This window comes from Lithobates pipiens, unplaced genomic scaffold (assembly GCF_037356315.1).
Source record: "Lithobates pipiens isolate NorthernLeopardFrog02 unplaced genomic scaffold, aLitPip1_a1.2 Scaffold_22, whole genome shotgun sequence".
NCBI lineage: Eukaryota > Metazoa > Chordata > Amphibia > Anura > Ranidae > Lithobates > Lithobates pipiens.
The window spans coordinates 99,811,669-99,883,757 of NW_027507784.1; the positions used below are offsets into that span (position 1 = coordinate 99,811,669).

The 72,089-nt window shown below is 43.7% G+C and overlaps 1 protein-coding gene across 1 annotated transcript; it reads left to right on the forward strand.

Annotated features, from left to right (window-relative positions):
* The first annotated feature begins 1,569 nt into the window (after nt 1-1,569).
* CYBRD1 (cytochrome b reductase 1) lies at nt 1,570-38,273 on the forward strand. Its single transcript, XM_077447988.1, has 4 exons — nt 1,570-1,843; nt 24,971-25,179; nt 31,249-31,403; nt 37,766-38,273. The coding sequence occupies exons 1-4, from the start codon at nt 1,657-1,659 to the stop codon at nt 38,046-38,048; spliced, it is 834 nt and encodes a 277-aa protein (XP_077304114.1). The 5' UTR covers nt 1,570-1,656; the 3' UTR covers nt 38,049-38,273.
* Nucleotides 38,274-72,089: the final 33,816 nt, after the last annotated feature.

A 72,089-nucleotide genomic window follows, 5' to 3' on the forward strand; every position in this document is an offset into this window, starting at 1 on the left:
TTACCACTGATCACTGTATTAGTGTCACTGCTCCCCAAAAGTGTCAGTTAGTGTCAGAATGTCCACTGCAATATCGCAGTCCTGCTATAAGTCACTGATTGCTGCTACTAATAGTAAAAATAAATAAAATAATTCATAAAAATATCCCATAGTTTGTAGACGCTATAACTTTTGCACAAACCAATCAATATACCCATATTGGGATTTTTTACCAATAATATGTAGCAGAATACATATTGGCCTAAATTTATGAAGAAATTAGATTTTTTTATGGGATATGTTTTAGGCCTGGTTCACACCTATGCATTTTTTAGTGCATTTACAGTTTTTCAGAAACAAACTACAGTCCATTTAACATGGTCTCCTATGGATGTAGTTTACATCTGTGCATTTTATAGAAAGGGCCAGGATTTTTTTTCCGGTTCTATAGACTTTAATGAATCAAAAACATGTATTGAAAAATGCAACCTGCATAGGTGTGAACCAGGCCTTATATCAGAAAGTAAAAAATATTGTTTTTCTTTTTTTTTCAAAATTGTCAATGTTTTTTTGTTTTATAGTGCAAAAACTAAAAACTGCAGAGATGATCAAACGCCACCAAGAGAAAGCTCTATTAGGCTGGATTCACGCTAATGTGTTTTTTGATGCATTTTGCAGAAATGCAGGGACATTTTTAACATGGGTTCCTATGGAACATGTTCACATCAATGCATTTTTGGGCCTCTGCGTTTTTGGAAAGGATCGGGGACTTTTTTTTCATGCAAAATGCAGCGTTTTGCATGTAATATAAGTCAATAGACCTGCATCCAAAACGTAAGTACTGCATTTTTACCGTGTTTTTGCTGCGATTTGTGTTTTGCATTTTTTTTTCTTTTTTTTTCCTTTTTTTTACACTGTATATAACTACACTGAAAAAAAAAACACAAAAATAAAATAAAAATAAAAAAACTCAATACGCGGCAAAAACACAGTAAAAACGCATGTCCAAAAACACGGCAAGCACCGCAAAAAGCACTGCAGAAACGCTCAAAAGCAACATGCATAGATTGAATGAATTGAGCCTTAGTGGGGAAAAAAAGGACAACAACTTTATTTGGGTACAGCGTTGCATGACTGCGCAATTGTCAGCTAATGTAACGCAGTGCCGTATCGCAAAACAAAATTGGCCTGGTCGTGATGGGGGGGGGTAAATCCTCCGAAGGTCAAGAGGTTAAACAATATTTGCACTGTACTGTAATTGTGTTGCCCCTCTTATACATTGTAAAGCGCTGCATAAACTGTTGGCTCTATATAAATCAAGTATAATAATAATAATAATAATTTGCTACTTTTTATTTTGGCCAAAGTTAAGGAAATATGCAGAATCTGTTGCTCCGTAAAAGTCCATTTTGTTGTTTACATCTGAGCAGCGTGTTGAATAAGTGACACTAGAACTTGTAGATGCTTTGGGACCTGAGCCAGGCCAAGGTTGCACAACACATTCTTCCTCTATTATTTTAACACAGAAGACCCAGTGAGTAGAAAAACTGAGTGAATTGGCCCTCCTCCACCCTCCCTGCTTCTCCTCCTTTCTTCCATCACATCAGGGGAGGGAAGGAGGTGTGGGCCTGCTGACTCTTCACAGCCAGTTCACTATCAGAGCATGGGCTGCTGAAGATGGAGGGTTACAAAAGTTTCCTCTTCTTCCTTGTCTCGGCTCTGCTGCTGGGATTTACACTGGTCATCTTTGTCCTGGTCTGGGTGCTGCACTACAGTGATGGGCTGGCATGGGACGCAGACAGTGCGGAATTTAACTGGCACCCTGTATTGATCATCACTGGTTTCATCTTTATCGAAGGCATTGGTATGTGGTGTGTATATGTATGTATGTATGTATAGTCATTTTAGTCAGGGTTATGTATCATACTGCATCATGTAAACAATGGTTTGGTTGTGTGATCTCCCCACAGCTGATTGTGGGATTACAAGTTGGGCTGATAATTAGTATACAAGTGCAACCTTTTCCAAAAAATTATCGGTGATCTTGGACACTTTTAGTACTTCATCTTAAGGCCGGGTTCACACCGCTGCGATGCGGGAACGCCGCGAATCCGCGGCGTTTTCCCGCATCGCATTACTCCTGCCGGCAGTTCACACTGCCCTATGCGGACGGCTGGGAGTGTCAATGATATGTTAATGACACCCCCAGATCCGTCCGCATATCGCAGTGCGATTTGCCGACTCGCACAGGAATCGGATCGCATGGTGTGAACCCCCATGCGATCCGATTCTGTTGCGGACCAAAAAAAGGGTCCCGTGCGAGTTTGCTGCGGGAGCGATGCAAATTCAGCCATACTGTATGGCTGTACTCGCATCGCTACGGAGATCGGATGTGATTTGCGGTGCGAATCACATCCGGATCTCCCCCCGCAGCAGTGTGAACCCAGCCTATACAGAAACTGACGGGGGGGGGGGGGGAGGAATAAAAAATAAATAAATAAATAAATATATATATATATATATATATATATATATATATATATATATATATATATATATATATATATATATATATATATATATATATATATATATATTATATTTTGTCTTTGTATTTATATGTCTCCAATATAAGGGGCATTCCATTCTTAGTTCACACTGGGGGCAGTAAAAGCAGGCAGTAAGGGTGAGCTCCGGCATTTTTGTATACTCCACATACAGAGCCCGCCAGGAAGTCAGCGCAGTGCTGTGCTGCGCTAATCACAGGCAGTGAGACATTGCCCTGATGCGCGGCTGCAGAGATTGGACAATGCCTGTGATTAGCGCAGCGCTGCGCCGACTTCCTGGCGGGCTCTGCATGTGTAGTATGCAAAAACGCTGGAGCTCATCCCTAGCAGGCTGTTGATCAGTGGCTTCTCACCTCCAAATTTCCATGGTGGCCATAGGGGTGATTTAACATTGTGATGATGCTTTGTGTGGCAGCAATTTTAACTCAACATTTGGAGTTTGGCAAGCAGCATTGGCTGTCAAACTCGGGCTGCAGTCACACCTTAAGCCCCATACACACTATCAGATTTTCTGCAGATTTTTGTCTTCAGATGTACCAAAACCATGTAGTGCTAGGGCCTGCCTGATTGCATACAAATTGAAACTCGTAAGGTTTGACCTCATATTACATTGTTTTGGTAAATCTGAAGACAAAAATCAGTAGAAAATCAGATAGTGTGTATGGGGCTTTAGTGTATCATTTTCAGGCAGAAAGTTGCGTGATTTTGTACAGGTCAATGTAAAAAGCAGAAGAAAAAAAAAGCTCCAGAACTTTTTTGAGCTTCAGATGATTTGGAGTGGAGATGTGAACCATTTCCATGGAGAATAATTGATTTTTTTTTTTTTTTTCCTCCTCCAACATCTTGGAGCTTTAGGCTCCAAAACGCTGAGGTATGAATGGGGCCTTACACACAGAAGTCATGATGCAACCATCAGAGCCACACTTGGTTGCGACATGGTCCTAAGTAGGGATAAGCTCAGGCGTGTTTGCATGGAACACGTGCAGAGCCCGCCAGGATGTCGGCGCATTGCTGCGCTAATCACAGGCAGTGAGACATTGCAGCCGCACATCGGGGCAGAGATCAGGCAATGTCTCACTGCCTGTGATTAGCACAGCGCTGCGCCAAATTCCTGGCGGGCTCTGCACGTGTTCAATGCGAACATGCCTGAGCTCATCCCTAGTCCTACGTCACAACCAAGTGTGGCTGTGATGGTTGCATTAAGTTGATTTCATGTAAAATCCCTATTGCGATTGAAGAAAATCCCACTGGGGGTTGAAAAACAGGCATGCAGGATTCAGCAATACTGCCTCCTGAATAGGGATGAGCTCCGGTATGTTCGCATACTCCACGTGCAGAGCCCACCAGGAAGTTGGCGCAGCGCTGCGCTAATCACAGGCAGTGAGACATTGCCCGATCTCTGCAGCCGCACATCGGGGCAATGTCTCACTGCCTGTGATTAGCTGCGCCGACTTACTGGTGGGCAGATAGGACACGTTTGACACTATTTTGGGACCATTGATATTTATACAGCGATCATAGCTAAAAATAGCCACTGAGTTCAGACGCTGAGTTTAGAGGCATTTCAAGCGCCAAACGCTCCTAAGAGCGGTAACTTGCGTTTAGCCGCATTTCGTTTACAGGTGATTTTCCTTTTTGGCCATTTTGGTGAGATTATATATATAATATAATATAGCTAGCAGCCCCTCTCTCTCAGCAATCTTCTTGGACGCGTCATAGGTCCCAGAAGATTGCCTGTTCACTGAGAGAGCGCAGTGCATGCCCAGCCATGAAGCCGCAAGCTGTCACGGCTGGGTGCTCAGTTTCAGTGGCGGTGCCGTGGAGAGGAGCAAGGCTCTGTGCGGCTGCATCGCTGGACCGTGGGACAGGTGAGTGTCTGTTTATTAAAAGTCAGCAGCTACACTTTTTGTAGCTGCTGACTTTTAATAAAGCAACAAAAAGCCTGGAACTCCGCTTTAAGGAAAAAATGCCTCAGCTGCACAGCATAGTGCCCGCATGTGTACAGCCCTGTTCCCCTGGCTGCCTGAGCTCCAAGAGTAGATTTTGTTTAAGCCACAGTTCACGTTATTGCCACTTATCATGTGCTTTGACAGGTCCAAATCGCATGACAAGTCGCACCCTATTGCAGGAAATGAAACAATTCGCACCGGTGTGACGCCAACTTTGCGATGCCACACCGATTTGAAAAAGTAGTTCCTGCACTATTTAGTTTGCACAGATGTCTACCAAGTTGCACCTGAAGTCACACTAACATGTAGCTTTAAATTAGTGCGATTTCAAGTGAAGTCTCACGATTTCATAGCCGCATTCAATGTGAAGCAGGTCTAATTCCTAGGGTTCAGCTATAACAACTCAAGCTGCCAATAACAAACGCCCAAATGAACTGCTCCTGAAGGTTATGTCAGGGTGGTGCTTTTAGCAGTCTTTATTGGAGGTGCAGTGTACCATAATGTAATCTGTTATAATGTAATTATCAAACTAATAGAATACTTATTTAAAAAGACTTTAGTGGAGCATTCCTCGAACCCACAAGTGATATGGGGGCTCCAGAGTGCAGTAGTGGCCCTCCAAGGCCCAGCACAACATGCATCAGACTAATGGCACGTACACACAATCGGAAATTTGGCTAGCAAAAGACAGATGAGAGCTTTTGGTCGGAAAATGCGATCGTGTGTATGCTCCATCGGACTCTTGCTGGCCAAATTTCGGGCAAAAGATTGAGAGCATTTTCCAAATTTTTCAATTGAAAAAAATTCCTGTGCGGAATTACGTTCGTGTGTATGCAATTCTGACGCGCAAAAACTCACGCATGCTCAGATTCAATTACGAGACGGAAGCTATTGGCTACTGGCTATTGAACTTCCTTTTTTTAGTCCCGTCATACATGTTGGACGTCACCGCGTTCTTGACGGTCAGAATTTGGTGTGACTGTGTGTATGCAAGACAGCTTGAGCAAAATCCCCAATTCCATCGGGAAAACTATCAGAGCTTTTTCCGACCAAAATTCCAATCATGTGTACGCAGCATTAGGCTACTTTCACACTGAGGCAGTTTTCAGGCATTTTAGCGTGAAAAAAAAGCGCCTGAAAACTGCCTACCCAGTGTGAAAGCCTGATTGCTTTCACACTGGGGGGTGCGCTTGCGGGACAAGAGAAAAAGTCCTGCAAGCAGCATCTTTGGGGTGGTGTGGGAGTGCTGTATACAGCACTCCTCAATTGCCCTGCCCATTGGCAACACAGGCCAATAGCGGAGGTTAAAAGCGCATCGCTAGCACCCAAAAAGCATTGCTAAAATTACAATAAAGTGGCGCTTTACCGCTAACGAACCCTCCGCCCCAGTGTAAAAGTACCCTTACAAAGTATTCCAAGCTTTCTAATGTGGGGTACACACTATAAGAAAATCGGGCGAACAATCATCCGTTTTTTTTTGTTTTTTGTTTTTTTTTTCCCTCGTTGTTTCACAGCAAATCGGAACCGATGAACGAAAATTCATACAAAAATTATTGTTTTTTTTTTCCTGATCATGCACAGTCTTTCTTTTCTGATTTTTTTTTTATTTTTTTATTTTTTTTCTTGTATGAAAACTGTACACATTAAACGAAAATCGTTCATTCTGTTCCCGTATGAGAAATTTGGGCTTTTGGGAATTTTTGTAAGCAAATTCGGAATCGGCTGTCAAAAGTTGTCTACACACTATACGAAAATTCTTTGAACGAAAATGTTTTCTTCTAGTGTGTATGACCCTTAACACGTCTGTTGAAGGCTCTCAGCTTTCAGGGCCGAGTGTCCACCAATATTAATACAATATTTTCCAGCAGGTTCCTAAACAGTAAAGTTGCAATGGTTTTCTATGTGCGACTTCCATCAGCACAGAGCAGTCCCTTTCCTGGGATAGGAGCACAGAGCTCTGGGTAATTTAATTTCCACACCACAGCAACATCTGGCAGGAAATGGCAACTCTGAGTAGAACAGTAAATCTTTGTTGCAGATGAGCTGGAATATTTGCTTTTACAAATGCAGTTCATGTGCTTATTTGGGTCCGAATTTTGTTAGTTCAGCCCTGTTGGGCTTGTTAAAGAGAAGCTGTCATGTCATCTGTTATTTCGCACAGGCGGGGCTCCAAAACAAACGAAATGCTGCTACAGCATCACAAACCGTGATTTGTCTGCATCGGCTTTGACACGTGACAAGTGTTTGGTAACAAAGACCAGTGCGTAGAATGCAATAACTTGCAACAGCCAATCAGCATCCTTATTTCTTTGTTCTGACTAATGTGAACTGTTAAATCTGGCTGCCAAAGGTTACTGCGTTTTCCCATCATCATTGCTGTTTGCAATGCCTGATAATAATATAATATAATAATTGTATTGTGGATGGAACAATAAGGCTGGATTCACACCTAGGCAATTTTAGTGCTTTTTGCATTTTGCAGATTTGCACTACAGAACGTGTTCCATAGGAAACCATGTTAAACGGACTCTAGTGAAAATCTGCAAAATGCAAAAAGCACTAAAACCACATAGGTGTGAATCCAGCCTAACAGCATGTCTTCTTAAGACTCATTTCACACTGAGGCAGTTTTCAGGCATTTTAGCGCTAGAAATAGCACCTGTAAAGCGCCTGAAAACTGCCTCCCATGCCGCCCGAATGTAAAAACCTGAGTGCTTTCACACTGGGACAGGGCACTTGCGGGACGTCAGAAAATGGCCTGCAAGCAGAATCTTTGGGGTGGTTTGGGGGTCGCTGTATACAGCGCTCCCAAAACGCCCCTGCCCATTGCAATGATGGGCAGGGGTTCTGAAGCTTCTGAACAGTGATTCGGAAGCGCCACAACACATGCGTTTTTAGCCCCTTCTGCAGCCCCTAGTGGAGAGTGAAAAGCACCACTTAAAGAGGAAGTAAACCCTTCCAAACAACTTGGACCTATAGGTAAGCCTAGATTAAGGCTTACCTGTAGGTCCAAGCAATATCTCCTAAACCTATATGGTTTAGGAGATATTTGCCCGAAAATGGGCACCGCTGTCTACGGCGCATGCGCCGTAGACAGCGGCGCGCATGCGCACTAAATGCGGCAAATCCAAGAATGGATTTGCCAAATTTGTCGACTCCCGTGCGCATGCGCGGGAGTGACGTCATCGCGGCTTCGCCGAGTGGCAGCGGCGGAGCTGCGAGACGCGACTCCCGTGCGCATGCGCGGGAGTGACGTCATCGCGGCTTCGCCGCTGTCATTGGTCGGAGCTGCGAGACGCCACCAGCAAGATGGACGCGGCGGACTACAGGGATCAGCGGCGACTTCGCTGGCTCCTGTGTCAGGTAAGTGACACATAATGAGCTACTATGCGATGCATAGTAGTCCATTATGCTTTACCTTTGCAGGGAAAAAAAGAGGAAGTAAACCCATCAGGGTTTACTTCCTCTTTAACCACTTGACGCCCGCCCTATAGCAGAAACACGGCGGCATAGTGGTTTCAAAATCCTGACCGGACGTCATATGACGTGATCAGGATTTTGAGCCGCTGCACGCATCGCGGCGATCGTTGTTGCAGGGTGTCAGTCTGACACCCCGCAACTACGATCTCGGTAAAGAGTCTCAGATGGAGACTCTTTACCACATGATCAGCCGTGTCCAATCATGGCTGATCACAGTGTAAATAGGAAGAGCCAGTGATCGGCTTTTCCTCAGTCACGTCTGTCAGACGCGAGTAGAGGAGAGCCGATCGGCTGCTCCTGATGGGGGGTCTGTGCTGACCGATTATCAGGGCAGCCCCCCCCCCCCCCAGGATGCCCACAATGGACCACTAGGGATGCCATTAGACCACCAGGGATGCCCAGCACCAGGTATTCCACCCTAGACCACCAGGGATGCCAATCAGTGCCCACAATGGGCATCACTGATTGGCATGCATTATTGTTTGGCACTGGCATCCATCAGTACAGTATAATACAATGCCGCCTATCAGTGCCCATCTGTGTCGCCTATCCATGCCCATCTGTGCCACCTATCCATGCCGCCTATCAGTGCCCATCTGTGTCGCCTATCAGTGCCACCTATCAGTGCTCATCCATGCCGCCTATCAGTGCCACATATCAGTGTCCATCAATGCCACCTCATCAGTGCCACTTCATTGGTGCCTCCTCATCGGTGCCCATCAGTGCAGCCTAATCAGTGCCCATCAGTGAAGGAGAAAACGTACTTATTTACAAAGTTTTGAAACTGAAACAAAAAAAAACATATTTGAAAGCTCAAAATTGGTCTGGGCAGGAAGGTGTTTAAGTGCCCTGTATTGAAGTGGTTAAACAGCCGTAAAGCGCTAAAACGAGCTGTGCGTTACCACTAACGCACGGGCGGCCCCAGTGTGAAAGGGGTCTTAGTATGTCGTAATTGGGGGAAATTTAGTAAAACTGGAGCACTCAGAATCTGGTTTCAGCTGTGCAGAGTAACGCTTGCTTTGACAAAAAAACCTGGAAGCTGATTGGTTTCTATGCAGAGTTGCACCAGGCTTTACACTCTCCAGTTTTACAGTGCCTTGCAAAAGTATTCACCCCCCAGTCCTGACTGATGAAAAACATCCTCGTGTTGTTCTTTGGGTGATGTGATGTGTTGGGTTTGCGCCAGACGTATGGTTTTCTTTGATGGCCAAAAAGTTCAATTTCAGTCTCATCAGACCAGAACACATTCCTCCATACATTTTGAGAGTCTCCCACATGCCTTTTTGCAAACTCAAAATGTGCCATTTTGTTTTTGCTGAAAGTAATGGCTTTCTTCTTGCCACTCTGCCATAAAGCCCAACTCTATGGAGCGTATGCAGCTTATTATTGTCCTATGTACAGATACTCCAGTCTCTGCTGTGGAACTCTGCAGCTCTTCGAGGGTTACCTTAGGTCTCTGTGCTGCCTCTCTGATTAATGCTCTCCTTGCCCAGTCCGTGAGTTTTGGTGTGCGGCCGTCTCTTGGCAGGTTTGCTGTTATGCCATGTTCTTGCCATATGGTTAGGTTAGATTTGATGGTGCTCCTAGGGATCATCAAAGATTTGGATATTTTTTATAACCTAACCCTGACTTGTACTTCTCAACAACATTGTGCCTTACTTGTTTGGAGAGTTCCTTGGTCTTCATGGCCGTGTTTGGCTAGTGGTGCCTCTTGCTTATGTGTTGCAGCCGCTGGGGCCTTTCAAAAAGGTGTGTGTATATGTAATGACAGGTCATGTGACACTTAGATTGCACACAAGTGGACATCATTTCACTAATTATGTGACTTGTGAAGGAAATTGGTTGCACCAGAGCTTTTTATGGGCTTCATTACTTAGACCCCTTTCGCACTGGGGCGTTTTTCAGGCGCTTTAGCGTTAAAAAAAGCGCCCCTGTAAAGCGCTTGAAAGAAGCCTCATCTGCAATCCCAATGTGAAAGCCCAAGTGCTTTAAGAGTCCTTTCACACTGTCAGCGCCCAAAAAATGCTCATAAAGCGGCACTTAAACTAAAAACATCTTTTGAGCACCAGTGGGGCGCTTTTAACCCCTGCTAGTGGCCAAATAAAGTGTTAAAAGCACCCACAAAGCGCTGCTGTGAAAAGCATTTTGCAGGCGATTCCCATTGATTTCAATGTGAAGGCACGCTTTAGGAGCGGTGTATTCACCGCTCCAAAAGCGCTGCAAAGAAGCTACTTGCAGGACTTTTTTTGACGCCCTGCCAGCGCAGTGCCTCTGTGTGAAAGCACTTGGACTTTCACATTGGGATTGCAGTTGCGGCTTCTTTCGGGCGCTTTTTTTATTTTTTATTTTTTTTTTAAGCTAAAGCCCCAGTGTGAAAGGGATCTCAGTGTGAAAGCACTCGGGCTTTTACATTGGGATTGCAGATGAGGCTTCTTTCAAGCGCTTTACAGGCGCTTTTTTAGCCCTAAAGTGCCTGAAAAACGCCCCAGTGTGAAAGGGGTCAAAGGGGGTGAATACATACGCACATGCCAATTATCATTTTTTTTTTTTTTTCTGAAAAATACTCTTATGTATATATTTTTCTAATTTTACTTCACCAACTTAGACTACTGTGTTCTGATCCATCACATATAATTCAGATTAAAAAAACATTGAACTAAAGGCTGTAATGTAACAAAATAGGTAAAAAGCCAAGGGGGTGAATACTTTTGCAAGGCACTGTAGCACCCTCAACATGCTAAGAACTTTCATTCTAGTTCTTAATAATGCTGAAAAATAAAATTCAACTGTTATTCATTGCAGATCTTTCGTAACTCCAACATTGCAACTTACTGCACTCAAAGCTATAATTTTTTTTTATTTTGTATCTCTTTCACGCTTCGAAAATGTATTTGAAACGTTTATTTGAGTGTGTAAATATTTCACTGGTTTATGTGAAATATGAGAGATGAGCATTGAATACCAAAATAATTTTGTACCGTTCTAGCATGAGTTAGCAGAATTCTTTCCCATTTGTCAGCTGTCATTGCAGTTTGGCTGACTTCACGGCAAGATGTTGTGAAACCTCTACTAGTTTATTGCTTCAACAGACTACCCTCAGTATAAACTATATTACCAAAAGTGTGTATATACACTATACTACACACTGATACAAGGGATAATGGCGTTTGATTCAACAGTTAATATGCACTATATTACCAAAAGTATTGGGACACCTGCCTTTACACACACTTGAACTTTGATGCCATCCCAGTCTTAGTCCGTAGGGTTCAATATTGAGTTGGCCCACCCTTTGCAGCTATAACAGCTTCAACTCTTCTGGGAAGGCTGTCCACAAGGTTTAGGAGTGTGTCTATGGGAATGTTTGACCAGTCTTCCAGAAGCGCATTTGTGAGGTCAGGCACTGACGTGGACAAGAAGGCCTGGCTTGCAGTCTCCACTCTAATTCATCCTAAAAGTGTTCTATCATACATGTCTTTATGGACCTTGCTTTGTGCACTGGTCCAAATCATTTGGTGGAGGTGGGATTATGGTGTGGGGTTGTTTTTCAGGGGTTGGGCGTGGCCCCTTAGTTCCAGTGAAGGAAACTCTTAAGTCGTCTGCATACAAAGACATTTTGGGCAATTTCATGCTCCCAACTTTGTGGGAACTGTTTGGGTATGGCCCCTTCCTGTTCCAACATGACTGTGCACCAGTGCACAAAGCAAGGTCCATAAAGACATGGATAAGAGAGTTTGGGGTGGAGGAACTGGACTGGCCTACACAAAGTCCTGACCTCAATCCGATAGAACACTTTTGGGATGAATTAGAGCAGAATCCCCCTGAGGAAGCCACGTGAAGCTGTGGCGTAACACGTAGGGGAGGGGTAACAGGACGACATGGTGCCTGGATCTAGTGTGGAGACAGACACATGCGGCTTGTGCAGTGTCACGGACATGTTTAATCAAATTTTAAGCATGTATAGTGTGGTGCGCTGGGAGCGTTTCAAAAATGTGGGTACATTTTCTTAACTTTTTATAAAGATGGATTGATTTTATGGTACAAGCACTATTGACGTTTTTCCTTTGCATAAGCCATTTGATGAGGCTGACATAGGTAGTCTAGGTAGCTAGAGGTGAGAAGAAGAAGGGAGAAGGATTTTTGTGGAAATTGAGAGAAGGAAGGAAGAGGGGAAACCGAATAAGGACATCTGGTGATTGTTCCCCTTCGGTATCCCCAGACAAAACCCTGAACTAAATTGTAAATGGCAATAATCCACATGTAGATCTTTTAGTTGTATTGGTCCTAACAAATAACGTTCTTAAAGAGGGATTCCACCAAAAAAAAAAATATTAAAAGCCAGCAGCTATAAATACTACAGCTGCTGACTTTTAATAAATGGACACTCGCCAGTCCCGGGTTCCAGCGATGCCGAGGCCGATTGATCGCTCGGCCCTCGGCTGCTGCCGCCACCATTCTAGGTGAGGGAATCAGGAAGTGAAGCGAATCGGCTTCACTTCCCGGTTCCCTACTGCGCATGCGCGAGTCGCGTCGCGCAATAGGAAATCTCTGCGCTGTCACTGGGACCCGTGTGTGTCCCAGCAGACAGCGCGGCAGGGCAGGAAAGTCTAGACTCCCACGGAAGTCTATGCCCGGAAGTGGGTGTAAATACCTGTCTTTGACAGGTATCTCCACCCCCCTCCCCCCTGAAAGGTGTCAATTGTGACACCGGAGGGGGGGAGGGATCCGATCAGCAGAGGTTCCACTTTAGGGTGGAATCCCGCTTTAAGTATAATGTAGACATCTAAACAGTATCAAAAAGAGAGTTCTCTTTGAGATAGGTTTTAAAAGGTGGATAGGTATGGTTAACCATGGACAGGTTTTGTGCTTGAAATGAGACCCTTTTTCAGGAAATGAGAAGGAAGGTGAATTTAAGTAGGTTTTTTTTCTGAAGATGTCAAACCACATTTGATAAAGGATGACCAGCTTTTTTGAATTTATTGGACCATGTATGTTGGATCATGGCATCCAATTTTTCTTGACACAGCAGGGTTTTGAGATCAAAATGAAAAAAGGAAGGAGCGCTAGAACCGCAGCTATTGCGATATGGAAATGGTTCTAATGTGCAGGTGTGCCAATAGGCAAAGTTCATTCACTGCTGAAACCAGACCAAGGTTTAGGTGTTCTGATCTGTATCAGTGTGGACAGCCAGCTGTGGAGAGCAGAAGCGACTCTATGGATATGGGTGCGAGAGGAGCAGCGCCGCTCTGAGTGCAGTATGTCAGTTAAAATTCAATGTTTATTAAAAGTAAGATCAACTCGCATTTTGGTGACATATAATGTGCATGGCATAAGTAGCTTGGGCTCCTGTAGTCCAGCTGGGCAGCAGTGGTGGTCAGCAGTTCCCAAGGCTCTGAGACGGTCACACAACAAGCACGTTATCGGTGATGGATGGGAGGCATGATCAAGCTCGCGTTTTGGAGCATGCGTGCTCCTTCATCAGGCATATAAATGATGAACACATGTTTGCATGCTCTGAACACGAGCGTCTTCCGAATATATCTCTCCCCCCCCCCCCCTCTCTCCCCCCCCCCCCCCCCCCCACATTTTTGAGCTAAGGAAAAGTTAGAAAAACTTCTGCCAGATGGATAATAAATTAAAAGGTTAATGTGTAGTGTTTATCGCCCCTTAAAAATCAAACTGTTGGTACTGTGCGTGTTACAAAGAAGCAAATCAAAATAATTTATGTCCATTGAACGATTTTATCATTTGAAATTCAGTCATTAAACCCTTGTACTGCAGGGCCAGCCCCAATGCAAACAAAGACTTGTTAGTTTTCCGGAGTTCATCTTTAACAAATGTTTAGGTAAGATATCAGGCCTTGACATCTTTCCAGAATTGTAGGATTTCTGGGTTTTCAAACAGCAAACTTGAGACAATGAATTTACCTTCATAGTTGAACCACTAATACCTCCACCTAAGGCCGCGTACACACGGGCGGACTGTCTGCCCAACTTAGTCCGCTGAACAGTGTTTCAGCGGACAATCCGCTCGTGTGTGGGCTTCAGCGGACTTTTTCAGCGGACAGTCTGACGAACAAAGTCTTACGGAATTTCCGTAAGACAGTCCGTTCAAACTTGGTTTTGTCCGTCCAAACTTGGTTTCAGCGGACAGTCCGCTCGTGTGTAGGCAAGTTGGACGGACTAAGTATGGCGCATGCTCAGAAAGGGTTTACACGGCTGAAGGTTGCATTGCAGTGTATAGGACGTAGTTTTTCTAGTCCCGTCGTACGTGCTGTACACGTCATCACGCACGCTTTCAGCGGACTGTCTGCTCATCGTGTGTGGTCAAGTCCGTTCATGCTAATTTTGAACGGACTGTCTGTCGGATTGTCTGCCGAACTTAGTTGGGCAGACAATCCGCCCGTGTGTACGCGGCCTTAGGCAACAAGAGCACCACTACTGACTTAGACTTTGCAACTGATATTGTACACAGTCACAAAGTCTCCTTTTAGCTTGGCTGTGTGAGCATTAGCCAGACAGCAATGGGCTTATACACTGTTGGGGCTGGGCTCAGCCCTTCCTTCTCTGAGCTGGTCGCTCAGCTGTTGGCTAATTGCCAGCACTTTTCTCTCCACAGTGACTCAGCTGTTGGTGATCTGCTTGTCAGTCCTGCCTAATTAAAGCGGTCCAGCTCACTTCATCTCTGCCGTCAGTCACATCTCTGAGACTTTCTCCTGCGTTCCTGTTGAAGACTTGCTAGGCTGATGTCCCTTCTGGCTCCTGATCCTGCTTGCTATACTATTACGTTGATCTCTGGCTCTCTGACATTGGCTGACTACCAGATCTGGTTACTTAATGCTGGCTATGTATTGACTACGCTTACTGTTTACCCTTTTATTATTATTAAACAAGTGTGATTGTACTTCTGTCTTGGTCTGATTCATGGTTTCTGACAGACACCTGATATAGCTAATATACAGTATACGCCTACAGTTCAGGTACCTGGATCATGACCTCGCATTGGTTATTGTTTTAGAACAACACAGGTCTTAGGAATGGACGTGCCTTTTAAAGTGGATGTAAACACGATTCATAAAATTTGACCTGGGCACATATATCTGCAGTGTTTTCTTATCTCTCTTCAAAGCACTATGTCCCGTAGATTTCTCCTGCTCCGTTCTTCTGTTGTCAGGAGTTATCAGGTTAGTTCTCGTCACAGGATATAAAAGCAGCCCGAGTTTTGTGTTGGGGAGGATGCTATAAATTAGCAGAAAGCTGCGCTATTCAACAAACAGCTCTGAAAGTCTCTACTTATGAAGGGAGTGGGTGTGTGCCTTTCCTCCAATCATCAGCTGTCTTGGCTGTATTCACTGTAGTGCTGAACAGGAAGAGAAAATCAGCTAACACGATCTGAACTTTCTAAAGAATATATAAAGCTGAAGACAGCAGATACACAAGTAAAACTTATGTAGGGAGATTTGTTTCATCTCTGTGTATCATCTGAGGCTGTTCACTTCACTGGGTATGTGTGAGGGTTTACATCCACTTTGTAAAGTTAATGTTGGGTAAAAGAAATAGGCAGTGCAAATCTGCACTACTTAAACATTTTCTAGGTTTTATCTCTTTAAAAATGTTTACTACAGAAAAATACCTATTGATTTAGCCTGAAACCCAGTGGCGTCCTAACTTTTTTTATTATTGACTGACACCACCACCTCTGCTGCACTGAATTTCCATGCAGCGTTTTCATTCAGGGATCTCCCCTGCTGGACTATAGAACTTCACATATCTCTGTCCCTCTCTACATGCTCAAATTCAATTCTTTCCCAGGAATACCGTTGCCTTGACTTCCAAGAGCATAACCACACACATGCAGGGAAAGCGTTCCTTGGATAATTGTAGTAGTTCTATGGTCATGTCTACAATTTACCCTCTTGACGCTGGTGCCTCCCAGCCCTTTAAGGGGTTTAAGATGCCTGGAGGCAGGGCGGGTTTATGATCATGTAACCACCGTGATTGACTGTCACAGCGGTCACGTGATTGGGAGCTTTCCATTAGCCACCAGTAACTGTCCACTTATGTTGAGAAAAATAACATTCCCCTATGTGTGATCAATGTAAATTGCAGAGATGTTAACAAACTTTGTTGCAGATTCCTACCTTTGGTTATTCTGAAGAAATAGCTGGTTGTTTCTCTGTCCATGTAGAAAGTGAATGGGATTGGGAGTGATTTTATAAATATCAGTTAGCTGCAGCACTTGCAGGGTTCAAATGAGGAAATTGGTGGGCTCTGTATCCCTGTAGATGTGATTTCACTTTGGGAGTATCTCACCATACTCCCACATTCATTTCAAATCACCGGCTATATGCGGCAACAGCATTGTCCCGATTTCGGGGGCGATTTTAAATATTCAACTGTGCATGAACCCACACTGATATCTGTCAATTGCCCCCGAAGTAGGACAGTATTGCCGGTTTGAAATCGTGCAAGTTAAAACTGGCCCTTATTGTGTACCTGGGCTAAATTACATTTTTGCTGCAGGGGATGCCCAAAATCTGACTTGTAGTGCAGACTACAAAAAAATACAGGGAAAATCAGTGAGACAATCACACAAGCAGGTAATGACATATCTCGGGGGGGCATGTGTAATTGGCTCATTGATTTTCCCAGAAGTCTGCCCTACAAGTCAGATTTTGGGCATCCCCTGCAGCAAAAATGTAATTTAGACCAGGTACACAATAAAGGCTGGTTTTAACTTGCACGATTTCAAACCGGCAATGCAGTCCTACTTCGGGGGCAATTGACAGATATCAGTGCGGGTTCATGCACAGGTTGCTATATTGCACTGTATTTGACAGAAAATTACAGTGCTGCAGATTGAAAGTTAAAGGTAATGTTTAATAACCTTTGATTACAAAATAATTTGTTTAGCAATATGCTATATTATCATTTGCATTTTTTCCCCAACATAAGTGGAGTTACCCTTTAAAGGATCCCTTCTCCCAACAGCTGCAGCCTGGTAGTGATGATATAAGGTACAATGAAAGTTGTTTCACACTACAGGGAGGTAAAAGGAAAATAGTAATCCTGGAAAATAATCAAGTGGGTAAGAGGGAGGTTTGGGTGGAAATTTTGCCTTTTACTAATCCTTTAAATAGTTAATGGTCCCTAATAATGCTCTTGGTTTGCAATGGGTCCCCATCACTTGTAATTGTAAATGATCACACTGGAAAGCAACACATTCCATGTAAAAATAGAAATGAAAGGAAAAACATTTTTGTATAGATATATAAAAAAAAAAAACAGTATAAATAGCCCCACCCTCCCATTTTTTAATAAGTGATCACCTTCCCTCTGTTGTCAGCTGCATAAGAGCTGGAGAGAGCAGAAGCAGCAGCAGCACGCTGATCTTCCCAGTGAATGGCTGTGTAGAGGGGGCATTTCAGGACAAGTATGATCATTGGAGAAGAGCAGGCTGAGTTCCCAGCACATCTAGAGAATTGACCATAGTATGTTCTCCTGGTTAGTGCGGTCAGTTTTTAACAGGAAAGCAGAGGGACTGGCCCGGAACACCAGGGATTTCACACAAAGGAAACAATACAAAGAGAACAGGATACTTTCTCATACAAGTACACTGTACAGCAGGCACGTGAGGAATATGAATTATTGGGGGTAACACGCTTTAAAAATATGCCAATGTGAAGAGATGAACCAAATACAGACCATTAGTAAGATGTGAGAACAGGTATGACCTACAGTGAGGTCATCAAGATGTATCTTTATTTCTAGGCCTTACAAGTGTATGTTGAAATGGGTTTTCCCATCAGAAAGCACAACTTCTGAATTGATGGCTGGTATCATCTAGTTATTAGTAGAGACCGGACAGGAAAACCAGTCTTATGTTCTTTTTTACTCCTTGCTGAAAGTGTGTCAATATTTATCTAAAGCAAATGATCAAAAGAGAACAATGCATGCTACAATCGCAATTGTTCTTATTTATAGTCTCCAAAAAGTAGTATCTAAATAAATCTCTGTTGTGAATTCTCCTTGTAACAATATACGATGTCTCAATAACTACTGGCCCTAGTCCATTATCTGGGTTGTTTGTAGTCCTACCTGATCCCAGGACTAGAAACACGCCGGATATATCAACCTATCAATAGACAATTGGTCTGAATAATAATAATAATAATAATAATAATGTTAAAGATTAGTTAAAATTTTCAATAGGCTTTTGTCGAAGGAAACTCCATAGAACTACTGCATAGGAATGAACGGGAACTTTTTTTTCTTTGCACTTTCATTGGAAAGTATGTTTACATAGTAAATGGCACAACTGTTGACATAAAAGATTATCTTCTGATTATTGTGAAGGTTAAAAAAAAAAAAAAAATCACCAAACTTTACATTAAGTTGAAGTAAGTGCTATTCTATGCTCGGGGATACCATAGGGACAATAATGATCCTCTCTAACCATCAGATGTGTTGATATTGCTCACACTGATTTTTCGGGGTTGGGAAAAAACGTTTGCTACCTAGCCATTCCTTCCCTACTAAACCCACAACAGTAAAATCAGTCTGTATATGCAGTAAAGAATACGTTATCCACTTCCCACCCTTATAACTTATATGGCGACAAGGTGGCACTGCTGTACCGGATCACGTACCTAATGCATGATTCGACAGTTCTGGGTCTGGGGAACGCAAGCGTGCCGCCGCACTGCTCCCTCTGATTTTACACAGTGGGAACCAATCATCCAGCACAGAGGCAGAGCGGCGGTCTGCCTATGTAAACGAGGCAGAACGTCTGTCAGTAGGGAAGGCATGGATCTTGTGTTCCTGCATTGCGGGGACAAGGGTCCATGTTTTCCCCTAGTAAAAGCACCTCCCACACAGTACACTAAAACATTAGTCAGGCACACGGTTAACCCTTTGATCGCCTCTGATGTTTAGCCCCTTCCCAGCCCATGTCATTAGTACAGTGAGTGTGCATATATTTAGCATTGATCACTGTATTAGTGTCAGTTAATATCCGACTGTCCACCGCAATATTGCAGTCCCGCTATACATTGCTGATACATTGCTATCTGCCCATTACTAGTAAAAAACACAATAAAAATATCCCATAGCTTGTAGGTACTATCACTTTTATGCAAACCAATCAATACCAGTAGCAGAATACATATTGGCCTAAATTGATGAAGAAATTTAGTTTTTTTTTTTTTCTTTTTTTTTGATTGGATGTTTTTTTATAGCAGAAAGTAAAAAATATTTTTTTCAAAATATTTGTCTTTTTTTTTTTTTTTTTTGCCCAAAAAAAACTCAGATGTGATCAAATCCCACCAAAAAGCTCTATTTGTGGGAAAAATTAATCATGATTTATTTGGGTACAGTGTCGCAGGACCGAGCAATTGTAAGTTATGCAGTGCCGTGTTGCAAAAAAATCAAAAAATGGCCTGGTCATGGAGGGGGGTAAATCTTCTGGAGCTGAAGTGGTTAAACTCACATTGTGGATGAAGGATGTTTGATCCTGTCTTGTCTTATCTGATCTTCCTGTTCTCTTCTTCCACTATCCCCTAATCATTTCCTGATAGTACAGAGCTAGGGGACAAGCGGATCATGCTCAGTTTGGTGTGTATTGCTAGAGAGGACTTTTTTCTTGGAAGAGTGCATGTAATCAGCGCAGGACCAATCTGTACTGTCCAGACAGAGGGTCAGGGGTCCTGCAGCCTCATAGGACAATCAGAGGAGAATGAAAACTCCTCCTACAAGCTTTAACCAGACACTGCTAGAAGTCACAAGACTGCTATATACTGCTCATGATAAAGGAGACAGATTTCCATGATCTGTGTACTGTAGGAGATCAGATATTGTGAATGCAAGCTCCTGGGTTTAGTAACACTTTCATTTAAAACAAAATTTAAAGGAAGGTATTTGAACAGCAGTGATTCTGTACATTGAGTAAATTTCACAAGAGTCAACATTGGGCCCCACGCTACAAGTAATATTCTTAGGAAGATATCTGCCCATTTGTGGCCATCTCAAGAAGACAATGTACTACGTGAAATACAAAGGTAAACTATTGGTGACCCCCCTTCTTCTTCAGTGTTGTTTGGCTATCTCTGGCTTCAAAATTCTTATTTTCATTGACTAGGAACAAGCATACAGACTCCTGATCTGCACACTTGTTTCATTGTAATATAAATCTATAAATGCAGGCGGTTTACAACTTTGTTGTGGATTAAGGCATGCGCATTAACACATTCTGTTGCATGTTACTGCTTGCTGCATTGAGTGATATTTAAAGGTTTGCATTTTTTTTTTTTTAAATAACAATTATGTTATACTTACCTGCTTTGTGCAGTGGATTTGCACAAAGCAGCCCCGATCCTCTTTTCGAGTCCCCTGTCGGTGCTTCTGGCTCCTCCCCCTTGACCAATGCCCCCAATAGCAAGCCAATTGCTATGGGGACACTGTTGCGTGCCCCATACTATGCATCCATAAGACACATCCTCATTGATTCCATTGGCTGTTCCAATGGCTCCCACTGCTGTCCAATCCAATGAGGAGAGGGAGTCCTGGGATAGCCAAAACTCTTGTGAATGCATGAAGATAAAAAACCTTCAGCCTTTACAACCACTTTAATGCAGCCCATTCATTTAGAAGGGCTTTCTAAAGCACCAAAGCACACCAAGAATGTGCATCACTGTTTTTAGAATTCCAGCGCACCACATCCCATAGTAGTGTGTTACAGTGCCTTGTGGTCAACTGCAACACGGGTGCATTGGGTGTTGTTCAGAATGAATTGCACCATAGCGCACTAACATTCATAACATGCTCTGTGGCAATGCTCACTTTATCGCAACACAACTGTGTGAATTTGGCAATTTGGCCTAAGCTTTTGGATCGGCATAACAGACAGGCAATTAGCAATTTCAAGGGGAGAACTCGGCAATAACGTACAGTACATGTTTTTTTTTCTGTAACGGAGTCCTTTAATTCACAAAATTCATTATTTGAAAATTGCATTCGATTTACACACTTCTTTACTAAGGGTTCTTTCACACGACCGATTTTGTTCAGGTCCGCTTAAATGGATGCTCCATAGACCTTTTATGGAGCGTCGGATGTCAGCGGTGACATGTCCGACCCGCTCCGATCCGAAAAAGTGTGACAGAGGAAAAACCTACTTTTCCATCTGTCATCGGATTGGGTGACGATGGACTCTGCGCTCTGACAGGTCCATCCCTGCGCAGTGTGCAGAGACGGGCCTGTCATCTTCCTGCTCAGCGGGGATCGACGGAGCGATCCCCGCTGAGCAAGCGGATGTCCACGGGGCGGATCAGCACCGTGTGAAAGAGCCCTTAGTGTGGGCAAGAGACTATACCACTTGTTTTTCAAGCATGCCCAAGTTATTATAACTCACATAAGCCCCGCTCCAGGGCCTATCATCCTCTCACCTTCCTTCCTCTATTTACAGCATCACGGCCCATAACAGTGGGATACACACACATCTTCATACTCAGAGGTTTCTGTCGGGTACTAACCTTTACCGCATAATATAACTATATGAGCTTCTACAACCGCCTCATGTTACTAACAGGTGCCCTGAAAGAAGGTGAAAATACAAATTGCATGAAACCTACACAGCTCATACAATATTCCTTCAGTCTCTGTTGCAGACAACATAATTATGAAGACTTCCCCCACCCATTCACAGTTTGATCCCATTAGGGGCGAGTGGGTGATCTGGAGGCACACTCCAATATGATCATTGAAAGATGTATGTCCCTCACCCCAGTTCCCTAATCCACCACATTTCATTCAACTATCTCAAGATCATATTCTTGCTAATCATTCCTACGTGTATAAGCTTGTATACGTTACTATTCGAAATGTGTGTACCCCAAGCAAATGTACATACATTTTCCTGTCTTTCTTCTTCTGTGTTCCTCAATTAAAATTATTGAACACAAAATTGCATTAGATTAAATGATCTTTGCTTATTGAATCCTCTACTACAGAGAAACAGAATGGTGTGCCTGTATACATGCGAGACGTTGCATACAAGATGTTAGCACAGCCATTCTCAAACAGAGTTCTGTGAAACCCTAGGGTTCCTCAAGAGATTCCTAGGGGTTCCTTCCTTGAGTTGTTGCTGGTTGACCTCAAATCTAATGTTGCCTGGAAAGTTCTTGGTCTAATGCCATTTGGCAGAGCCAACAGAATGACAATAATGTCCGCTAAAGTCAAGACATTTTTTCCCACTGACTCCCAAAGACTTAGTTTTAGCAGGGGTTCCCTGAGACCTAACAATTATGTCAAGGGTTCCTCTGCAGTAAAAAGGTTAAGAACTAATGGGTTAGAGTCTCGGCACCAGGCAGGGTAGAAGACATTGCGGAAAATGTGAGTGTTAACGAGCATCTGTTCATACTGTCTGTAGTATCCGGTCAGCGATATTTCTTCTTTTAGACACTTTTGATGAGAAAACCGTCTTAAACTAGACCATGGTTTCAGATGGTTAGTAGGCGCATTTTGAGACCTACTACTTTTGGGAATAGATCTGAAAACTTTTGCCTCAACCGCCAGCAAAAAAATGTCAACAAAGAATAGAATTTAAAATGTTTTTTCTTACTTTGTGGGTGTAGACTGGCTATTCCAGAAGCCAGGAGAGGCTGAAACCTGATTTACCCTTCCACTCAAGAAACTGACATTTGTAGGTCGAGCCACCAACCTAGCTGAGACTAAGGATGACAAGGCAAGTTGCAATCTGATTGCACAGTCTGTACACAAGCTCCTTTTGATCTACCTCAACTATGTAGAAAAAGCTCTACCCACACAATCCATTCTTGGTATATCTAAAAGAAATTGTGCTATCAGACTGCAAGGTGAATGGCCAGTGTTATGCTTATGGGAGTCTGGTGTTGAACATATCTGAACAACACAAAACAATCTCCTGCGCTCAGGTCCTTAGTCCATATGTAGGTGGTGTGGCCAACCCTTTGGATAAAGTGTGGAAAGTCAAAGATCTTGCTGCCCTCCTCAGAACAATGGGTGGTATCCTTTAAGGCTGAAACACATAAGAAAACAGGGAGGGCGCACCGACCTTGTACATTACCAAAGATAACATTTATTTGACTAGTAAAAACAAAGGTCATACTCACAAACAAGCATTTAAAAAAAGGCTTAACATTACTTCAAAGATTCGGAGCCATGTCTTCCAGATATTAAGAGGAACCAGATGGCATTGCGAAATTTTAACTTTGGTAATGCACAAGGTCGGTGCACCCTCCCTGTTTTCTTATATGTTGAACATATCTGGCCGTGCACACAAAAAAATAAAAACAAAAATCTTTTCACCCCAAGAATTTCATTTGGTTTACTTGGCTGATCTTCTACCTGGAGCAGGAAACCAGAAATGCAGTAATCACATAGACATGGAGACATGGTCTTCTTTTGATTGAATTTCAATACCATACAATCAACAGATATGTATGACCAGTTTGAGAATCCACCCAGCACTGGAATATGTTTTGTGTTCTTTGTCCTGCGTTGATATGGTATTGTTTGTTTAAACCATTGTAAACGGGGATTATAGTAATTTCTCAGCTCACAGCCTAAAAACAAAAGGCATAATGCAAGTGTAGTTAATTTTGATATTTAAAATCGAGAACAGAGTTGTGTAATAGAGAATGCCTACCTGCACATGTAATGGTGTACTGGGACTGGAAGGTTTTCATTTATTTTTAGCTCTGCAAAGATGTGGTACATTTAGACGGTTTTGAAAGACTTCCTTTGGCCTCCTGATGGTGATGTGCGTGAATGGAAATTCGTGCATGTAGGAAACTTCTCCGGGGGAACAGAAATATTTAGGATCAGCATCTGCTCTTGGGAGCAAGCCTACTTGAGTGTCCACATAGCAAGAGGCACACTATTAAGGACACTCAGCAGGGAAGAAGAACCAGGACCGCCTGCTGGGGACCCAAAAAGAAGAGGATCAAGGCTGCTCTGTGCAATACCATTGCACAGCATACCATATTTTGTGGAATCTATAACTTTCCTACAGACTAAATAATATACACTGATCTGTGCATTTTTCCCCAAAGAAATGTAGCAGAATATATTTTGGCCTAAATTTATGAAGAAAGATTAGTTCTTTTCAAAATTTTAGAACAGAAACAAAGAAAAACACATTTAAAAAAAAATTATTATTTTTACTTGGCAAAAAAATAAAAACAGTGATGATTAAAGTGGTTGTATAGTCAATTTAGGTACTTTTAATATAATAAGGCTTACCTATAGGTAAAAAAAAAAATATCTCCTAAACCTGTATGGTTTAGGAGATATCCCACTCGCAAGGCGCCGCTGACTGCAGCGGCGCATGCGCACAGGGGATTCTCGGCTGAAAGTTCGGCAGACGCCGGACCCTGCCGGGAAGAAATCTCCCGTGCACACGTGCGGAAGTGACCTTAATCGCGGCTCCGGCCAAAAGAAACGCAGAGGGAACATGTCGGCTCCCTCGGCGTGGATCGGGCCCGATGTCGGGGCCTCGTTCTAAGGTAAGTATTTCATAATGAGCTAGTATGCGGTGCATACTAGCTCATTATGCCTTTTCCTTTGCAGGTGAGTTAAAAAAAAAAAATAATAATAATTCAGCGGGTTTACAACCGCTTTAAATACCACCAAAAGAAAGCTCTATTTATGTGAACAAAATAAAAAATTTAGTTTGGGTATAGTGTTGGATGACTGCGCAATTGTCATTTTAAAGTGTAACAGCCATGAAAGCTGAAAATTTTTTTTTTTTTTTTTGCTTCCCTTTGCCGCTAATCATATTCTCCTTTTTCCTTTTGCTATATGCCATTGGAAACGTGTATGGAAGTGATTGTGGTTGTTTTGGGCAACTAGAAAGGTCTCTTACTCCATACCTTTTTTATGCCTGAACTGTAATACTGTATGCTTAAGCATTGCTTCCTTCTGAAATCTCACTTTTTTTTTTTTTTTGTTTTTATTCCAGCCATAATAGTTTACAGATTGCCATGGACCTGGAAATGTAGCAAGCTGCTAATGAAATTTATACACGCTGGGCTGCACCTGACCGCTGCTATCCTTGTTATAATAGCTTTGGTGGCTGTTTTCGACTTTCACAATGCCAAAAAGATACCGAACATGTACAGTCTACACAGCTGGGTTGGCTTGGTGGTTGTCATCCTTTTTATGCTGCAGGTGAGCCTTTTTTTTTTTTTTTTTTTTTTTTTTTTTTGAACGGTTCCATCTCAAAACCATGCTAGCTATCTTTAACTTTTTTATTTTATTTATTCTTTTATTAGGTAATTTTTTATTAACTAGTTTCTCAAGAACAAAAACAACAATTACAAAGGGCAATTTTTGCCATAAAGGGCAAAGACCACATAATAATTGATTTAAAGTGGGGTACCCCCTAAAAAAAAAAAATTAAAAGTCAGCAGCTACAAATACTGCAGCTGCTGGCTTTTAATAATCGGACACTTACCTGCCCCAGGGTCCAGCGATGCGGGGGAACGAAGCCCCCCCCTCGCTCCCCGCTCCGCTCGCGGCGCCGTCATGCATACTGTGGGCACCCGGCTGTGGCTTCACAGCCGGGCACCCACTGCGCATGCGCGCCGTGATACGCCGTACAGTCACCTGGGACACGTGACAGGTCCCAGGTGAATGTGCGGCGTGAGGGGAAGTGATGTCACCAGCCCGGGCAATGAAGAAGGCAGACTACGAGGGACCCCCTAGCAACCGGTATTTAGAGGTGAGTAAAAAATTTTTTTTTTGCCAATTTTTTTTTTTTGATTTTTTTTAAGAATTTTAAGTAGTTTTATTTTTTGGGGGGCAACACCACTTTAAGTTGAACTAAAAAAAAAAAAAGAAAATATTTGACTTTCAGACTGTTCATATAGCCTATAATTGATATCGGATATCAAAAATAACCATCTCACAGCAAACAAAAACCACTTAAGCAGACCAAAGAATTACCGTATATACTCGAGTATAGGCCGACCCGAATATAAGCCGAGGCCCCCAATTTACCCCCAAAAAAACTGGCAAACTTATTGACTCGTGTATAAGCCGAGGGTGAGACATGCCTGTCCATCCCTGTGTGTGTGTCCGTCCATCCCTGTGTGTCCGTCCATCCCTGTGTGTCCGTCCATCCCTGTGTGTCCGTCCATCCATCCCTGTGTGTGTGTGTGTCCATCCATCCATCCATCCCTGTGTGTGTGTGTCTCCATCCATCCATCCATCCATCCCTGTGTGTGTGTGTCTCCATCCATCCATCCATCCATCCATCCCTGTGTGTGTGTGTGTCTCCATCCATCCATCCATCCATCCCTGTGTGTGTCTCCATCCATGTGTGTGTGTGTGTGTGTGTGTGTGTGTGTGTGTGTGTGTGTGTGTCCAGCCTACCTTTGTCCCGAGCCTCCGTCCCGTGCCTTGCCTCCTTGCCTCCGTCCCGTGCCGTGCCTTGCCTCCTTGCATCCGTCCCGTGTCGTGCCTTGCCTTGCCCCCGTCCCGTCCCGTCCCGTGCCGTGCCGTCCCGTGCCCTCTTCGTCGGCGGCCATTGTAAAGTTCAAAAGCTGCGCCGCCGCCTTCGCCTGTGATAGGCGGAACACTGAATTTCCCAGCAGCCTGTGTTCCGCCTATCACAGACGTCGTATCATCCTCGTCCGTAGTACGAGGATGATACGATGTCCGTGATAGGCGGAACACAGGCTGCTGGGAAATTCAGTGTTCCGCCTATCACAGGCGAAGGCGGAGCCGGAGGCGCGGCTTTTGAATAGAATGGCCGCTGTCTGTCTGCTCGACACGCTGATCGAGCGGGCAGACAGCGATGACTCGAGTATAAGCCGAGGGGGGCACTTTCAGCCTCAAAAAAGAGGCTGAAAATCTCGGCTTATACTCGAGTATATACGGTAGTTAGGTTGCTAATACAGTGCAATTGTTACTATCGATAAGGCAACTGCCTATCTTTCATGATTCATTAGAATCTAGCCTAGTATTTTTACTTGCTTTAAATATACCTTAGCCTACTACCCCGTTTCCCCGAAAATAAGACCTAGCGTGATTGTTGGTGATGGCTGCAGTATAAGCCCTACCCTGTTTCCCTGAAAATAAGCCCTACCCTGAAAACAAGACCTACAAGGACTTATTTGGGGGGCTTATATTGCAGCCATCACCGACAATCGTGCTAGGTCTTATTTTTGGGGAAACAGGGTATGATTAAGCAAAAATCCTGAAAGGTAAAGTTGCTTTTGAATAGTTAGATCTTGATTTCTCCCCCATCCTACTTGTATCTTACGTGTGTGTGTGTTAGCCCTTGTACACACGGCCGGACATTCCGACAACCAAATCCGTAGGACGGGACTACGTTCAGGCTAGTAGCCAATAGCTTTGGTTTAGGAATTTGATCTGAGCATGCGTGGCACTTTGTCCGATCGGAATTCTCTACACATGATCGGACAAAGTCCGATCGGATCATGTTGTCGGAAAATTTTATAGACAAGTTGGAAAACTTGGTCCGTCGGATACTCCGACGGAAACAGTCTGATGGAGCCCACACAGTCGGATTATCCGACAACACGGTCTGATCGGACAACTTTCATCGGAATGTCCGACCGTGTGTACAAGGGCTTAGAGGATTTTGTCTTTGGGGTTTTTTTTATGTTAATTTTCATGTGGAAGAGTCATAAAAAGAGATGAGTGCCACGTAAATCCATCTTAAGAAACCTTCTTTTTTTCTAACGCTTGATAAATATATATTCATTCCAATCAATTTTGTGATTTAATACAATACATTTTTATTTCAATCTTGCAACTGACAAAAATATAATTGCAATCTTACAAGATTTCATCCTAGCAAAATTCAGAAAGCCTAGTTCCTTTTTGTATAGTTGGCTTATTTTTATTTTTATTTTTTATTTTATTTTTTACCAGTAGTGTATTTAGAGGTTCAAGTGGCAATAATGGTATCCCAAGCTATAACGCCCCATTCACACCTGCGCATAGAGTTTTCGGTCCGAAAATCATGTGATTGCACCATGATTTTGCAGTGTTTTTTATTGCGATTTTCTGCAGGGCAAAAGGTCACCAATGTAAAAAGAAGAAAAACACCCAAATCTGCCCGATTCAAACTTGTTTGAGCTTCAGGCGTTCAGCTTCAGGCGACTTGGAGTGGAGATGTGAACCATCTCCATTGAGAATAATAGATTTTTTTTTTCCCCCCCCAGCGTTTTTTAGCTTCAGGCTTCAAGCTACAAAATGCTCAGGTGTGAATGAGGCCTAAGAGTTTAATTATTGCTGAGATTTTTTTTAGGAATAAAATATCTACAGAGATGCAAACATTAGAGGTGTTGTTATTGCATCAATGAGATTGTTCAGATAGTGATGAGGAAGGAAGACTCTTCCATTTAGCAATCATTTTTAAAAACGATATTTTGTTTAGAATAGACAAAATCTGTTTAAACCCTTGTGTAGAGTTCTTCTGCAAAAAATAAATATATAAAAATAATACCTGTGCACTTTTGGACTTCTGCACTCTGATGACCACGTTGCTGCAAGATTTGTTGCAAGATCTTGTGCACATTGTCCCACTAATATTGAGGCTTCTGATGATCCCTACCCATCAAGAGTCTCCAAAAGCTCATACATTTACAGCAACCAAAGGTAGTTTAGACTCCAAGGGGTGAACTACCACACTGTATTAGAGATGTCTTTAATATTAAAGATGCATTCTCCAAAATATGTCAGGTAAATATCTAGTAGGAAGAATGGTTCTAGTTATATTGCCTACCAGATTGGAGAACTCCACGATCTGAGTCTTCAAACAAAGATAATAAAATAATTGAACCTTACCAGATCTATTTAAAGCATACCTCCCAACATTTTGACATGGGAATGAGGGACACCTACTAGAAAACATATGTGGGGAAAGGGCACGCCCCCTGCCACACCCCCTTAAAGGAGATTTAACAAAAAAAAGGTTAATTAAGTCCACAAGGGACTTTTTTTTTTACCACTACTATTCCTTTATATTACTGGGTTTAGTAACACTTTAAAGCTCTGTAGAACAGCTAAAATGATCCTACCGATTATCTTACACCTGAATTATGGGCATCTGGATTGTCTACAGCAGGGTGTGCAAACTTTTCACAGAGGGCCAGATTTCATAAAGTGAACATGCATGAGGGTCGGCCATTTTGCCTCACATTCCTTTAACCGTTAAAATTTTGGTCTAAGTGTGTTCATCCTCCAAGCACTAATACACTGCCCAACAAGAAATTCTCTTGCCTTTGTGGCTGTGTGTTGTGAAGAGATGAGCTTGGGTGTGTAATTTGGATATTTACAGTTGTGCTCATAAGTTTACATACCCTGGCAAAATTTATGATTTCTTGGCTATTTTTCAGAGATTATGAATAACACAAACATTTCTTTCACTCATGGTTAGTGTTTGGCTGAAGCCATTTATTATCAATCAACTGTGTTTACTCTTTTTAAATCATAATGACAGCGGAAACTACGCAAATGACCTTGATCAAAACTTTACATACCCTAGTGATTTTGACCTGATAACATGCACTAAGTTGACACAAAGGGGTTTAAATGGCTGTTAAAGGTAACCATCCTCACCTGTGACCTGTTTGTAATTGGTGTGTGTGTATAAAAGGTCAATGACTTTCTGGACTCTTGACCGACCCTTGCATCTTTAATTCGGTGCTGCACTGACGTTTCTGGATTTTGAGTCATGGCGAAAGCAAAAGAATTGTCAAAGGATCTGCAGGAAAAGGTGGTTGAACTGTATAAAAAAGGAAAGGGATGTAAAAAGATATCCAAGGACTTGAGAATGCCAATCAGCAGTGTTCAAAAATGAAGGGTTCTGTTGAAACCAAACCATGGTCGAGTAGACCAACTAAAATTTCAGCCAAAACTGCCAGGAAAATTTGTTTGAGATGCAAAGAAAAACCCACAAATAACTTCAGGTGAAATACAGGACTCTCTGAAAACCTGTGGTGTGGCTGTTTTAAGATGCACAATAAGGAAGCACTTGAAGAAAGATGGGCTGCATGGTCGAGACACCAGAAGAAAGCCATTACTACGCAATACGCCAAACAGAACAAAGACCAGCCTCAAATCTTCTGGTACAAAGTTATTTGGAGTGATGAGACCAAAATGTAGCTTTTTGGCCACAACCATAAACGCTATATTTGGAGAGGAATAAACAAGGCCTACGATGAAACGTACACCATTCTTACTGTGAAACATGGAGGTGGATCACTGATGTTTTAGGGATGTGTGAGCTACAATGGCACAGGAAATTTGGTCAAAATTGATGGCAAGATGAATGCAGTATCAAAAAATACTGGAGGAACATTTACATTCATCAGCCAGGAAGCTGCGCATGAGATGTACTTGAACTTTCCAAAATGACAATCCAAAACACAAGTCGACCTGTCAGTGGCTACAGCAGAATAAAGTGAAAGTATGTACATTTTTGATCAGCTGTCATTGATTTAAAAAGAGTAAACACAGTTGATTGATAATAAATGGCTTCCGCCAAACACTAACCGTGCGTGAAAGAGAGGTTTTTGTGTTCTCATTCATATTCTCTGAAAAATGGGCAAGAAACCATAAATCCTGGCAAAAAACTTATGAGCACAAGTGTGTGTGTGTGTGTATATGTATGTATAATATATTTTACACACTTCTTCTTTTTTTTTTTTTTTTTTTTTTTGGACAAAACTGGGAGGCAAGCTATTATCCACTAACAATTTTTATATAGATACAGATAATAAAGTAAGTTTTATGTAGATGACACAGAATAAATATCACAGCCCAAGGTCATATACCAGCATAGCAAATACATGTAGGTCAGTTGGTAGCATGGTGTTCCCCCAGTTCTATCATTAGTAAAGGCAACCAAAATACTTTTTAAGACACAGATGGAAATATCTAACAAAGAATGAAAGAGTAGAAGGAGTGAAAAAAAGTAAGGAAAGGAGGAGGGGGGCAAAAGAGGGTGCGAACCCCATATAACACTCTCCAATGCCATGTTGCAGCCAAATGAGATGAGGTCTAATGACATTAATCCTCACCAATCATTAGTGTTTTTCATATTGAATCTTACAAAATTAAAAGGACACTCTAGTGCCCAGGTTACACATCCTTCCACAATGAGCATAATGAGCTTCAACAAAAGATTCTATAGAATACAAAAATATTTTGTGTGAAAATATACTGAACCAAGAACTTCTTCCCTTTTTTTTTTTTTTTTAGATTGTTGTGAGTATTGTGGTGTTTCTAATTCCAACCACCCCAGTCTTTGTTCGAGCGGCCCTCATGCCAGTCCATGTATACGGTGGCCTTCTGCTTTTCGGCGGAGTGATAGGAACATCACTGATGGGAATCACAGAAAAGCTGATATTTTCATTGTAAGTTTAATGTTATGCTGATTAAATAGTTAAACTATATGGGAGTTTATTATGGACTACAGGTGACATTCAGAGAGACCTCCATCTGTGCTGTTTCATATGCATTTAGAATGAAACATTTTAAAATGGTATCAATGAAAGTGGTGTCAGACACATCTAAAATAAGTTCTGGAATTATTTTTAAAGCATTTGACATATTCATAATGTTCCATAGGCCTGGGCTGAGGGGTAGAAGGGGAGGCTTCCAAAGAGGTAGAGGAGTGCAAAAGGGCAGTTCATGCAACCTATGTTTCAAACTTTAGAGCTCATAGTTAGTAAATTTCCTATGCCCTTTTACTAGTACATGGCCTACTGTTTATAAGCAGTGCTCAAAGTCAGGAACATCTTACTTTTATCAAGCTTTCTATGGCCAGCCAAAGGGCAGTGAAGTCCTGATCTAGGAAGTCAAGTGTCTGGCAGCTGGACCCCTGGTCACATTTCACACATGGAAAAGTGTGAAACCTGGTTAAATATATGCATCTAATTAAATTCTATATTAAGGGTACTTGTTGCAGGGAAGGAAGATTTTAAGGAAATGCTCAATATATGCTTGGAACTGGAAAAAATTGGGACACACTTTGGCCTTGTATATATAAAGTTGCACTATTTAGAAGACATTGCTTTCCCTACTGCCTAGGGATTGGTCTCAAATTACTGGTAAGAGGCTGATGGAGACCAAAGCATAGGAATGTCTTCGATTTCTTGCATTTCAAGCAAGAGTTAAGCTTAAACTTAATCAAACTATTGCACCATTCACAACCTTGGCCTGGAATTTTAGTTGTCATCAGCTGGAGGCATTGAATCCACTTCACAATGTAAAGTAAGTAATACTATATCAGATTTCGAGCTCGGTAATAATTCATCAGCTATTAAACTGTGGCATAACTAAACAAGGGTTGTATTTATCCCATTATATGGCTCCTTTCCTGGATTCAGTCCATGAAAGGATCATACAATTCTATATACTGTAGTGATGTCTTTTATCACCAATATCACTTTCTTATTAATGTATTCATCCGTTTTATAGTGAGACATAGTAATCATCTACTTGGTATGTTGAAAGTAGGTCCAGCCCATTACAATTACAGCAATTTACTTATACATGTACAACATTCCAAGTTAAATGCTTTAGGCTTATATTTCCTTTAATTAGAGATGAATTAGACTGTAATTTGCCTGAGGATAGTGTATGTTCTGCCGTATGGCTGTTAATAGTTGATGTTTATATTTGAATATGTTTCAAACTGTACTACAGGGACAAAAAAATCTTTACCCTTGCAGTAGGTCCACTCCCTACTAGAATGGTAAATGTTCGTTTTGCCTAGGGCATGATGAATAAGGTAGTCCGCACTCTTCTCTGCTGCCTAATGCTCCAGAATCTGCATGGACCTTTAGCGTCCTCCCTCCTCCTATACAATGAAAAACTGCTGGTTCTGCACTGTATGAGAACTTTAGCTTTAATCGGTTTGGACCAAGATGGACCAACCATTCGAGGAGCAGAAAGACTTCAGGAGCAAGGGATAAGGTAAATATTAGGGATGCATGGATTCCATTTTTTTTAAGACCAAGTACGAGTACCGATACATTTTCTCAAGTACTCGCCAATACCAATTACCGACACCTAGGATAGTGTCATGTGAACAGTTATTTTAGACTAATGAAAAAATACTTCACTTATTTGCTGTGCCTCTGCCCTGGTAGGGTACTGGTAGGCCAACAAACTTAAAATAAATCATTGCCCTTGGGTGCATTCATTTTTTACACATAACGCCCAGCTCACCTGCCTTTGCTCTGCTAGCAGTAGAGCACTTGCCAGAGCTTCTGCGGTCCAAATGTCATCTCACACTGCCGTGTCCTCGCACAACGTCCTTTTGCATCTCTACATAAGACCTGGTTCACATACACTATATTACCAAAAGTATTTGACACCTGCCTTTGCGCATACATGAACTTTAATGGCATCCCAGTCTTAGTCCGTAGGGTTCAATATTGAGTTGGCTCACCCTTTGCTGCTATAACAGCTTCTGCTATTCTGGGACGGCTGCCCACAAGGTTTAGCAGTGTGTCTATGGGAATGTTTGACCATTCATCGCATTTGGGGGTTGGACGAAAAAGGCTGTCTCACAATCTCTGCTCTAATTCATCTCAAAGGTGTTCTATGGAGTTGAGGTCAGGACTTTGTGCAGGTCAGTTCCTCTGCCCCAAACTCGCTCATCCATGTCTTTAGGAACCTGCCTGACCTCACAAATGCGCTTCTGGAAGAATGATCAAATATTCCCATAGACACACTCCTAAACCTTGGGGACAGCCTTCCCAGAAGAGTTGAAACTGCTATAGCTGCAAAGGGTGAGCCAACTCAATAATAAACCCTACGGACTAAGACTAGGATGCCAGTAAAGTTCATGTGCGTGTAAAGGCAGGTGTCCTAATACTTTTTGGTAATGTGTATATGCAAACTGGATGCATTTTGAACCGCATCCAATTCGCATGATGTGAACCTGCAGCCTTTTCAATGGAGCACACGCATTAAAAAGGGGATTAATTACAGAGATAAAATAATTCTCCTGCTCTACAAGACTCTGGTCCGGCTGCATCTAGAGCAGTGATGGCGAACCTTGGCACCCCAGATGTTTTGGAACTACATTTCCCATGATGCTCATGCACACTGCAGTGTAGTGGAGCATCATGGGAAATGTAGTTCCAAAACATCTGGAGTGCCAAGGTTCGCCATCACTGATCTAGAGTATGCTGTCCAGTTCTGAGCACCAGTAGGAAGGATGTACTGGAAATGGAGCGAGAACAAAGAAGGGCAACAAAGCTAATAAAGGGTCTGGAGGATATTGGCTATGAGGAAAGGTTGCGATCACTGAACTTATTCTCTCTGGAGAAGAGACACTTGAGAGGGGATATGATTTCAATTTACAAATACCGTACTGGTGACCCCACAATAGGGATAAAACTTTTTCGCAAAAGGGAATTTAACAAGACTCGTGGCCACTCATTAAAGAGGGAGTTCTTTCTTTTTTAAAGGCCAGTAGCTACAAATACTGCAGCTGCTGACTTTTAAAATAAGGACACTTACCCGCCCAGCGCGCCCGCGATGTCGGCACCCGAAGCCGATCTCTCAATCGTCTTTCGGGTGCTGCCGCCGCCATCTTGGCTATGGGAATCAGGAAGTGGAGCCTTGCGGCTTCATTTCCCGGTTCCCTACTGCGCATGCGCGAGTCGCGCTGCGCAATAAGGATGGTCCCCGCTGTCTCTGGGATCCGTGTGTTTCCCAGCAGACAGCGGGGGGCCTGCGGAAAGGGGCGTAGATTCTGCGGAAAGGAGCGTAGATTCTGCAGATATCTATGCCGGAAGTGGGTGCAGATACCTGTACTGTACAGGTACCTGCACCCCCCTCCCCCCTGAAAGGTGCCAATTGTGGCGCCGGAGGGGGGAGGGTTCCAATGAGCAGAAGCTCCATTTTAGGGTGGAGCTCCACTTTAAAATTAGAAGAAAAGAGGTTTAACCTTAAACTACGTAGAGGCTTCTTTTACTGTAAGAACGGCAAGTATGTGGAATTCCCTTCCACAGGTTGTGGTCTTAACGGGGAGCATCGATAGTTTCAAGAAACTATTAGATAAGCACCTGAATGACCACAACATACAGGGATTTACAATGTAGTACTGACATATAATCACACGCATCTGGTTGAACTTGATGGACTTGTGTCTTTTTTCAACCTCGCCTATTATGTAACGTGTAGGTGGGCCGGCCGAAACGCGTTTTATAAAAAAAAAAAAAAGTCTGGTGAGTTTTGAGTATGGCTCAGGTGCGATTTCCATTGTCCTATACTTTATAAATTTGCACCAGAATCACTGAACAAAGTTGTACCAGACAGGGCTGAAATCCCGCTGTCAAAACCAAACCGCACATATCTGAATCTGGTCTAAAGGTGGTGGTTACCATCTGGGGACTTGAAGGTACAGGTTTTAGTTTTGGATCGTTTGCACGAGTACAAGTACTCGTGCAAATGCTTAGTATCGGCACCAATACCGGTATCCTAAGCAAAATTAGCAGCTATTTCTTGCAGTGGGGAGGGGGGCCCATTGAAAATGTATCTACAGAGCCCAACTTTAGAGTGTATGTCCAGAAACGTTTTTTTTTTTTTTTTTTAATTCAATTTAAGTGAAAAATTTATCAGAACCCCTGTCAAGTTTTATTGCTACCCAGGGCTCTATTAGAGAGATTTCCCCTCCATTACTATCACATTGACAATGATCATTTCTCCAGAAAAAAGGGGAGGGAGAATCTCCAACAGCAACATAGACGGAAATAAAAATGCTTTTTTTTCTAAGGGGAGTGAGGAAACACTATCTGCTATTTAATTGTGTTCCTGTTGTAGATGTATGCTCACCTCCTATCAATGTGAACAAAAGGAGGGGAATTCTGAAAATGGCCGTACACTTTAAGTGTATCTCTAGGCTAAATGTTTTAATTTTCCCAATGGTACACAGGCTCCAAAAAGTAGCCTGATGGGGGTTTTACCCATCCTACTCTATTGTAAACTAAAAAAAAAAAAGTTTCAGTTGTCCACACATTTTGTTTCTTTTGTAGCCAAGTCAGTGTGTTAGCCAAATGATTTAAAAAACAAATACAAGAGGGCGCCTCCATCTAGGTGTAGTGAATTTTATATTTAAAAAGTATGAAAGACAATACAAATGCACTTATGAGAGGAAATGGAAGAACTCTGGACAGCCGCACTCCAAAAAGGATCTATTTTCTTGTGCCTTTTGATTGTAAAATAAAGATCACATAACACAATCCACAGCAAACGTTTCACACTGAAATCGGTGCTTACACATAGCTATGAGTAAGCACTGATTTCAGTGTGAACGCATCAGAATTTTGTTCTGTATCAAGTTTGCTGTGCATTGTGTTATGTGATCTTTATTTTACAATCAAAAGGCACAAGAAAATAGATCCTTTTCGGAGTGCGGCTTTCCAGAGTTCTTCCATTTCCTCTCATTTGTGCATGCACTAGCCAGCACCTGGGGCTCTCCGCCTGGAAGTGGAGTGATTATCCTGGTGGTTCAACCTGGAGCGGTGGTATCCTTTTCTCTTACTTGAATTTCTGGACAATACAAATGCACTTAATTGTTCAGTGGATCAAGGCTTGTCATAAACACACATAGACCTCCATAGGATCTCCGTGAGGCTGCAGAGCTCTGCAGGCATGTGGCTAGTTGAAGCAGAGTTCTTGATGGAAGTGCAGCTGTCAGGCTTCAGGCTGGCTTCATGACCAGCCTTGACTTTTTTATTTTATTTTAAACCACTTCAGCCCCGTTTAGGTTTTACCCCCTTAATGACAGGCCATTTTTTGCGATACGGCACTGCGTGGCTTTAACTGACAATTGGCGGTAATGCGACGCTGTACCCAAACAAAATTGATGTCCCTTTTTTTTTTTTTCTTCCCACAAATAGAACTTTCTTTTGGTGGCATTTTGATCGCCTCTGTGGTTTTATATTTTGCGCTGTAAACCAAAAAAGACCGACAATTTTGAAAAAAAAAAAATAAAAAAAAAAAATTTTTTACTTTCTGCTATAATACATATAAAAAAAATATATCCCAAAAAAATATATAAAAAAAACAAGTGCATTCAACAGTTTAGGCCAATGTGTATTCTGCTTTATATTTTTGGTAAAAAAAAAAATTGCAATAAACGTATATTTATTGGTATAATTTTTTAAAATGTTTTTACTGGTAATGGCAGCTATCTGTGGTTTTTAGTGGGATTGCGACATTGCAGCGGACATTTTTTGGGGACCAGTGATATTATTACATTGATCAGGGCTATAAAAATGCACTGATCAATGTAAAAATGACACTGGCAAGGAAGGGGTTAAAATTAGGGGGCAATCAAGGGGTTAATGATGTTCCCTGGGTGTGGTCTAACAGTGTGGGGGGCTGGGCTGCCTGGGACAACAAAGGGATCGTTGTTCCTGATCACTAGGAATAGCAGATCTCAGAGTTGTCCCCTGACAGAACGGGGGTCCACCTTGTTTATACTGGCAGATCCCCATTCTGCCTCTCCTCACCACGATCATGGATCGCCGGCAGACATGGAGTTTGCATTAGGATCCCAAGGCCTAATCTGAGAGGAGTTGCATCCACTTCACCTGGTGTTCCCTACCACTCTCCCTCTTATGTGCCCTGTTAAATGACAGTTGGGTTCTAGTCAGCGCAATAGCTTATACATTTTCTTTAGCCAAACAATTGCACTTGCAAAATACAATAGAAGTTCTTCAACCAAACTAAATACTTTTTTTTCTTTCCTTAGGAAAAACCCACCTTACAGCAGTTTACCACCACATGCAATCTTCGTCAACACCCTTGGAATTCTCATTGTGGTTTTTGGTGGACTTATTATATGGATAGCCACTCGACCAGGCTGGAAACGGCCTCCAGAGCCTGCGGTGAAGGAGCATTCTTCATATAGAGAGGCATCGGTTCCTCCACCAGAGTACAGCAAAGCAGACAAGTCTGATGTGGAATTAAATAGCGAAGCAGCCAGAAAAAGAAACCTAAACCTGGATGAGGCTGGACAAAGGTCAACCATGTAAGAACAGTCCAAATGAACAGGGACTCAGCTAAAATTCTGCTTCATGGGAAGGCCACAATTCTGCTGAATTAAACTAAACATTCTGTAATATAATATTGTGTATAATCATTCATTTCTCTATAAAGGAAACTTTGACTTGGTAAAAGCAATAACTGATCATAGGTGCTTTTACAGAGAAGCTGTTAAAGCAATCAATAACAAAAAATAAATAAATAACAAAGCTGGAGAGACCGGACTGTGTTTTGAACAATATTCTCTAGTATCACTGATATTTTTTATTGTTTGAATATACATTTAGAACAAGCCCTGAAGGTCTTAACATTGACTATAAAATCATATATACATGTATTCTTATATGAAATTATACTGGACAAATTCTACCAATGGAGAACAGTAGTGCTTTACAAGTGCTTTAATTATGGCAAGGTATACCAATGTTCTGCTGACTCTATATGCTAAGTCTTTTGCCATGAGTTTATTGCATTTTGGGGTTCGATATCAGAAGTTTTTCGAAAATAATCTTGCAACTCTTCATGGGTCTTGTGAAAACATTTAGTGCCTGGAAAATGATTGTTAAAAAAAAAAAAAAAAAAAGTAATAAAAAGTAAAATGTTGCCTTCTTAAAAATTGCACACTTTGGTGAATGAACAATAATTTGGTTTCTTGAAGTGAAACAGCAGCTGGATTTTTGTGCGAGAAGAACATGGTTCACACTAGGGTTGCACCGATACTACTTTTTTGTCATGTCACAGTAGCATTAATATGCAGCACTGATAGGTGGCACTGATGAGGCGTGGACTGTCAGTAGTGTTTTTTTTTGTATTTGTTTTTTATTATTTTTGCAATTTTATATATTTTTTTTGTTTTGTGTGTGGTGTGTGTTTGTTTTGTTGTTTATTTTTTTGTATTTATTTATTTTACAATGGACAGACGGTGGCTCCTGTTCATTCATAAACTGTAGGTATCACAAACATAGTTTACTATGCTCAGTTATGAATGGACAGTCAGTGATCACTAACTCTGTGCATTTGGAAAAGGAAGGAGCCGGTAAATTACAGATTTGCCGGCTCCTTCCTCCGCTCACCACTCTGACAGATCTGGGGCAGGGGGGACCAGAGGAGGATACGGAGGGGGAGCGGGGAAGCAGCAGGGGGTGACACGGATGGGAGTGGAGGAGGACATGGAGGGGGAGCTAAAAGGGGTGGAGTAGGATATGTAGGGGAGAAGAGCATGACATGGAGTCAAGAAGGAGCAGTGGATGACATGGAGTGGAGGAGGATTAGAGGAGGACATGGCGGGGGACCTTAAGAGCACTGAGGAGGACACAGAACAGTCAGGGGATGATCAGTACGGCAGTGACTGCCCAGGTGTTAGATTAGGCATGGGAGCATCTGCATGAGTACAAGTTCTCGTGCAGATGCTCGGTATCGGTGTAACCCTAGTTCACACATGTTCTAGTCATAAGGAGCCCCCATGAAAGGTAGAAGGAAGGTAGGCCCTGACCCACAGCTTCCAAATTTGTTTCATAGTGTCAGTCTGTACAGCCGTACGTTTTTCATTAAACGTGCCGGGAGAAACCCGATACTTAAATTCCACAAAGTGTAATGCGTAGGATGTCTAGGTTCTATAAGTCCTTACTTGGCTTCTGTTAGAATTTGAGTTACCAGCTTATATTGAATATTCTTACAGGATTTCATTTTTTTTTTTTTTTTTTTTGTTAAGCACGACTTCATATGAATACTTGTGGAAAGAAACGCCAGTAATTGTGTATAGCAATTGGTATACTCTGGTCCAGAATAGCCTGACCTTCACACAGTCTCATCAAATGTGCTAGAACAAACCATCGCTGTGATGCCTTTCAAAAAGTAGAGCAAATAAGCTGGGACAGTGCAGATTATCCTCAAAGGGACCAGATACCGATGAGGGAGGCATTTATAATCAGCCTATCACGTGTCAAGCTTATGATCACACTGATCCAGATCTGGTTCCAAGTTTCTAGTGGTACACATAAAGGAGGGAATTGGTCTGTGTTGATGCCGGGAGTAAATAGTACACTGGTGAAATTAGGTCTGTGCCTTGGGGGCCATCTAAAAACGGGGCTGTAACTGATGACAAGATTGATTGGTTTCATGGTAGGGACTGGAGGAAATGCTTAATTTGGAGGTATTGGAATGTATCTTCCAGTTTAAGTTTTTATAGGCATCCCAAAGAGTTTGATACACAAGTCCATGAGAAAATGCTTAATTGGGTACAAGCAGTTCTTAAACCAAGTTTTGAGAACTGAAGAATTACTATAGCCTGAGGGAAAAAAATATTGCCCAAGATGGACATCAGAGGAAGATGTGGTGAGATCAGATTATTAGTAGACTTCTATTATTCCCACAATCTCAGAGTGTGGCTGGTAACTGAGCAAGTGAACTTACTCTGATCCTTTGGGAGGCATCCAGTTATGGGGGGGCGCTGCTTGGGATTTGCTATTGTGCCATTTGGGCTAGTTGCACCACTTAGTACTATTTATGAAAAATTGGCAGCTCCATGCCACCTTGTGGCTTGGTTCTGTACAAAACCAACATTGCATCATGGTAAAGAGAGCCTTATCATACAAATTGAAGAATACAGCATTGTATTGCCCTTAGTCTAAAGGCAGGAATAGCAATTGTCAGGACCCTGGCATATTAAAAAAAATTCAATTAGTACAGAAATTTTTATGGCCATGTTCCGTTCTCGCCAGGAGTTGTTTTTCACAGGAAGTCAATAAGGAGTATAGGTAGGTGAATACTTTAGGGTAGTTTTACTGGTACAGGGTTTCAAATGAAGATGTGTGGCAAAAACCTAAATAAGGTAGAGCAGAAGAAACCCACATAAAGCTGAAGGAGTTCTCAAGGCCTTAGACTTAGTTGTGTTAACATGCAACCCTGAAATGTTGGCAAATTCTGTGAGCAATGTCATCAGATTCAGTAGAGAAAACTGTGTATTGGAGAGAAACAGAAGCAAATCGTCCAAGAATAGACAGAGTTTGTGATGGTATCCTGCCACCTCCACTTAAGTAATATCCCATTTTTAGTCTAATAGCTTGAGCAAGAGGCAATTTGGCCAAGGGGGAATATCCGTGGAGACAGGGGACATCCCTGTGTCGTACCCCGGACCCAAAATACTTAATGAATTAAAGACTTGAAATATTTACTGAGATTTTAGTTGTAATGAAAACATAGCTTGAACAGACTCTGTGTTAGTGTCTCAGAAATGTTGTTGGTTTTTTAAAGTGTTCTGTTTAATCTATGCTTACAACTAAACTTCAGTAAAGGTTTCAGGTCTAACTCCTGGTTTGGCAGTCAATATTGCCTTTGGATTCTCATGGTATCGCTGATGACCATGCACCCTCTTCTAGCTGTTAAAAGAAGTGGGATGGATTCTTGCTCATTTACATGTTTTTAGAAACATCCACAATAGTCAACAGCTAAAATAAAACATACAAAACACAAGATACCAAAATGCCACCTTATTTTTGAATAAGCTAGAACCTAAAACGGGTCTATGATATACTGCATCAAAAACAGGAACATCTGAGATCCAAACCATGGGCAGGCTGAATGTACCATGTTGATTGATCGATCAACTTGGGTACAACCAGCCTGCTGGAGTCTTTAGCTATAGCTGCTAGAGATAATCACTGTTTTCTCCCAGTGGGGACGGTTCCCCCTGCTGGGAGAACACAGTTGCGTGGCAGGAGGGGGAATCTTACACATTTTTCTTCTCTGACCCGCAGCTGCAGGAAGGAAATTTGCAACATCTATGGCCAGCCTTAGGAGCTATTATGTTGCAGATCCCTTCCTCTAAAGTGGATAGGAAGGCTCCACTGTTAAATCTATTTTAGTTACAAGTGTACTGATCAAAGGATCACCATAACTTAACGTTTACTTAATAGATTCAGATTAGGATTAGCAATGCAAATGGGGTCAGAGTGGTGGAGAGCATACATATAGTACAGAACAATGTTAAACTGATTATTAGGCTGTGCAAATAGGAGCTCCTCAAACCAATGGGGTTGATTTACTAAAGGCAAATAGACTGTGTGCTTTGCAGTTGCTCCAGAGCTTAGTAAATGAGGTGAAGTTTCACTTTGCAAAGAGAACCCAATCACGTGCAAGGTAAATAGAAAAACAAAAAACTGCATTTTTGCTTTTCGATGGAAGTCAGTAGAGCTTCACCTCGTTTACTCAGTTCTGGAGTAACTGCACTTCCAAAGTGCGCAGTCTATTTGCCTTTAGTAAATCAACCCCAATGCCTCTGCAGATCGATCAGGACAAGGGGTGACAGCACAGTCTCTATAGCAGGGGTAGGCAACCTTAGAGGGGTGGAGTTTTACTTGAACAACATGGAAGAGATCAAGCATTACAAGCTTGTAGCACAGTTTTTTAAGGAGACCCAGCAATGCCCCTATTAAAAAGTAACAAAGGTTTTAGGAGTCAGTAGTCAATAGTGCAGAGTTCAGAGATCAATAGAATGTACCTGTAATACCAGTGGCGTAACTAGAACCTTCAGGGCCCCGATGCAAGAAACCATGAAGGGCCCCCCTGAACCCCAGCCAGGGCCCTTCCCTCTGAGTCCGGCGGTGGAACTCCAGGGCGTGGTCACAGGTATGACCTTTGTGAGCCCTGTAGTTCCACCACTGGTATCAGTTTTTTTTTTTTTTTTTTTTTTTTTTTAGGTGCCCCATTGGGGGACTGTCCCTAGGCAGGATGGGGTCCCCGTCCCCAGAAGAGATGAGGTCCTTTTCTCCAGGGCAGATGAAGTAACTGCCCCCAGGTGGGAAGGGGTCCCTGTCCCCAGGGGAGGTGGGGGTCCCTGTCCCCAGGGGAGGTGGGGGTCCCTGTCCCCAGGGGGAGATGAAGGGGGGTATGTAATGGTGTGTGGGGGATGGGGTCCTCTCACTCACCATGACGAAGCTGTAGGCCACGCACTCATCCATGTTGGCCTGGGCTTCATCCAGTGTGCTGGACGGGTGATCAGCATATCTCCCAGAAAGACCTTTCATCGTCTGTGTATGACGGGGGAGGAGGGGGGCTGGCAGACAAGCCTGCAGTGTCCTCCGGAGAGCCGGCTCTCATAGGGCTGCACTGCATCTGTGTGCTTAAAGTTTGTTTACCCAGGAGAAGTATGCAGTGCAGTGTGGGCCGGACTCAGGGGGGGGGTGGGACTCTGGCTGGGGAGAACACACATCGGACTGAGCGGCAATGCATGGAGCAGGAGAGGGGTACTCTGAGGTCATGCGGGGAATGCACAACTAAAGAGCAGCCAGTGCGATAGTCGAGCATGGAGCTCTGCTAGTCACCCTCCACCTCCAGCCACCCGTGTGCATGGTGCACTGGTACCCCTAGCTGCCTATGCTGCTGCCGGCCATATGTAGAGGGGGCTGCATGGGCCCCCTGCATCACAGGGCCCGGTTGCGGTCGCAACTGCTGCACCCCCTATAGTTACGCCCCTGTGTAATACACAGTACAAAGGTCAGTAGTATGCAAATTCACAGATTTGAGGTCACAAGTCTGTAACATGGATTTCAGAGGTTAGTAGACTGTAATGCAGATTTCAGAGGTCAGTAGTATGTAATGCACAGTGTAGGGGTCAAGAAACAGTAATGCAGGGTGCAGGGGTCAGTAGTTAGTAATGTAGAGTTTAGAGGTCAGTACTATGTAAATCAGAGCTGCAAGGGCCAGTAGTATGCAATTCAGAGGTCAGAATTAAGTCTAAAGCCTCATACACACGATAGGACTTTGTACAAACTTTCCCTTGGATTTTTGTACAAAGGGCGTCGGCCCTGAACTTGTATTGCATACACACAGCAGGACTTTTTCAGCCAACTTTCACCAAATCACGTGGTTTTTCTGCTCTTTACCGCCACCTTTGGTCAACTTCTGTATTGTTGTCTGATCTTTTGCATTGGTTCTGAGCATGCCTGTTTGTACTTTGTACAAAAGTCCTATGGTTTTCTGTACACACGATCAGACTTTGCTCCATCAGACTTTTGTTCCCAGAAAGTTTGTCCGTTCGCACAGCCAACAAAAGTCCGATGAAAACCAAAAAAGTTTGTCCGATGGAGCGTACACACGGTAGGATGTTGCTCCAAAACAGCTAATTTGCATGTTTGTTGTCAAAAAGTCTGATCGTGTGTATGGGCCTTAACAAAAGGCAATAAATCATTGGACTTTTTGGAAAATTGTATACATCGCTTTATTACATCTTATACAATACAAATGGATTAACATGATCCTAAAACAATGTATACTGTACGTTACTTTAAAGCAAATTCTACTCATTATTATTATTATACACAATTAAGACCCAATTGATAAAGTATACAATGAGCAAATATCATATGGCCTTGTGATGATGGACTCCCACCCCCTCATTTCTCATTTCTCAAAATAGCTTCTTCTGGACCAACTGAGGATCAGATGAAGAGTGACAATTTCAGTGCATGAATACTATTCACATCTCTACAGGGTGGGGGTAGCAGCCACAACTGGAATCACTCCTGGGAGTGGACACTGGGACAGAATGGTAGGCCAGGCCATCAGCAGCATTCAAATAAACCGCAATATGATGGTAAAGTGTATGACAATTATGCAGGATATATGAGCTTATCACCAAAGCTCCTTAGAATATGGTACTTTTCACCATTCCATTTCAGAATTAGCCTGAGAGAAATTTTACAATATTTGACAAACATATAATTATCACAGGATAATTAGGAATAGGACCTCGGTGTATGTTAATGGAGGACTTGGTATCTTATAGACATATCCCTTGTAACAAAGCCAATAATAACTTGAATGTATAATGCCTGATGGTAACAAGAGTGTTGACTGGGCCAGTCAAAAGAACAAATTGTTCACCATGACCCACATAGGTTAATGCTATGTGTGCCTCCCCCCCAATAGAATAGCTGCCGCTTGACCTCTCAAGGTATTTGTCACTGGCAGGTACACACCCATCTGCATTGTAGGCCACAGATTTCTATAACAATGACAGCCCCGTAATGAGTAGCCGTCATTACAGCTGGTAACTTTGTACAGCCTGTTGGCAGCACTCTGCTACCATTTCATTCAAGTTTTACACCAAATGTCCCCCCTGGTCCACTAGACCCTCCTCTGGCTGCTTTAACACAGGCACATTTTGTGGTTTGACGGTGCTGGCTGCTAGATGGATGGGGCCTAACTTTGCTTACCAATTGGTGCAGACCCTGTACCTTGGCAATACATCCCTAGACAATCATTCACATATTGTGGATTGTCGCCTTGATCTGAGAGGCAGTGGGTGGAGCCAGACACTGGCGGCATGGCGGGGGCACAGTCTACCTGTCAGATGGCTATGATTGATGGGTAGATTGCCTTTAATGGGCTGCCAATACCTGCTCTATAGTAACAGAGACCAAAAAAAAAATGTCCACTCCAGTAAACAGTACAGGACACAAATGGCTACTTGTGCTTATTCTCACAGACAGCATGCTTCTCAATAAAGTCCAGGATAAGCCCGGTAACACAAGCAAGCAGCTGGAGAAGTCCCAGGGCTAGTAACAAAGGTTGAGTGGCTTGAGACACAGGGCCACCCCACTTGAAGCACAGTATTCTGGTAGTAATTAGAGAAGAGCTTTCCACTATGGCTGGGTCTTCCATAGTAACTGTGTGGTACTGGGCTCCTGCCCAATTGCCATATGCCAGGACTAGCAGTTATAGAATTTACACCTGACTATGCCTCATCAGGTGTGGTCTCTCTGAGCAGCTGAGGGAAGGAAACTTATATATCCTAGGTTAGTCTGTACCTGTGTCTGACCATGGCGAGTAGATGGGCACACTGCTACACAGGGAGTTGTCTCAGGAAGGCTTCATAACCTGATGCTGCTCAATGTAATGATCAGACCTGAAATGTGTTCAGCGTGTAGCTCTGCTGCATTGACAAAAGTCAGTATTTTGTTGAAGAAGCCTGTTGGAAAATTTTTGATCAAACAGAGGTGACATCAAATCGGATGTAGGCGTTATTGAAGTCTTTTGATAGCCTCCACCTGCGACTGCCATAATGCAAAAGTCTAGCAGGGGGGTGCGTTCATCTGTGCTGTTTAGCATGGATGGAAAAATCTGTTAACCTTTCTTTCTTTTAGTATGCAGGCTGAACAAAAGAAATCGAATAATGTATGGCGAGCCTTAAAGAGTAACTCCACATTTTTTGAGAAATAAACATTCCCCTGGGTGATATACTTTATGTACATTGCAAAGATTTTAACAAATTTTGTTGCAGATTCCAACCTTTTATCATTTTGAAGAAATAGCTGTTTGTCTGTTTCCATGTTTAGAGTAAATCTGTGGGGGGGGGGGGGGGGGGGTTATAATTATCATTTAGCTGCTGCACCTGCAGGGCTCTAATGAGGAAATTGGCAAGGTCTGCAGCCCTTTAGATGTGATTTCCCTTTGGGAATATCTCAGCAAAAATAATTTTTTGTTGCAGGGGATGCTAAAAATCGAACTTGTATCAGCGCAGACTTCTGGGAAAATCAGTAAGCCAATCACACAAGCAGGAAATTACATTTTTTGTAAAAATACAGAGCTGCAGATTGAAAAGGAAAGGTAATTTCTAATAACATGCAATTACAATATAACTTGTGTAGTAATTGTATATGCTATATTATTTTTCTTTTTATTTGCTCATTGTTTTTTTCCCACAAAAGTGGAGTTACTCTTTAATCTCTTACAGCTGTATTAGTGGTGGGTGGAGATCTCTCTAATGGAGCCTGGGTAGCATCAAAGTCTTCACAAAGGATTGAACCTTGCCATAGGCGTGCGCATGGGGTGTGTCGGCTGTGCCTGGGCACAGCCGACACACCCCAGGACTTTTTTGCTAGCAGAATGTGCAGGATCTCTATTTCCGCACCTCTGGTAATGAACAATGGCAGCACTGCTACTCTGTGAGTGAGACTATTATTTCGTTGGCTGTGTAACTCTTGTGAGTGTAGCCACTGATCGTGGAGTGAGCAGGCAAGTGGACGCATTTTCCGATGCTACTTCTATAGTTCCAGCTACAGCATCCCTGACAGCTGAATATCATTCCGCTGCCTGCTTTCAGGGATGCTGTAGCCGAAACTATAGAAGTCACCAAAGGACTGGATTAACCCCACTGATTTTGTCATGCCCGCTGCCAGCGCAGGACTTCCGCAGCCCATCACGGCTGAGAAAACCATTGGTTGCTAGGACCGTCTTTGACAGAGCAGGAGGATGTAACTTTCTCCTCCCTGCTCCACCTCCGAGTGCCCTGCCTCCCAGCTTCTGCCCTGCAGTGAGTGCCGACAATGGAATAAACTTAGGTGAAGGAGATCTGCCAGGACTTGGGACTCGGGAGATGTCACTGGTAAGGAGAGAGTGGGGGCACTAAAGCAGGCAGGGAGAGAGGGTGCCCTCTCCTGCAGTGCAAGTCACACTGTGTGTGTGGGGCACCAGGGAGCAGCTGAGAAAGGAGAGTCTGGCCTGCTATGCTGGGATTTGTAGTCCCATGGAGGGGGACAATACTCACACATACTGGGAAAGGGGGCTGGTCATATAAAGTTAAATGATCTGTGTTGTGAGGGGGCTGCTATGGCTGACCCAACCCCCTTCTAGAAATACTTGTCTGGTTTAAAGGGGAACTCTGATGTAAGTGGAATCTTGGACTCTGTGGTAACCAGAGACCCCCTCACATCAGAGGCTCCCCTTACATCACAGTCTGAAGAGATCGCCTTTGTGTCTGTGTATATAAAGGGGGACTTTGATGAAAGTGGAGACTCTGGGAACCCTGATATAAGAGGATATGCAGAGTGCCATCATTCACTTGGGTCACAGTCAGCAGGTGCTACACCTGCTGAAAGCAAAAAGGGGTATAATTGCAGCTGCGGCATGTGAACATGCCCAGCTGCTGCCTCTACAGCTAAAAGGTGGTAGCGGTTAAGAGGCAGTAAAAGAATGGCTCAGCTGCAGAGTTTTCCTGCCCCTTAACCACTAGTGTAAATAATTAAATGTTTTAATAAGTTTAAAAAAAATAAAGTGTTTTATTTTATTTTTTTAACATTGATAAGTGTTAAAAAATATATATTTAAAAAAAAAAAATATATATATATATATATATAAATACACGTGTGTTTGAGCTTTGGGGTGCACACCTAATGTAATAGGCTGCGCACGCCTATGAGCCTTGCCTTAAATCCTTCCAAAAACAAAACAATGCATTCTTTACTCTCGCTTTAAAAGCTCTTTGTGAAAACGCTTTTTCCTAACGCGACCATGGCAGCATACTAGTGATAGGCTCCGCCTCTCTTCCACTCCCTCAGGACCAGTGAATAGCATAAATGAAAGGCCTAGTTAGGCCCCACCCCATTCTTCTTTTTTTCCTCATACCTCCACGGACCAGTGACGAGTAAGCAGTACTATGTCCTCACCGTTGCCTCCGTGCAGCATCTGGCTGGGTTGAGCCTCTCCCAGGGTGAAATCCCAGCGCACGGGCCACTAAACAGCCTGGGAACCCCTTCTGTGGGTCTTGATGGGGTCCTGAAGTGTTTCCTCTTTCGGAACAAAATCTGCCAGTAAGTGTCTGCAGGCTAAGGCTTGTAGGGGCAGCTAGTTCATTTCACTCCTTTGGTCCCTTGTATCTCACAGGGCTGCCTATACTTATGTGTTTTTCTTTTCTGTCTCTCTATGTTTCCCCTTTTTCACATTGATCTTTTCCTTTTCTGTGCCTTCTTTGACTCCATTTTTTTTATTATGTTTACCCTTTTGCTTGTTTTATCCTGTGCTGGACTGTTTTCTCTGTGCTGGAGGTGCACTTGATGACATCATTGGGCTGCACCGGTCTGCACATGCATACTGGCTGGCGGGAATACAGACCGCCATTTTTCTTTTGGGAAAAGCTGCCCTCTTGTTAATAATGAGGGTCAGAGTCACAGGGTAGATCTATAGAGCTCCAGCAATAATTAGAGGGGCTCAAACAGCCCTGGGGGTTTGGTCAGGCAGAGCCTCCTTTGCCTGGCTCTGGATCTTTCTTCCCTCTGCTTCCTGGGACAGGCGGCAAGCATTCCTTCAATGCCCCCTGCTGTTTGTTTCAGGTATGGCAAAAAAGCAAACAAAAACAAAAAAAGCCTGTGTTTGTATATATGTGTGCATGCACATATTTGTATGTGTATGTATGGGTAATAATTTAGTTATTTCTCTTAGACTTTTAGTTAAAAGGAAAAAAAAAGAAAACGTTTTCATTTTTTTGTTACCAATGTATATTTTTCTATTTCATCTCTAAACCTTTTGCTCACTGATGCTATTTTCCTTTTCAGCTATACTTTTTTTTTTCAGCTGCCCATCCTATTTGTCCTCAAACCATGAGTCAGTCACCATTTATACAAAAGACCCTCAAATTCAAAGGTGGGAGACCATCATGTGGCATATTTCAGGAAAATCCAGGAAAATTTCAGGAAAATCCACTTTGTGGATTGCTTTGAATTTTTTCAGCCCCGCATGCTCATACTCTCTAAGTTCAAGAGCCACGGAAGGTGTACATTCTTTGGAGGAACGCAGCCCTAGAGGCCGCTCCCATTCAAGGGAAAAGTTCCAAGGATGATGTCTATCACTTCTTCCTAGAGCAACGCTACCATCCCAGCAAAAGTCCTGCAGCGCCTGTGGCGCAATACCTATGCCCAATAGGCTGGTGAGTAAAGACTGCCTGGAGGAGTTCGCAATTGACAGGTAACACTCAAATATCATTGTTATTGATGAGGGTGGTGTGAGATTTTATGCTGTACTTATTTCAATAAAAGTGCGGAGAGATAAATCACCTTTATTTGTCTATACAGGTTTTATCCTCATTAGAGATTGGATAGCATCGCTTTAATCCCCTGCCTACAGTAGATACAATGTTTGAAACTTTGGTCTGCGTTTATTTTCTCAGGCAAGTTCGGTGTAAGATACCTTATAACAGGAAATGTCTGTCTTGCTAGGAAACTTAACACATCCATACCAGGATTGACAGGAAGTCCGTCCTGCTCCCGCAAGATGGGAAGCAAAGAGATAGGGACTGTTCCTCCTCTCAGCTGGTTCCATTCTTCTAAGCAGATGGGCTGCTATAATACATACATATCAGACTTGGGGGGGGGGGGGGTTTCATCCTGATTCCATTCACAAAAAAAATATACAGACTTCAATTCAACCCTGTATGTAGTTTGTAAGGGATGGTGGCTAGCGCCCGGTTGTAGATCTGAAGACAGTTAACGTTTTTATCCCCTTAGAGCTCTTCAAGATGGAGTCCATTAAACCAGCGCAGCCAGATGGCAAAATGCTATTTTTGGATCTTCATGATGACTAAACATCCAAAAATATTTCTTCCTTTCATAATTGGTAATCTTTCAATCGGCTAGATGCATTTCCAGTTTAACAGTCTGCCGTTTGGCCTATGCCGGTCTCCGAGACTGTTCACAAAGGTGTTAGCTCCACTCAGAGAACAAGTTCTATGGGTGTGCCGCTACCTGGACAACATTATTCTTCTATCCAGGAGGTCTGAAACAATTGCTGATGCACCAAGAGATTCTCATAAACACCCTGCGGGGATATTGCTGGTTTATTAACTCTCTAACTTAACAGATAGTATGCCAGGAGATACTCTGCCAACTCCTCTGTTCTGCTTCCACCGGAGAAAATGGTGGCAGTCAAAGAAGGAATGCTGAAGACAGTAATCTCCACCATTTCTCAGTGTCTCAATTTTTCGAGCAAAATTTTGTCATACCAATAATTCCTTGGGCACTCTGACTTCGACAGTTGAAGCTGGGATTTTTAGCACAATAAAGGAAACAGAGTCTGGCACAGTTATCAATTTTCTCCCAGTATGAGTAGGAGTATACGGCGGTGGCTGAAGCGGGAGTATCTGATAAAGTTCCCCCATTAGAAACATTAGACTAGATCACAATTACTATTCATCTTGGCAAAGGTAGCCTGGAAGGCACACTGCGAGAAACCGTCAGTTTAGTCCAATGGGAGATTCCCAGCTAAGCAGGGTAGTCTCAAATACCTTAGAAATCCAAGCAGCTTCTTTAGCACCTTTCAGCTTACTACAAAGAATCAAGGGAAATCAGTCTCTCAGCAGTTGCCGATATTCATCACTAAGGAGAAACTTGTGGCAATATTATATTAAGAGGAAGTAAACACCATGCTGTCGGGGTCAGGAAATCACCTGCAAATTCTGAAAGCAGTTTACCTCCTAGGGGACTTGAACACACAGACAGATTAACCATCATGTAAACTTTCCAGAGAAGGGGTGGGCCCTACACTGTAGGTCTTCTATGAGCTGGTTGAAACCTGGGGCCAACCACAGACAGACTACATTGCTTCTCACAGCAATTTCAAACTTAGGTGGATGTCTGAATCAGTTCCGCACCGCAAGGCAGAGGGGACAAATGCCTTGATTTTCTCCATGGATCTACAATCTAGCCTATATATTTTCCAACAACATTTCTCTTAATGAGATTCCTCTAGAGGCTGTCGAGAGTGAACATGGTAGTCATATTCATTCCTCCATTTTGACAATGAGGACCTTGAGTTCTCATGGCCATTCATCTCTTGAGACAGAAGCCAATTCCCCTTTGCACATAAGCAGGCCGTGGCTGCAAACAGGAAGATTGGTAGGGGAAGCTTGAGAACCTAGCCTGCTCCAGGATGATCTCTACCTTGTGGAGTGTGAGAAGGCACACTCCACAAGGTAACAACATCTGTGCCAAACTCTGGAACAAGTTTACGTTATTTCTCAGCAGGGCGAGATATTGATACTACTGATGACAGCTGTTCTGGACTTCTTGTAGACCAGATTAGACATAAGCTTTAGCCTATATTCCTTGAAATTGCAAGTGTCGACTAGGTTGGCAATAACAAGGCTTAAATGTGCCGTAAATCCTTTTGTTTGCAAAAATTTTAAAGCCAGTCAGGAGGTTTCGACCATCACCCAAGAGGCTCTTTCCCAGTGGAATCTATCAGTGTTGCTGGATTTCAAATCAGTTCGACCATTTTCTCAAACAGAACAGTGTGACATTACCTCCTAGTCAGTATCTATCGCATAATCTTCAAGCAGAAAGATGTCTGAGATTCAAGCTCTGAGAGCTTCAGAAAAAGATATTGTTTTCTTTCCAGAAGGAGTAGACTTGGGTAGTGACAGCCCTCCATCTAACAGTCATCTGGGCATTGCCTAACTTCCCAGAGGATCACTCAGGAGGGTCACACCAATTGGACATGTACAGAACTTGAAGTCCCTACCCACAATTGCCCTTTTCAAATCATGTAATAAGCCTTTCATCTTTCCAGCAGGAATTTGTCAGGGAAAGGAGGGTACCTCCTGGACTTAGTAGGTTTGGTCATGCATATAGGGCAGGGATATGCAATTAGCGGACCTCCAGCTGTTGCAAAACTACAAGTCCCATCATGCCTCTGCCTCTGGGTGTCATGCTTGTGGCTGTCAGAGTCTTGCTATGCCTCTAATTGCATATCCCTGATATAGGGCAAGGGGTCGTGAATCTCCTTCAGCAGTGGATACATACTCTTCCAGAGTGGTTTTGGTCTCTTGGGCTGCCCAATCGAAGGCGTCCAAGGAATCCATCTGCAGGGAAGTATGCTGGTCGCCTCAGGAAAACGGAAAATTGTATCAATTACCGTAATTTTCTTTTCCTGACGCCAAACCATGGCAGCACACGGACCCACCCTTGTACTTTTCTGTATGTAGCTAATTACAAATAATTGGGTGGGGCCTAACTAGACCTTTCATTTATGCCAGGCATGTCCAAAGTCCGGCCCGCGGGCCAATTGCGGCCCGCGGTCCGGTTTTGAACGGCCCGTCTGGTCTTTCTCAATTTATTGTGCTGCGGGATCAGGGCTGTCAGATGAGCCGATCCCCGGCACTGTGAGAAGCTCCGTGAGCTTCAAAAGTGAAAGTAAAGTGCAGAGGAGTGTGCTGTGCTCTCTGCTTCCCCCTACAGTGCAGTACCTGGCTGAATGAGGAAGCTGCAAAGGTACTGTACTACAAGCTAGATTAGTGTTAAAAAGGCCTTTATTCATGTGTGTGTATGTATGTATGTGTATGCATGTGTCTGTATTTGTGTGCATGTATGTCTGTATGTGTGTGTGTATGTGCACATGTGTCTGTATGTGTGTGTGCACATGTGTCTGTATGTGTGTGTGTGTGTGTGTGCACATGTGTCTGTGTGTGTGCACACATGTGTCTATGTGTGTGTGCACACATGTGTCTGTGTGTGTGTGCACACATGTGTCTGTGTGTGTGCACACATGTGTCTGTGTGTGTGCACACGTGTCTGTGTGTGTGCACATGTGTCTGTATGTGTGTGTGTGTGCACATGTGTCTGTATGTGTGTGTGTGCACATGTGTCTGTATGTGTGTGTGTGTGTGTGCACATGTGTCTGTATGTGTGTGTGTGCACATGTGTCTGTACGTGTGTGTGCGCACATGGGTCTGTATGTGTGTGTGTGTGTGCGCACATGTGTGTGTGTGTGTGCGCACATGTGTCTGTATGTGTGTGTGTGCACATGTGTCTGTATGTGTGTGTGTGTGCACATGTGTCTGTACGTGTGTGTGTGCACATGTGTCTGTGTGTGTGTGTGTGTGTGTGTGCACATGTGTGTGTGCGCACATGTGTCTGTATGTGTGTGTGTGTGCACATGTGTCTGTATGTGTGTGTGCACATGTGTCTGTATGTATGTGTGTGTGTGTGCACATGTGTCTGTATGTGTGTGTGCACATGTGTCTGTATGTATGTGCACATGTGTCTGTATGTATGTGTGTGTGCGCACATGAGTCTGTATGTATGTGTGTGTGCACATGTGTCTGTATGTGTGTGTGTGCACATGTGTCAGTATGTATGTGTGTGTGTGTGTATGTGTGTGTCTGTATACATGTCTGTATGTCTGTATGTGTGTGCATGTGTGTCTGTATGTATTTCTGTATGTGTATGTGTATGCATGTGTCTGTATGTCTGTATGTGTGTATGTATGTGTGTGTGCGCACATGTGTCTGTATGTATGTCTGTATGTTTGTGCATATATGTCTGTATGTATGTGTATGCATGTGTCTGTATGTGTGCCTGCATTTGTGTGCTTGTGTCTGTGTGTATGTTACTTTTAATCCGGACCCCCCTCCCCCTATTCTTATACCATCAAAACTGCTTTTGTAGGGCTTGTGTGTGATATTAGCCAGGACTGCTGCTCCTCTGAAAAGCAATCCATGTACAGATCTCTTTTCAGAGGCATTTGAATGGCGGTAAAGAGGCATTATGTTGCCTCCTCACCACCTGTTTTAAGCCCATAAATGCAACATCTGTGTGGCTGCGTACTGTGTGTAGGGCAGCCCATTAATTTCAATGGACTTCCCTACTCACAAAAATGCAGGGAAAGAAGTTCCCGAGCTTTTTTTTATTTTTTATTGCACTGCACCAAAAGCACCCTACAATTTCCAATGTGTGGGGTACCATTAAGAATTAACGGTACCCCCTAAAGTGCAGAGCATTCGTCTGTGTGTTGGGAGCGAGTGTGACAAAGGCAAGAGAATTCTTGTTGGGCCGTGTATTAGCGCTCGGATGGACACACTTAGACCGAATTTTCAACGGTTCAAAGAATGTCAGGCAAAATGGTCGGCCCTCAGGCATGTTCACTTCATCAAATCCGGCCCACTTTGAAAAAAGTTTGGACACCCCTGATTTATGCTATTCACTGGTCCTGAAGGAGTGGAAGAGAGGCGGAGCCTATCACTAGTATGCTGCCATGGTTTAGTGTCAGGAAAAGAAAGTTACGGTAAGTATTTAATACAATTTTCCTTTTTTAATACCTGTAAATACCTATTAGGCACACTACATTTTTCTGCACCATGATAATAAAATGTCCTTATGTGCTATTTATACCATATACAATCAAGATTTTTAATCTTTTAGTTAACCTAATTTAACCTGTCAAGGTTAAACATAATCAAAGCTCTACACAAGTTCCTGATAGCCATGGAATGCTTACGTAAAGACATAAGTACCTTTCCTCATCTAATAATTTAAATACACAATAAAGGGAATCGTTAGTGGTTTTATATGAATATATCATAAGAAGATTGTGAGATGAGCATTACAATGTCACCTCTAGTGCTCCTCACTGACATAACATACCATACACTGGGGCGCTGGCAGGAATTGCTACCTCTTGTGATTGATAGTAAGTAGATTTTTTCATGGTCTCTTCCATTCTTCTAGTTATTTGACAATTTCCTGTATTCTTAAATTAATGAGGGCTTTTTTTTTACAGTGTTAAAAATTGAAAAAATAATCTGTGTATCAAGCTTGAGTCTACTTTCTTTTAAAAGTTAAACCATATCTAAAACCAAGAACAAAATTATAAGTATAATCAAAGGCTTTCAATGTATATCCATATATTTTCTACTCCTGTCTATGCCTGATTTTTAACCCCTTCACCCCCATGAAAAACAAATCTTAATGCCTGAGCAAAATGTTGTGACTTTGACATGTGTTAGTAAAACCGTACATATCATCACAATCACTTTGTGTATCCAGGTGGATTATACCAGTTTTTTTTTCAGGACAAATTGGGCCTTCATTTGGTGGTAAATGGTAATGCATTTCTCCAGCTTTTTTTTTATTACCATAGAGAAACTGCCCAAAATAGTAAAAAAAATACATATTTTCTTTAAATATAGCTGTATATTTATTGGTACTACCATAGCCTTCCACCAAAGAACAACCCAAAATAAATTCTCCTGCTCCGGCGATCGCAGTGATACCACATATGTGTATGTTTGTTGTTGTACATACCCGTAGTACAGCCCAGAAACAATAATGTGCATATTGCTTTTTGTTTTACCCAACCTAAAACACGCTGACACTGATACTAATAAAAAAAGAAATAAAAAAATTCTGCCCCCAAACCCCCCCCCCCCCAAAAAAATACTGACCTTGACACTAACCATGGAACTGACCTAGCTCGAACATTGCTCTAGGTAATTTTTTTTCATTATTATTATATTTATTATTTGTTTTTTTAGGCCAGGTTCACATTGCTGCGATGCGGGAACGCCGCGAATCCGCGGCGTTTTCCCGCATCGCATTACTCCCGCCGGCAGTTCACACTGCCCTATGCGGATGGCTGGGGGTGTCAATGTTATGTTAATGACACCCCCAGATCCGTCGGCATATCGCAGTGCGATCTGCCGACTCGCACAGGAATCGGATCGCATGGTGTGAACCCCCATGCGATCCGATTCCGTTGCGGACCCAAAAAAGGGTCCCGTGCGAGTTTGCTGCGGGACCGCTGCGAGTTCAGCCATACTATCTGTATGGCTGAACTCGCAGCGCTACGGAGATCGGATGTGATTTGCTGTGCGAATCACATCCGGTTCTCCCCCCGCAGCGGTGTGAACCCAGCCTAACACACACTTTTTTTTTCTGTGCAAGGAAAGAGAGGGAAACAATGTATCTGTCTCCTTCATTCACAGAAAAGGAAAACGGGGGGGGGGGGGGGGGGGGGCAACTATGATACAATTTTCTGTTTTTCCAGCACATTAATGTAGGGATGAGCTCAGGCCTGTTTGGATCCTAGTCTAAACCCACCTAAGTGATGCCGCCAGGCATTCCCACCCCACACGTTTGGACTAGGATCTAAATACGTCTGAGCTCACCCCCCCCCCCCCCCCCGTGTAATGTCTTCCTGTAATGTTTTCTGTGCTTACCATTTAATAAGTCAGGACACAGGAGACCTGTTTGCTGTCTCACATTTGTAGGCAGGTGTCGTGGGTGCTGTTGTTAAAGAGGAGATCCAGGCTCCTTCAGAAAAAAATTTAAGTTAGCTGCTACAACGACTGTAGCTGCTGTCTTTTTAATATTAGGACACTTACCGGTCCAGGAATCCAGAGGTGTCCTCACCCAGGCTGATTCTTCATTCGGCTATCATTTGCTGGCACCACCATATTGACTAAGGGAAAATGACAGTGAAGCTGCGGCAAACTGAGCTGAAAGTGGGAGTGTGTGGCTGCCGAAAACAAGGAACCTGCCCCCCCACCCAAGAAAGGTGCCAAATGTGGCAGCGGAGGGGGGAAGGAGGCAAATAAATGGAGCTTTGCCTTTTGGTTGGAGCTCCACTTTAAGCTAAGGAGTTGTGCTGCTTTGAAAAGGAGAAAGCAGCAACCCTAGTTGGCTAAATCACTTCCTGGTTTCAGTAGTAAATAAAGCCATCACCTGACCACTGTTGTTTACCTCTGGCTCTATGGATGTCTTTCATAATAAGAGGATTAAAGGCAGTGGCGTAACTAGAACCTTCAGGGCCCCGATGCAAGAAACCATGAAGGGCCCCCCTGAACCCCAGCCAGGGCCTTTCCCTCTGAGTCCGGCGGTGGAACTCCAGGGCGTGGTCACAGGTATGACCTTTGTGAGCCCTGTAGTTCCACCACTGGTATCAGTAGTTTTTTTTTTTTTTTTTAGGTGCCCCATTGGGGGACTGTCCCTAGGCAGGATGGGGTCCCCGTCCCCAGAAGAGATGAGGTCCTTTTCTCCAGGGCAGATGAAGTTACTGCCCCCAGGTGGGAAGGGGTCCCTGTCCCCAGGGGAGGTGGGGGTCCCTGTCCCCAGGGGGAGATGAAGGGGGTATGTAATGGTGTGTGGGGGATGGGGTCCTCTCACTCACCATGACCAAGCTGCAGGCCGCGCACTCATCCATGTTGGCCTGGGCTTCATCCAGTGTGCTGGACGGGTGATCAGCATATCTCCCAGAAAGACCTTTCATCGTCTTTGTATGACGGGGGAGGAGGGGGGCTGGCAGACAAGCCTGCAGTGTCCTCCGGAGAGCCGGCTCTCATAGGGCTGCACTGCATCTGTGTGCTTAAAGTTTGTTTACCCAGGAGAAGTATGCAGTGCAGTGTGGGCCGGACTCAGGGGGGGGGGGTGGGACTCTGGCTGGGGAGAACACACATCGGACTGAGCGGCAATGCATGGAGCAGGAGAGGGGTACTCTGAGGTCATGCGGGGAATGCACAACTAAAGAGCAGCCAGTGCGATAGTCGAGCATGGAGCTCTGCTAGTCACCCTCCACCTCCAGCCACCCGTGTGCATGGTGCACTGGTACCCCTAGCTGCCTATGCTGCTGCCGGCCATATGTAGAGGGGGCTGCATGGGCCCCCTGCATCACAGGGCCCGGTTGCGGTCGCAACTGCTGCACCCCCTATAGTTACGCCCCTGATTAAAGGTCCACAAGGTAGTCCTAAAAAAAAGTGTTTAAGTGGTTACAGTATAAATAATCACAGCTTTATTGAATACTATTAAATAACAATTCACACAGAAGAACCTCCACCAAACCAGGGGTTAAAATTGACAACGTTGCCATATGCAGGCCTAGCAGCTGCTCACATGTTTAGCCTCTCTTTTCATTTATTCCAAGGGTGTCCAAACTTTTTTCAAAGAGGACCAGATTTGATGAAGTGAACATGCGTGAGGTCCAACCATTTTGCCTGACATTCTTTAAACCATTAAAATTTGGTCTAAATATGTTTGCCCCAGCATTAATACACTGCTCAACAAGAATTCTCTTGCCTTTGTGGCTGTGTGTGGTGAAGAAATGAGCTTGGGCTTGTTATTTGGATATACAGTATTTATTGGCTTATAACACACACCTTAACTTTAAAAAGGAATTTTTAAGATCTTAAATTTTAAATAAAGAACTGTGAAGCAAAATAAGGGTCAGTGCCCATCAAGGCAGCATAATCAGTGCCCATCTGCAGTCTCACAAGTGCCATGAATGCAGCCCCACCATTGCCATGAATGCAGCACCCCCATTGCCATAAATGCAGACTCACCGTTGCCATGAATGCATTACCCCCTTTGCCATGAATGCAGCACCCCCCTTTGCCATGAAAGCAGCACCCACGTTGCCATGAAAGCAGCACCCACATTGCCATGAATGCAGACTTACCATTGCCATCAGTGCAGCCTGATTCATGTCCATCTGCAGCCTTGGAGGAGACAGTGGGGGGGGGGGGGGGGGGGGGTGGGACGAACGGCAACAGACATATAGGAGAAACTTCTGTTTTCTCAGCGGCCTCTTTAATAGAAAGTCCCGCCTCATATGATGGACAGAACAGTCGTCCAATGACAGCGCAGGAGATGGGACTTCCTTTTAAACAGGCCGCAGTGTAAACAGGGAATACTCCTGTATGTACGGCACTCGTCCCGCCCCCTCCCCATCCTCCAAGGCAGCCAGCATATATATCTTTTGTGGCCCCCGGCGCTCGGGGATTCATTGGGGGCCACAAAAAACTGAAAATTTAATTCAAATACTTAGCGTAATTTTCCTTTCCTAACGAGCTCCATGGCAGCACAGCTGGGTATAGCCTCTGCCCCCCATGCCTCCAGGACTTAACTCATATAAATTTGAGCCCACCTACAGCCTCGGCATTCTGTAATTAGTCCTACCAAACTGGGTGGGATCTGTGCTGCCATGGAGCTTGTCAGGAAAAGGAAAATTATGGTAAATATTTGAATTCAATTTTCAGTTTTCCTGACGGCTCCATGTCAACACAGCTGGGAACTAACTAACCAAAAAGGAGAGGGAAAATTCTACTCACGCTTCAATTATGACTAAAAAAACAGAAGCCAGGATGCCTCTGCCAAACTCAACTGTCATTAAGCCATGAATATGAATATTTTGGTGCCCACATATCTGCCTTTCAGATAATTTCAGACACTCGGCCTGCTGCCACTCTCAAGGTCGAAACCCTTTTAGTGAAGGGTGCCGTGAATCTCCTGGCACAAGCCAACCCTTTCAACTTGTAGGCCAATGAGATAAGCTTTACCAACCAAGAGGCAATAATCTTGCTGGAAGCCGTAAAATCATTATGTGTTCCACCTGGAATGACAAACAGATGCTCTGACTTCCTGATAGCAGAAGTCGCCTTGATCAAACATTTTAAAGCTTGGCCCACATCCAGTGGGCTAATTTCTTGAGTACTCCCCAAAAGGAACGTAGGAGGACAACCTCTTGTGTGATATGGACTCTGAAGGTCTGTTCAGACACAAAATTTGAGCATTGGCATGAGTACCATCCTGTCTGGAAATACGTGAGTATAGGTTCTTTAAACCCCAAGGCCACCAAACTGTTCTGGCTGATGTTATTGCCACCGGTAAAGCAGTTTTCAGTGAGGGGTACCACAGGGTGATTAAAGGCAACTGATGCAATAATGTCCAACAGTGATGGGAGATCCCATTTTGGAAACAATTTGAGGTTTCAACCAAATTGCATCTTGAAAAACAGTATAATTAAGTGTTGGATGCTCACTGTATGCTGGTGAAGGCAGAGATAGCCAAAATGTGTGCCTATAGCATACATTTACACATAGCCCTAAATCAAGCCATGCCTACAGGCATTTCAGAACAGACTTCTAAAGAGTCCAGCATAAAATCTTGATCAGCAATAATACTGGGAATTTATGCCATATTCTACTATAGGCAGTTAGCTCTGTCCTTTCTTGTTTTCGTAAGAGTATTCACAATCTTCACAGAGCATTCAAAATACATTAGCCTCTGTATCTCTAGACCCAGACCATCAGCCTGAGGCTGTTGGATGCTGGATGAATGGGACTTTGTAGAAGATTTGCTCTTACAGAGGGAGTCAATCCTTGACACTTATAAGGATGAGCAAAGGGTACCAAGGCCCCTTCGTCCAATCTGGGATCATCACCAGAACTGTCATCTTCCCCCACCACAACCTTAGCTGGAAGCTGAGAATCAGAGGGAGCAGCAGAAAGGCATAAGCTGTCTTGGAGATCCACTCTGCAGTCAGCACCTCCTGCTTGCGGATTCTGGGCCTTGGAATGGAACTTCAGCAACTTGGTGCTAACTGGGGATATGAGCGGTCTACCTCTGGAAGAAAAATACTAAGCTTTGTTAGTTCTTGAAAGACTTGCAGTAGTCTGGACCATTCATTGCCATCCAGACTTGTTCTGGACAAATAGTTTTCCTGAAGATTCTTTTGACCAGGCACATAAGCTGCAGATAGTTGCAAAAGATTGACTTGGGTAGATTCTAGAATTAGAGAAACTGCTTTCAGAAGGGAGAGACTGAGCCTTGTTTCGCTGTTGTTCTGTCCAACTTTATCAGGACAGGCTTACCCAGGAACATTGCAGACGATTTTCTTTCTTCGACCACAAGTTTAGGCCACTGGTCCAGAAACCCGACTTGAATGGGAGCAAGAGTAAACTGAGCCTACCTGAGCTGCTGGAGCGAGGCGATTTTTTATGGCTCAATCTGAGACATGAAGGATGAAAGATCTCCAAATATGGCCTAAAATGCTTGCCTTAATGGACCACGTGTCAATCACCAAAGCAACTGAGGAGCTACATAGTGCCCCTAAGGCATGTATTTAGGAGGCACAATCACAAAATAACAGAAAGCATCATGACATGGAACTCTTTACTGACTTACTGCGTTAGCTTCCCAGTTTATCCAGGATGGACTCCCAGCCAGAAATGCAAAAGCTAACCTCTCTGGAGTGAGCTTGAGCGTGGAAACTGACTCTTGAGTTTTTCGGTCTCCTTTAACTCAGCAGACATTCATCTTGAGGCAGGAAGCCAAAATGACCACTACTAAATTTAGGTTTGACCTTCTATGAGCAAGAAAAATGCAGGGATAACGTTTGTCCTTAAAGGCTACAACATCTTCTGATGGCAAAGACATGTATATGGCCAATCCCACAAGGGACACACACTGACCAGGGGGGTGATCCCAACCCCTGAACATCTTTCAGTTCAAAAGGGCATAACTTTCACATCCTGCTGTGACAACATACTCCAATCTTGTAGAAAGAGCACTTGATCCATCCAACATAACAGGATTGTCAAGCTGTCCTCTGGAGGTACTTCAAATACTTCCAAAGCTTCACTTCTATTTAAAGGCATTTCATCAACCTTACCAATCTGGGCAAAGGTCGTCCTCATCTTCCTGTTCAGAAGAGACTGAAGAGGATTGATTGGCTTGAGAAGGCCCTGAATAGAAGATTGGACATTGCCAGAATAGATGGCCCTTGTAGAAGATGAATTCTGCAATTCCTTTAGAGTGTCTTCACCATATGCTTAATTTTGACAACTTGGTCACCATCATTTTAATCACAACCTGCCTGAACAAAGTAGGAATCACATATACATTCACCTCTACTTGGGAAGAAGTTGACAAGGGTTAATTTGCCTGAAGAGGTTCTGAGACTACTCATTGGCACCATATATGACCCAGTCACAGAGTGAGTGGAAACGACTCCTTTCGAGTGTATTGATCACATGCTTAATGAATGTAACAACCGGTTAGTTGTTGTCGTCATCTTTATCCTTGGTGGCTTGAACAAGGCAACATTCTTACAGTCATGCTCGTCTGTCTTCTCTTTGGAAGAATCTGAAGCAGATCGCTTGCCTGGGAAGACTTGAGACTGCTCAGTAACCCTATCACAAGGTGAGTGGAAACACTCCCTTAGAGTGTATTGACCACAGGCTTAATGAATGTGACAACCTGTTGTCGTCATCCTTATTCTTGATTGCATGAACCAAGCGGAATTATGCAGTCATGTCCATCCAGAAATTCAGACAATGGGTCCTTTCACCTGGTATGGCTAGGCAGCTTATCATTGCCAGAGCAGGTAAGCTTTTCAAAGGGTGAGCAGAAAACACTCCTTTAGAGTGTATCAACAATGTGTTTATTGAATGTGACATCCTATTAGGTGTCATCCTTATCCCTGGCTGCTTGAGCCAGTCGGATACATACTGTCATGCCCATCCGTGTTGTGAGACTGCTCCTTGCCAGAGAATTCAACCCCTTCACAGGATAAGTGGGAATAACTCCTTTGAGTGTATTGGCCACTTTTTTAATAAATAAGACAAACTGTTAGGTATCATCATCCTCATCTCTGGTTGCTTAATCAAAGCAAAATTCACAGTCCTGTTCTTCCACATGTTCCCCTTTGGAGAGTCTGAAGAGACTGATTTTCCTGGGAAGACTATTAGACTGGCCATAGCCAGAACATATAACCATATAAAAGCGACCCATACAGCCATGTTCATCAACATCTTCTTTATTGAAGAGGGCTGTTTTGCTCTGAGACTGGTAATTACCAATAGGTAACCTTTCCACAAGGTTTTGCTTGCCATTTAACAAACTAGCCCATAAAAATAATTAAATGCGCCGAGAACCCCGCTATGGATTGGGTAAGTGAGGTCGCTTTCAGAAGCTGGGCTCCCCCTCTGCTCCATGGCTGATCCACAGGCTGCTAGGCTTAAGATAGCCACCCATAACATTCAGGGTCTTAATTCCCCCATCAAACGGAGAAAAGCCCTTGATTACTACAAATCTCTGAAACTAGATATAATTCTACTTCAGGAAACGCACCTTCCTATCCGGTATAGTCCCAAGTTCCTACATGCCCACTTCCCTCAGTTCTACTTAGCCAACGCGGAATCCAAGACCAGGGGGGTGGCCATTTTGATTGCCAAAACATGCAAATTCAATAAAAGTTTTGAAAAGGCGGATCCGGAGGGCAGGTTTTTACTTGTAAAGGGCACTGTGGGGGACCAACTTTACTCCTTGGTCTCCTACTACGCCCCGAACACGGGTCAGGCCAAATTCTTCGAATCCCTGCTGCGCACCTTAGCGCCTCTTTTGGAGGGAACGGTTATTGTCGGAGGGGACTCTAACGTCGCCTTTGATCAAGGACTTGATAAATCCTCCCCCTCACATTCCCGGTTAACCAGGCCCACGAAGGCAAGCCTACGGATCGCCAAATTGCTTCACGCTCATGGGTTATCCGATGTCTGGCGGGAATTAAACCCCACAAAGCGAGACTACACTCACTACTCAGCGCCACACCAATCATATGCACGGATAGACCACATACTTGTCCCCTCCTCGCTCCTTCCCAGGGTGCTCAAAGCCTCCATCACTGACACAGTGATCTCGGATCACTCGCTGGTAATTGTGACGGCCCTCGGGGGTTCGAGTGGGAGACACCCCAGGCATTGGAGGTTAAATGAATCTCTCCTATCAGAGCCATCACGAGTTATGGATCTCGACAAAGCACTGCAGGAATATTTCTCTATTAATGCGACTCCTGATGTCTCCCCCGAAACCCTGTGGGCGGCGCACAAAGCGTTTATTAGGGGAAAACTCATTCAATTAGGTACTTAAATAAAACGGGAAAGGCAATCAACCATCCTGAAGCTAGAAGAGGAATACTCTAAACTCAGAGCTCTTCACAAAAAGGACCCCCTCCGCACCCCCACCTCCCTACTAGACAAGATTCGCTTAGAACTCAATCTCGCCCTTACCACGAAAGCAGAAAAATCGGTTAGGTGGTCTGGCCACAAGTTTTACTCACAGGCGGACAAAATAGGCACACTCCTGGCTAATAGACTCTCCCCTAGAACCAAGCTAAGCACCCTCCCTCGGATCAGAAGTGCAGGACACCCGCCCACGTCTAATCCGGTCACAGTTCTGAATGCCTTTCAGAACTTTTACACCTCTCTCTACAGTAGCCCCCCATCTCCCAAAGATAACCTCCTTCCAAAGTTTTTGGAGGGACTCCCCATCCCTGCCTTATCGGACGTTCACAAACAAGTCATGGAATGCCCCTTCCAGGTAGAGGAGATATTGGGAGTCATAAAGGATCTTAAAAAAAGCTCCGCCCCTGGACCCGACGGTCTTTCGATCCCTTACTATAAAGCCTTTGCCAACACGCTAGCCCCCCACCTGGCCAATCTCGGTAATCATAAAGCTAATGGAAGCCCCCTGGATCCCCACCTTAACACGGCGTATATCACGGTCATCCCCAAACCTGGCAAGAACTTAGAGGATGTCAGCAACTACAGACCGATTTCCCTCATTAATAATGATCTCAAAATTCTCACGAAAGTTATGGCCAATAGGCTAGCCTCCTTCATCGGACGCTACGTCCACAAGGACCAAGTTGGTTTTATCCCTGGCAGACAGGGACCTGATCAAATTCGGAGGGCGATCGATATTATCTCCATTCTGCAGTCTAATTGGGAAGGGGGACCCAAACAATCTGGCTTCCTCCTTTCCTTAGATATTCAGAAGGCTTTCGACTCGGTCTCATGGCAGTACATCTTCCAGCTCTTTGACAGGTGGGGATTTGGGGCTCGTTTCCTGGGCTTATTACGGGCCTTATACTCCCAGCCGAGGGCCCAAATTCGAATGCAGGGATACCTCTCCACTCCAATTCCCATCACCAGGGGGACCAGACAGGGGTGCCCCCTATCTCCCCTCATATTTGCAATAGCCATTGAAACACTGGCGATCGCAGTCCGCCACAACATAGACATTGGAGGTGTCCAGTGCGGTAGTCAAACGCACAAATGCGGACTCTTCGCGGACGACATACTGTTATTCCTTACTTCCCCCCTCACAACCCTGCCCAACTTATCCCGGGTACTAGACGACTTTGCCAAGGTCTCAGGCTTGCGGGTTAATTACTCCAAGTCTGTGGCTTTGAATATTTCTCTCCCCACCCACCAAGTCCTCTCACTCAAACAATCCTTTCCGTTCCAATGGAGTGACACTGCCATCCAATACTTGGGTATCTCCCTTACACCTAAAATAGAGATGTTGTATGCCCACAATTACCCCAAATTATACAGACAGCTGGAAACTGATCTCTCCTCATGGTCTAAACACGGACTCTCCTGGCTTGGCCGGATTAACTCCATAAAAATGACCCTTCTCCCCAAAATCCTCTACTATTTCCGAGCCCTTCCAATACCAGTTCGGAAGGACCACCTTTGCTCTTTGCAAAGCAAAATACTGAAATATATTTGGGGTAATAAGGGGTACCGTCTATCGCAAAACACGCTCTTCCTGCACAGACGCAGGGGTGGGCTGGGCTTACCTAACCTTCACAAATACTACCTTGCAGCTCGCCTAGCCCAACTCTCCTCGATCTACTCCAAATACGAGAAACCGGATTGGCAGTCCATAGAATGCTGTTCCGTACCCTCCTTTACACTAGATTTTCTATTGTGGTGCCCGCCCAAAGCCAGGCCGCCCATCATGTCCCCATCCCTATCTCACTCCTGCGCCCTATGGGACGGTCTTCGCAAAGAGCCTTCCCTAGTCTCCACTTTAAGACCCCTTGCTCACATGTTCCGTAATCATAACTTCCCCCCTGGTCTGGACATTGAGGCCTTCAGATGGTGGTTGGACAAGGGACTATACCGGATAGGTCACTTTTTCAATTCAAGGGGTCCGATTTCCCTGGCTTATTGTATTGAACACTTAGAGCTACCAGACTCAGAGAGGTTCCGCTTCCAACAAATATCTCACTTCTTGAACTCGCTTTGGAAAAACAAACCCCTTCCTCCTCCCTTTACTGAATATGAAGCCTGGTGTGGTAGGATCGGGGAGCAGAGGGGTGGTATTTCAGTGATCTATGCGGCTCTCACTTCCCCAACGGGCAAATCCCCCTATATGACGGCATGGGAATCTGATCTCCAGACCTCTGGCAGTCTTGAAGCCTGGCAGCTGGCCCTTGCCAGATCCTTTCGTGGGATCCAAAACACCTCACTAATGGAGGCTAGCATCAAATTGATAACCAGGTGGTACCTCACTCCAGCCAGGCTAGCCAAAATATACCCCACGGCTAACCCCTTATGTTTTAGGGGGTGCCAACTTCGTGGCTCCATGATCCACATCTGGTGGGAATGCCCTAGGCTTCGATCGTTCTGGACTAAAATCTTTAACTTGATTTACATAGTCACAGGCTGCCGGGTTCCAAGAACTCCAGAGGTTGCGTTACTCAATGCCCCTGCTCCTTTGCTGTCTGGTAACTCTCAGAAACTAACTTATTTTATCCTATTAGGAGCCAAAATTGCGATTGCCTCCGCATGGAAGCAACCCAGACCCTCCTTCCTCGCAGTTAAGAGGAAGATATCGTGGATAATGTCCCAAGAAAAACTGTCAGGTATTCTGTCAGATACCACACCTAAATTCCGAAAGGTGTGGGACCCTTGGGCCCGTTACATGGGAATTTCTCTGCTGCCTGGGGTACCCCCAGGCTCTCCTCTAGTGACCAGACCTCACCCCTAAAGCGCCCCCTCTTACATTGAATGCTAAACATTCTCCCACTATACCCTTCCACCCTTTTAGGACATAGCTTACATCCCCTTACCCCTCTGTCCTCCTCTTCTCCTCCTCTCTTCTTTCCTCTGTCCTTCTAGACGTTCTAAGTTTTTGGTTTGCTCATCAGAGCTGTAATTGACAGGTTCACCGTACAGTCCAATTTAATGTTGCGGTGCCCACTGTGGACGGCCCATCAACTTCTTTATCCCTCTGAGAGGGGGGAGCCCGGGAGGATACTCCCCCATCCTGGCACAGCAAGTTCCCTATTAGGGGTGTCGGGGTGGGGGCTCCTGGGTGCTACCCCTTACGGTTCTATTGGGTGGGCTCTCCCTGGGGGGTCACCCTTTGTTTACCTCTCTTTTTGTTTAGCCCCTTGCTGAGGAGGGGCATGCTGACTGTACCCTTTTGATATTGTCTGTCTTTCACTAATGTCTCCTGTTTTCATTACTTACATTGTGTCAGCGGGCCCTCCCTGCTGCAGATTGTTTATATTCTGGTGTATGTTTGTAAGTGCCTTTATCGTAAAATAAAATCTTTTGAAAGTAAAAATAATTAAATGCAGTAAAATATTTTGCTTAGTAAAAATCGCTAAAGAGTTAACCACTGCTAGAGGGAGACTGAAGCCTCCACCTACAGCCTTGATTTACCAGGTGGTTCATGAGCTAAAGCTTGCCCTGCCACAAATCAGGACATAATCAAAAAGTTTGTTCAGAACAGTGACAAAAAAAAAAAAGTAGGAATTGTCATCAGAATTACAGTAATATTCTGCAATGTACACAAACTAAGGGAATTATAGACATCATAAACATGCTCCCCATTTGTATTTTATTTTTTGGGTGAAAAACTGGAGAGCACACAAAAATATAAAAGGTTATCCCATATCTCAACAGGCCAAGGCTGGCTCCAGTAGTCATCCACAGGTGACTCCTCTACCTTCTCTGGAAACGCTGATATTTTGAGGGGGTTGGCATAATGGCACAACAGTAAAGCAAGCATGAGAAGCCACCAGCAGGTTATTGCCATGTGTGAACAAAGTGTTACTTTGTGTACCTGTTATGCAGAGTACTCCCTGTGGAGGAGCTCAGGCTATGCATAGAGGCTGCAGGGAGCAAGGCACAACAATACCCAGCAATGCAGCAAGGCTGTTAGCCCTGATAAAAGCCGCCCGAGGACCAGCAGCCGAGCTTCCTGGTTAATGGGTCATTTAACCCCCCTGACGGTATTCCCGAGTCTGACTCGGGGTGGATTTTTCATACCAAAAGCGGTATCCCCGAGCCAGACTCGGGACTGCATCGCTGGATCCAGGAGGAGGTTTACTTACCTTCTCCCTCGGATCCAGCGTTGTCTCCCCGCTGTACGAGCGAGCCGTGTCTTGCTCGATGCATTACATCGCCGATCTCCGTGCCCTGCGAGCGTTGCGACGCACGGGGACGGAGATCGGCGCCAAATTCAAAAAGTGAAACAAACAGTAAACATACAGTATAATGTAATCTTACAGATTACATTGCTGTATGTAAATATTTCACATCCCCGTTGTCCCTAGTGGTCTGCCCAGTGTCCTGCATGCAGTTTTATATAATAAAAACTGTTCTTTATGCCTGGAAACTGGAGATTGTCCATAGCAACCAAAACTGTCACTGTACATCAAAAATGATTTTAGACCAGCTAGAAAACAGCGATAATAAATTAGAATCACTCGCAGGATTAAGCGATAGCGATTTGTGGGGCGATCCGCCATCAAATACTGAAAAGTAATGACAGTGACAATTCTGCAACTGAGCAAATTTCAGTGTTTTTGATTTGATTACATTATTGAATAATTTTTATTATTGTTATATTATTATTTGGTACAATTATTTATAATTATTTATTATATTATAATTTATGATTTAATTTTTCAAACTTTATCATACCCGGGATGTCTGCTAGACTCTGGTTTGGACAGATTTAAGAGAGTTATTCCTACGAATTGCAGGACTACAATATAAAACGCCAAATTTTCATGCAAAATAATGGTACCGCTTTTAGCACCTAAAATCCGAAATAATCGTACCGCCAGGGAGGTTAACTGAGACACCAGGGACTGCATCCAGTCTAATTCACACATGGATGGACGGCCAGCCATTTAGCAAGCCAGGTAGAGGAGCACACCTAGGTCCTGCACACAGGAGGAAAAAAGAATGCAGAGGCTGTAGGTGGGCTAAAATTTATATGACTTAAGTCCTTGAGGCATGGGGGGTGGAGCCTATACCCAGCTGTGCTGACATGGAGCCATCAGGAAAGATATACATGTATATACTTATACATGTCAAAATTACCAAGCGGGCAGCCCGTAACCAGAACGCAGGACGTGATTGGCCCGTGGGCCGGACTTTGGACATGCCTGATTTATGCTATGGGAATCTTGCAGAGGACTGACTTGTCCTTTGGCAAGGGCTCAAACTGTGATTTTGGGGGAAGCCTAGACACTGGCTTCATTTTATTGGCCAGAGTAATTTGTTTTTGCAATAATAAATGAACACTCAAGCACTAAACGCTTAGTGTTAACGTGCGTTTAGATGCATTTACACACATTTAGGATGTAAGCTCCACTGCGCAAACTGTTGGCGTTATATAAATCCTGCTCCTGGATGCGATGGCAGTGCTTTATTTTTCTGCCTCTAAACGCCTATGTGTGCAAGAACTTATAGGCTAACATGCAGGGTCATTTAGAGGCAGAAAATAAAAATGCCAGATGCCCCTAACAGCAGCATTAAAAACACCCAGTGTGCACGAGGCCTAATAATATATATAACCACTATAAAATATATACAAAACCACTACAGACCCTTTAGTATTGTACAAGAAGCTGTTATGCTGCCACCCAGTGTTTACTACATTGTATTACAGACAGCAAATCCCATATTGTTATAAATACTATAACACTATGGGATTTAAAGACTTAGGCTAAACATCACATTTATAAATATAAATAACAGGGGGGATGCTCGATAGTGTAGTAGCTTTAAAATATTTATTCAGAAACAGTAAAAACAGTCAGAGTACTCACAAAAAAAATGCATATAAGTACAAAACAAAACGAGCAGCGAGCTTGCCGACGTCACGTCTGGTGCCTGTACGTCCCGATGCATGTTCGTCACGGTCACGTGACTTCATCAGGGGATGACTGTTGGCACTAGAAGTGTGCTTATATATGCTTGTAATAATACTCATTAGTCGCCCATTTTCCCGTAGCTCAAAGAGCCGGAAATAGAGCGGTGGCTATTTTCCCATGGATATTCGGCCATAGTACACAACCCACCCATGTTATGTTCAGATGACCTTCTTTTGATGGCAGCCATTTACTATATAAATAATAGATATATCGTGGCCATTATACTGAAGTCCAATGTGTTTGCATGTCTCCAGACCTAAACCCTATTGTTGAGCATCTGTGGGGCATCCTCAAATGCAATGTGGAGGAGCACAAGGTCTGTAACATCCACCAGCTCTGTGATGTCGTCATGGAGGAGTAGAAGAGGACTGCAGTGGCAACCTGTGAAGCTCTGGTGAACTCCATGCCCAAGATGGTTAAGGCAGTGCTGGAAAATAATGGCAGCTACACAAAATATTGACACTTTGGGTCCAATTTGAACATTTTCACTTAGCGGTGTACTCACTTTTGTTGCCAGCGATTTAGACATTAAAGCGGAGGTCCACCCTAAAATGGACCTCCGCTCATCGGAATCCCCCCCCCCCTCCGCTTGGCACCTTTCAGGGGGGAGGGGGGTGCAGTTACCTGGATAATCCAGGTAACTGCACCCACTTCCGGGCTAGCTCTCTGCGGAAAGGGGCGTACGTTACGCCCCTTTCCGCAAGCGCCCGCCCCCTTCAGCAAGTGCCCCGCTGCCTGCTGGGAAACACACAGCTCCCAGAGGCAGCGGGGACCGTCTGGATTGCGCCGCGCGGCTCGCGCATGCGCAGTAGGGAACCGGGAAATGAAGCCGAAAGGCTCCATTTTCTGATTCCCATACCCAAGATGGCGGCGGCAGGACCCGACAGACGACCTAGCGATCGGCTTCGGGTGCCGACATCGCGGGCGCGCTGGACAGGTAAGTGTCACTATTTTAAAAGCCAGCAGCTGCAGTATTTGTAGCTGCTGGCTTTAAAAAAAAAAAAAAAACGCGGAGTCCCGGTGGACTCCCGCTTTAATGGCTGTGTGTTGAGTTATTTTGAGGGGACAGCAAATTTACACTGTTATACAAGCTGTACACTCACTACTTTACATTGTAGCAAAGTGTCATTTCTTCAGTGTTGTCACATGAAAAGATGTAATAAAATATTTACAAAAATGTGAGGAGTGTACTCACTTTTGTGAGATACTTGTATGTTCATTGGTATTTTTTAACCAAAAATATGTAGCAGAATACATAATGGCCTAAATGGATGAAGAAAGTTGATATTTTCAATATTTTTATTGGATGTGTTTTTATAGCAGAAAGAAAAAAAAGTTGTTTTTCAAAATTGTTTGTTTATACCGCAAAACATAAAAAACACATAGGTGATCAAATACCACAAAAATAAAGCTAGATTTGTGGGAAAAAGGACAGCAATTTTATTTGGGTACAAACCATGACCATGCAATTGTCAAAAGTAACACAGTGCTATATCGCAAAAAATGTCTCGGTCATAAGGCTGGGTTCACACTGGAGCGATGCGGGGAACGCCGCGAATCCGCTGCGTTTTCCCGCATCGCATGCCTCCCGCCGGCAGTTCACACTGCCCTATGCGGACTGCTGGGAGTGTCAGTGAAATGTTAATGACACCCCCAGATCAGTTCGCATATCGCAGTGCGATCTGCAA

What these genes read in the sequence shown, in the direction of transcription:
- CYBRD1 (XM_077447988.1), top strand. Translation starts at nt 1,657, where the DNA reads ATGGAGGGTTACAAAAGTTTCCTCTTCTTCCTTGTCTCGGCTCTGCTG. An exon ending in CATCTTTATCGAAGGCATTG is followed by an intron (nt 1,844 to 24,970) that starts GTATGTGGTGTG and finishes TTTTTATTCCAG; the next exon opens with CCATAATAGTTTACAGATTG. An exon ending in GAAAAGCTGATATTTTCATT is followed by an intron (nt 31,404 to 37,765) that starts GTAAGTTTAATG and finishes TTCTTTCCTTAG; the next exon opens with GAAAAACCCACCTTACAGCA.